Source organism: Vulpes vulpes, chromosome 12 (assembly GCF_048418805.1).
Source record: "Vulpes vulpes isolate BD-2025 chromosome 12, VulVul3, whole genome shotgun sequence".
NCBI classification, from domain to species: Eukaryota; Metazoa; Chordata; class Mammalia; order Carnivora; family Canidae; genus Vulpes; species Vulpes vulpes.
Genome location: NC_132791.1, coordinates 77,055,469 through 77,127,557, shown reverse-complemented (window position 1 = coordinate 77,127,557; position 72,089 = coordinate 77,055,469). Strand labels below are relative to the sequence as shown.

General features: G+C 41.6%; 4 protein-coding genes across 4 annotated transcripts in view; 3 read left to right on the top strand and 1 right to left on the bottom strand.

Moving 5' to 3' along the window:
• The first annotated feature begins 19,268 nt into the window (after nucleotides 1-19,268).
• Nucleotides 19,269-34,729, top strand: TRIM38 (tripartite motif containing 38). Its single transcript, XM_025999262.2, is given in 8 exon segments — nucleotides 19,269-19,595; nucleotides 19,598-19,788; nucleotides 21,920-22,015; nucleotides 23,921-24,048; nucleotides 24,050-24,149; nucleotides 25,162-25,184; nucleotides 25,276-25,388; nucleotides 33,420-34,729. Coding segments are annotated over 8 exon segments (1,392 nt in total). The 5' UTR covers nucleotides 19,269-19,378; the 3' UTR covers nucleotides 33,944-34,729.
• Nucleotides 34,730-36,626: 1,897 nt separating this feature from the next.
• On the top strand, nucleotides 36,627-62,532 carry LOC112920412 (uncharacterized). The gene is made up of 4 exons (XM_072731933.1): nucleotides 36,627-36,792; nucleotides 38,430-39,030; nucleotides 54,376-54,525; nucleotides 56,481-62,532. Exons 1-3 carry the CDS (start codon nucleotides 36,627-36,629, stop codon nucleotides 54,425-54,427), a joined length of 819 nt encoding a protein of 272 aa, XP_072588034.1. The 3' UTR covers nucleotides 54,428-54,525; nucleotides 56,481-62,532.
• A 5,580-nt stretch (nucleotides 62,533-68,112) lies between these two features.
• H1-1 (H1.1 linker histone, cluster member) lies at nucleotides 68,113-68,910 on the bottom strand. Its single transcript, XM_025999253.2, has one exon. The coding sequence runs from the start codon at nucleotides 68,908-68,910 to the stop codon at nucleotides 68,263-68,265; it is 648 nt and encodes a 215-aa protein (XP_025855038.1). The 3' UTR covers nucleotides 68,113-68,262.
• Nucleotides 68,911-69,315: 405 nt separating this feature from the next.
• LOC112920482 (histone H3.1) overlaps nucleotides 69,316-72,089 on the top strand; it is a 4,569-nt gene continuing 1,795 nt past the window's right edge. The window contains exon 1 of the mRNA XM_072728961.1: nucleotides 69,316-72,089. This exon is cut by the window's right edge and continues 1,795 nt beyond it. Within this exon, the coding sequence (XP_072585062.1) occupies nucleotides 71,320-71,730 (411 nt within the window). The 5' untranslated portion in view covers nucleotides 69,316-71,319 and the 3' untranslated portion in view covers nucleotides 71,731-72,089.

Here is a 72,089-nt window from a genome sequence, read left to right as displayed (position 1 = left end):
GTCTTTTAGTTTTGTTGACTGTTTCTTTTGCTGTGCAGAAACTTTTTATCTTGATGAAGTCCCAGTAATTCATTTTTGCTTTTGTTTCCCTTGCCTTCATAGATGTATCTTGCAAGAAGTTGCTGTGGCCAAGTTCAAAAAGGGTGTTGCCTGTGTTCTCCTCTAGGATTCTGATGGATTCCTGTCTCACGTTTAGATCTCTCATCCATTTTGAGCTTATCTTTGTGTATGGTGTAAGAGAATGATCTAGTTTCATTCTTCTGTACGTGGCTGTCCAGTTTTTCCAGCACCATTTACTGAAGAGACTGTCCTTTTTCCCGCAGATAGTCTTTCCTGCTTTGTCGAATATTAGTTGACCATAGAGTTGAGGGCCCATTTCTGGGTTCTCTATTCCATTCCATTGATCTATGTGTCTGTTTTTGTACCAGTACCACACTATCTTGATGACCACAGCTTTGTAGTACAACCTGAAATCCGGTATTGTGATGCCCCCGGCTCTGGTTTTCTTTTTCAATATTCCCCTGGCTATTTGGGGTCTTTTCTGATTCCACACAAATCTTCAGATGATTTGTTCCAACTCTCTGAAGAAAGTCTGTGGTATTTGGATAGGGCTTGCACTGAACGTGTAAATTGCCCTGGGTTAGCTTAGACATTTTCACAATATTAATGTTTCCAATCCATGAGCATGGAATATTTTTCCATCTCTTTGTGGCTTCCTCAATTTCTTTCAGAAGTGTTCTGTAGTTTTGAGGGTATATATATACTTTACCTCTTTGGTTAGGTTTATTCCTAGGTATCTTATGCTTTTGGGTGCAATTGTAAGTGGGACTGATTCCTTAATTTCTCTTTCTTCAGTCTCCTTGTTAGTGTATAGAAATGCCACTGACTTTGGGCATTGATTTTGTATCCTGCCACATTGCTGAACGGCTGTGTGAGTTCTAGCAATCTTGGGGTGGAGAGTTTTGGATTTTCTAAGTACAGTATCATGTCATCTGCAAAGAGGGAGAGTTTGACTTCTTCTTTGCCAATTTGAATGCCTTTAATGTCTTTTTTGTTGTCTGATTGCTGAGGCTAGGACTTCTAGTACTATGTTGAAGAGCAGTGGTGAGAGTGGACATCCCTGTCGTGTTCCTGATCTTAGGGCAAAGGCTCCCAGTGCTTCCCCATTGAGAATGATATTTGCTGTGGGCTTTTTGTAGATGGCTTTTAAGATGCTGAGGAATGTTCCCTGTATCCCTACACTCTGAAGAGTTTTGATCAGGAGTGGATGCTGTATTTGGTCAAATACTTTCCCTGCAACTATTGAGAGGATCGTATGGTTCTTGTTTTTTCTCTTGTTGATGTGATCTATCATGTTGATTGTTTTATGAGTATTGAACCACTCTTGCATCCTGGGGATAAATCCCACTTGGTCATGATGAATAATCTTCTTAATATTCTGTTGGATCCTATTGGCTAGTATCTCTATTCAACTTTCTTGGGTATCTTAAGCTTTTAGGACCTGTTGCTTGATATTTTCCATTATATTTGGAAATATTTTATCCTTTATTTCTTCAAATGTTTTTCTCCATATTGCCTCTACCCTCTCCTTCTGGAGATTAGAAATATGTTCTTGCTATTTTTAGTTAGTGGATAAAGTCGTAATATTCTTCAAGTTTGCATTTTGTCATTAATTTGTTGACACCTTCAATAGACTCTTCTCTATAGCCCATATATTACTGAAAAGTCTTTCTACATATGGTGAGATTCCTGTTAAGCTCAGGAATATTATACTATGGGAGATTATTAATTATGCTTCTGTGTGTGGATTTAAGCATTTCAGTCAATATATGTTAATCATTACTATCCGTTTTTATTTAATTGAGATTATCATTCTTATTTTTTCTTAAGATTTTATTTATTTATTCATGAGAGACACACACAGAGAGAGAGGGAGAGACACAGGCAGAGGGAGAAGCAGGCTCCATGCAGGGAGCCTGAGGTGGGACTCAATCCCAGTCTCCAGGATCATGACCCACCTGAAGGTGGTGCTAAACCACTGAGCCACCTGGGCTGCCCGAGATTATCATTCTTAGACAAATATTTTTAATTTCTGTCTGATTAGATCTAAATTCTGCAGTCATGAAGTCTCTTGAGTCCTTTATGCTTTTTTCTAGAGCCGCCAGTAGCTTTATAATAGTGCTTCTGAATTGGGTTTCTGACATTGAATTGTAATCCAGATTTTGTAACTCTGGGAGAGAGGACTGTTTCTGATTCTTTCTTTTGAGGTGAGTTTTTCCTTCTAGTCATTTTGCTCAGTGCAGAGTGGCCAAAAACTAGTTTACTGGGAAAAGGAGAAAAAGAGAGAAGAGAAAAAAGAAAAGAAAAAAAAAAAAGAAGAGAGAAAAAAAGGGGGAGCAGAAGCAAACAGAAAGCAAAAAAAACAAGGGGGAGTATCCTCTGATTCTATAAACTGTAAATACCTGGACTTCCCCTGGAACTTTCCAGTGCTCTTTGGTCAATAACTTGCTTTTCCCCTGTCCTTCTAGCTGGTCTTCTGGGGGAGGAGCCTGCTGTGCTGATTCTCAGGTATGTGCCCCTGGGGGAGCTCCCTTGCCCCCTGCCTGGTGCAGGGTTCAGTGGGAGCTGTTTATCCTGTGAGGCCCCTGCTCAATCCCAGGTACAAGATGACAGCAGGAGGAACAACAACAGTGGCCATGGCCAGATCGCCAGCCCTAGAGTCAGCTCCCGCAGTAACTACCGCAGCTCCCAGTCCGCAGGGGCCTGATGCTCCAGGGGCGGGGGGCGCAGATCTGCACAGCTCGGGCCCCCTGGCGGCAGGAGCGTCCTTGCTGCCCTGTGTCCTCCCGGCCTCCGCCTGTCCCGGGGGGAGCGCTGGATCCTGGGCTGTGTCCCCGGTGCCCTGGGCTCCCGGCCTGCACTGCTAGAATTGCGCTCCCGGGGCCGCACAGCGCCCTCCGTCCGGAGCCGCCGCCCGAGCTGCTCCCGGGCCCGCCGGGCGCGCTGCAGCCCTTTAGGGAGCTCGGCCCACAGTGTGTGGAGGGCTCTCCCCCAAAGTGCAGTTGCTTTGTCAGTGCCCCTGGGAGCCTGAGGGCACCCCCCCGCCCCCCGCCGGGATCCTGCGATCTTTCCCTCTGGGAAGATCGGTGAAGCTCCTGCTTCTCCGGGACTGGGCTTTCCTGTCCTGGGGGGCACTCGCCCCACGGCCTTTGCCCGGTTCCTCATGGGGCCCCTCCCCCTTGGATGCTTTTTTCTTTTTTTTAATAATAAATTTATTTTTTATTGGTGTTCACTTTGCCAACATACAGAATAACACCCAGTGCTCATCCCGTCAAGTGCCCCCCTCAGTGCCCGTCACCCATTCACCCCCACCCCCCGCCCTCCTCCCCTTCCACCCCCCTAGTTCGTTTCCCAGAGTTAGGAGTCTCTATGTTCTGTCTCCCTTTCTTATATTCCCCAAATGAATGGGAACACATAATGTTTGTCCTCCGATTGACTTACTTCACTCAGCATAATACCCTCCAGTTCCATCCACATTGAAGCAAATGATGGGTATTTGTCATTTCTAATGGCTGAGTAATATTCCATTGGATACATAAACCACATCTTCTTTATCCATTCATCTTTCGATGGACACCGAGGCTCCTTCCACAGTTTGGCTATTGTGGATATTGCTGCTAGAAACATCGGGGTGCAGTTGTCCCGGCGTTTCATTGCATCTGAATCTTTGGGGTAAATCCCCAACAGCGCAATTGCTGGGTCGTAGGGCAGGTCTATTTTTAACTCTTTGAGGAACCTCCACACAGTTTTCCAGAGTGGCTGCACCAGTTCACATTCCCACCAACAGTGTAAGAGGGTTCCCTTTTCTCCGCATCCTCTCCAAGATTTGTTGTTTCCTGCCTTGTTAATTGTTCCCCATTCTGACTGGTGTGAGGTGGTATCTCACTGTAGTTTTTATTTATTTTTTCCGTCTTCCTACCTTGATAGAAGCGCGAACTCTTCTCACTATAGCATTCCAGGCTGTTCTCTCTTTAAATCTCAGGCCGAATTCGTAGGTTTTCAGGATGATTTGAAAGTTATCTAGGTAAGTTGGTGGGGACAGGTGACTTGGGGACCCTACTCTTCCACCATCTTGCCCCTCCTCCCTTAGACAAATATTTTATAACACAGAATTCATCGAATAAGTTCTCACTATATCTGATTATCTTGAATATTTGGCAAACCAACCCAAGATGCTGCAAAATAATAGGTCTTTTCACTTTCATTCCATTCGTTACAGAATGTAAGTTTATCCCCAAAATGGAAGCTCATTAAAAAATTCTTCTCTCAGGTTAAGAAACTACAAAGCACAATTGTAAAATTGCAAAATTAAATCAGGTACACTGTCTGAGCTCTCCTTGTTTGATTTGTCCATTTCCTTCCTCACTTTTGTAGTGACAAATTCAATGGCTTCCTATTCACACACTTTGTTTTCAATAATTCCAATTTCTTAAAGGTTTCAAAACTTTAAGTTTCTGTGGTCTTTCCTTCATTGAACACTTGATTAAGGATTCACATCTGATTTTGAATAAATTGCAATAAGAACAAATAGAGGATTCATTCACAAACTAGTCCAATACCATTGTAGGACCTAGATTGATTTTCAAAGTAGTTTTTCAAAGAGTCAAGCATTTGAAAAATCTGGCTGATGTTGGACAGCACATACTGTCATCCTTGAATATTTTTAAATTCAACTTCAGCTTAATCACCAAATATTTGTTGTTCACTTATGTTTGGTATTTTATTAGCTCATCTGTTCCTTCTGCAGGTATTCCTCAGATATAATCTTTGATCATCCATTAATATTTAGAAATGAGGGCAGCCCCAGTGGCTCAGCAGTTTAGCACCACCTTGGGTCCAGGGCCTGATCCTGGAGACCCGGGATCGAGTCCCATGTCAGGCTCCCTGCACGGAGCCTGCTTCTCCCTCTGCCTGTGTCTGTGCCTTCTCTCTCTCTCTCTCTCTCTCTCTCTCCCTCTCTCTCATAAATAAATAAAATATTTTTTAAAAAATTTAGAAATGAAGCCTATTTTGCTTAGTATAGGTCATTAAGTTTTCTATGTGATTGTTAACTCTATCTCCAGCAGCCAAAACTCATTTTCCACTGTTGTCCTGGTATACCACCTAATTTAAATTTGGATGTCTTATTTTAAATGAAGTATTATTATTAACAGTTGAATTAAAATAAGCCTGGATTGGTTTGATATACCTCTGCTTTTTACTTTCAGATTCTGCCACGGACTGGTCTAGTGATGTGGATGACACAGGTGCACTGTATAGAATACTCACTTTAACGTGTGTTTAACTCTGAAAGTCACCCACTGATAAACCACCTCCCTTCCAGATCCTCTACAGACACTATGAAACTAACACTTCATTTTTACTGACAGTTGGCATATTGCTCACTGAATAAAATGAAGTGTGCTCAGACATGAATGGTTAGGGACAGCTATCTCTTCATTGGATGCTTTATTGGTAAAGCCTTACTAGCCACTTTAATAATAAAGCCCAACATTTTAGTGGCTTATTCCAATGCAAGTATATTTCTCATTCATGTAAGAATCACAGTAGATGTTCCTGGTCAGTGTTAGGCATCTTGACAATAGTTCAAGGACCCAGATTCCTGGCAACTTATAGTGTTAAATGGGTTCCTCTGTTGCATATGTCTTGATGGCAGACAGAACAGAGAACTTCTTAAGGTCTTGGCCAATAAGGTAACACACATCACTTCTTGCTATATTCTGTACTTGATTACAGGCCAAATGACTATGCATGTAGGGCAAAGGGACTAGAAAATGTAGTCCTTGAGTGGACAGCCATGTTTCAATTGCCATACCATGTTAGCACCATTTTTGCACCATTTTTGGTTGACAGCAAGCACTCAGTGTCATTGATTCTTTTTTTTTCAAATTTTATGGGTTTTTTTTAAGATTTATTTATTTATGATAGACAGAGAGAGAAAGAGGCAGCGACACAGGAGGAGGGAGAAGCAGGCTCCATGCCAGGAGCCTGACGCGGAACTTGATCCCGGGACTCCAGGATCGCGCCCTGGGCCAAAGGCAGGCGCTAAACCGCTGAGCCACCCAGGGATCCCCAGTGTCATTGATTCTTAACCTCTTATACTACACAAAAATAAACTCTAGATGATTATTTAATTTTTTTATGAAGTAGATAATTATCATCACAGAAAGGGAAAATTCTATTATGACACAAAATCCAAAACTCATAAAAGCAAAGCATTATAGCATTATTTAATTCACCTACAAACATGTGCCATGGTAACCAGCAAAGGTGGCAGGGGTGAGTGGGTGGAGGGAAGAGCTCATGACTCAAAACATAAGTAAAGGTAATCATTTCCTTAATATATGAATGGTGCTCTTAAATCAAGGGGAAAAAATCCCAACAGTCCAAAAGGTAAACCAGAAAAACACATAAGATGATGGTTCACCCAAAGAAGAAATATGATGATTCTAAGCAATAATTTGAATATAAAACCAAAATAAGATACCACTGGCACAAATCAAATGATTTACTGACATTCTGGGATAGGCTATGGCAAAACAAAACCTCATACTCTCCTTTTGAGGGTGTAAATCGATAAACTTCTAAGAATATTTATCAATAGCTCTAGAGATTTAAAAGGAGCTATCCTTTAGCTCAGTAAATCTACTTCTAAAAAATTATCTCACTGATACAGTTCTTGCACTCTGAATAAAAAAAAATCCATTACTTAGCATTGTTTATAACAGAAAAGACTCAAAACAACCCACAGATCTATCAATAGGGTTATGATTAACTTATGTTTCACTCATACACTGGAAAATTATAGAGCAGTTCAAAATACTAAGATATCTATATGCACAGACATGTTAAGATCCTTTGATGTATTAGATGAAAAATGTAATTTGCATGCAAAAATAGTATATAACAGTTATGAAAACCATACACTTGCAGATATTTTCAAATGTGTAAATGCATAGAAAGGGTTTGTAAGGATGAACACCCTCTTTTTCCAAGGAGAATGTATGCACCAATTACTTTTGTAATTAGAGAATAAAAATAACTAAATAAGGTGAACCAGGTTCACAACAGCCTTATGTGAGAACTGTGCTACTCAATGGTCCCCTGAAATGCAAAAACTGCCAGTTAGAACTTGTGCATGTCTGTGAACAAGCCAATTTCCGCCAGCAAACTGTGAGTCCTGGGGGATCCCTGGGTGGCTCAGCGTTTTAGCACCTGCCTTTGGCCCAAGGCGTGATCCTGTCGATCCGGGATTGAGTCCCACATCACGCTCCCTGCATGGAGCCTACTTCTCCCTCTGCCTGTGTCTCTGCCTCTCTCTCTCTCTCTCTCTCTCTCTCTCATGAATAAATAAAATCTTTAAAAAAAAAAAAAACCTGTGAGTCCTGGAGAATACATATGTATTTTATGCACCCTTAAGAAGCGTTTATTGTATTAACTGAACTCCTGAAAGGACAGGCACACCACAAATTTTGCTCAAACCACCAGATCTCCACGGAAGCTGCTAGGATCCAGTCATGAGCAAGCTGAGCTCAATCTGACATCCTTAGAATTTCTCCAGGAAACCGTCAGGTGGGGTGGAGATGGGCACTCCTACAAGTATCTGCTTTCTAACCTATGCTTGAGTTTGAGAACATCCTTACCTTCTGGGAAATGAGCCTTATTCTCTCTAAGGTTGCTCCTGACAAGAATGTGATTACTACCCAGGATGAAGCCTGGAACCAAGAGCCAGGCTGGCATTGGGAGCCATACTGGAGCCAGAAGGGGAGTCGGAGGCGAGGGCAGGACTGCTTGTCAACTTGAGAGGGGTTGTCAGCAGTAATCAGTCAGCACAGCTGGGATCCTCAAGTGAAGGGTTGGATGAGCTCCAGAAGAAAAGGTAGTGTGGAGGCCGGGCCAGATCCAAACCAAACATCCGGACCTAGTTCACAAGTATTCTGGACATCAGATCAGGGGTCCCAAACCAAGTGGAGACCAGCATCAGGGCAGTTTCTGGAAGTGCTCTGGGTGTCAGGGCACAGGCTGAACACAAGAGCCAAGCAGGGAGTCAGCCCTGTTCCTTGAGACTATTAGACCTGGGCATAGATTGGAAGAGGAGAAAGATGACCCCAGGAGGTAAAGGGACTTGAACACTAATGAGTGAGTAACTCTAATAAATTATCTCTAAATTCCATTATTCTGGAGGCCAAACCACATCCCTTAAACAAAAAGGAAGGGGGGAGGAGGAATGAAAGAATTGTGTTGCAAAATTAGTGGAATAAAACATTAAAAAAATGTCTAGCCCTCTCCAATCACATATCCTCCTTATCTCCAGTGAGCTAAGCTGGCTCCTGGGTTAGCGCATGTAGCGCATGGGCTACGCAGCTCCTCGGGTTCCCTGATTGGGCTTCCGGGCTGGGCCGGGGTACTATGGGCTCTCTTCTGCATTACACTGTCTGTGAATTCACTTTCCTGCCTGGACGTAGTAGGAGAACAGGCTCCAAGCTGGTATGATGAGCTGGATGGGTATGTGAATCTGGCAGAACTTCCCACCAAGCTCCCTGGCCCAACAGGCCACCGGCTCGGCTCTGTAGATCGGCAGAGCACTGGCTGGGCTCTCTGTGTAGCTGCTCCCATAGATGGGGCTGTAGGATTGTCTGTGCAGCTCCCCAGGCACTCTGGTTAGGCCTCCTGTCCTGGCAGGACAGAGGGCTATAGGCAGCATTCGCCAGGGCTTTGAGCTTGCTTCCCTGCCAAGGCAGAAGGACTGAACAAGCTCCAAGGTGTGTATGGCTCATTTGCTGTGGACTTAAGCTGAGCTGCTCCCTGGCCACACAGAGCCACCAACTCAGCTCTGCAGATGGGCAGAGCCACTGACTCTAGTATCTACTTGGTTGCTCCTGCAAGGAAGAATGCTGTCACCCAAGATCTGGGCACTAGTTGCTATAAACCCTACCCCAACTCCTCCATCTCAATCTGATTCCCAGGGATTGAAACCCCCAGATTTCCCCTATGATCCTTGTGAGGCAAGACCCAAGTGGGTCTCCCAGGAAGCATCCCACAATGCTCGATGAGCTAGATGTTCACCCTGAGCTCTCTCCTTTTTCCCACTGGAGAAACCATAGGCCTGGGGAGGGAGGGGAGGAGCTCTCAGTGCATCGTTGTGCTGGTCTGGGGAGCGTGATACAATCAGTATAACTGCTCCTCTTGCCCTTCTAATGCAATCCTTTTTAGTCTCTGTGTTTGAGGGAGTTTTTTCAGCCCTAATCCCATTCTAGGATTTTCAAATGATGTCTTGCCGATGGATAGTTGCTAGCTGTCCTTGTGAGGAGGACTGATGTTGGGAACCACCTGCATTGCCATCTTGATGACATCAATCCCCTCCATGCCTGGTTTCATCTTTAGACCATGCTTTCCTAACAGTTCCTGATATTTGATCTTTTCCTAGAGCCATTTCTAAAATTTAGCATTGTTTGAAGAGTCTGGGAACTTTCAAACCTAGCAGTTCCTCATGTTCAACTTTTTCTTTAACTTCTCTCTCTCCCTCTCTCCTTTCCATCATGCAATAAACTGCAAAAAGAAGCTAGATTGCACATTCCATATCCTGCCCGAAAAGATTCTTTAGTTTAACCATCCCGCTGATTCAGTGCCTTTTCTAGTTCCTATGACACCACATGAAACAGTGCCTCTCAATTTTTTGCCACCATATACGAGGGATTCTCTTTTTACCAGTCTCCAGTCATATTCTCACCTACCTGACAGCCTCCATGGCAGCCTCCTCAAGGGCCACAAGGTTGTTAATAGCCACTTCAAGGCTTTCTGCCTTTCGCTAAAAATCTCAAGATGTTCTAGCTTTTCTCTACTTACTCAGTCCCAAAGCTACTCCTGCATGTTTTGGATTTTGTTATAGTAGCAGTACCAAAGTCTATGTTAATACTCTATTTTTCCCCAACAGATTATCTCAAAATTCAGCAGCAGAAAACAATTATCAAATTTATCGTCTTTCATTTTTTCTGTGGTTAAGGAATTGGGGCTTTGATGGGATGTGCTATCTTGTAGTATTGTGAGATTTAGATGTCAGCTGGGGATGCATCTATCTGAAGGCTTGAGAGGGAAGAAGATCCACTTAAAAGGTGGTTAACTCACGGGACTGGCAAGCTGAGTTGCCTATTTTTTTTGAAGGCCTCTGTTCCTCTCCATCTGGGCCTCATCACAGGGCTGCTCATCATGTAGCTGCTGGCTTCTCCCAGAACAAGGAATCCAATTATCCTTTATGTCCCAGCCTAGAATGTCACTCAGGAGCACCTCTAATGCTAACTCTACTGGTCATACCAACTAATTTCCAACTCCATATGCAAGGAGACTAATGGGTATAAATATCAGGAGGTGATGACAATTGAGAGCCACCATCAAGTCTGGCTACTATTTACTGTTTGTTGTTTTCTACCGTAGCTATGGGTCAGATTTTTCTTCTTTGCATGCCTAGTGATTTTGTATTGGATGCTGGACCTTGTAGAGTATGCATATTTAATACTAGATTTCTTTGCTTCCCTTAAATGCTATTGGACTTTGATTTGATAGGAAGTTATTTATATATGAGGTCAATACATAAGACTTATTTTTAAGCCTTGTTAGGTCAAGTCTAGCGTAGTCTTTAGTTCAGGGCGAGTTTGGCCACAGTATGAGACAAAACTCTCCCGAGTTTCTACTGAAATCCCCAGTGAGGACTCTGCATTCTGTCTGGTCAAAACTTAAATATACCCCAGCTCTGTATGAGCTTGGGGAACTTTTTAGCATCTATTTCTCTAATTAGTTTTGCCTCAGCCCATGGAGTTTTATCCCATGCATGTGTGGTTAAGTATTTAGTAACAGACTCTGGCCATGCTTTGCCTGACTTCAATGAAGTTCGTCGTCCATATCCATAACTGAGGATATGAAGACAAACTTCAAGGGAACCCTTTGCACATTTCTGAGGTATTTTATCTCTAGAGTTGCCTCCTCCCTGGCACTCAGCCTCCCATATTCCAGCCACCGCATTCCCCCTAAACTCTGCTTGTTCTCCTCAACTTAGAGAAAATGCTGTGTTTTGCCTAGATTCTCCTTCCTGGGCTGAAGTCTGGAAAATGTCTCTGAGGAGGTCAGAGAGATTCTATGGTTCACCTCATTTATTTCCTTTTTTCCAGGGATTGTAGTCCTCCACTGTTTGTTGCCAAGTTTCTGAAAACAGTTGTTCAATACATTTTGTCCCATTATTTACAGTAAGAGGGCAGTCTTTCAGGTATCAGAGCTGGAAACAGAAATCTCCTTTTTTCCTATTTATGTCATTCATTTTGCTATCTGAGTTTACTGTTTGGGTTCACTCTAGTTCATCTCCTTGAAGTAGGCTTTGAAGTAAATTAATTATAGGAGGCTTCAGTATATCTGGAAAGTCCCCTTTCTCTTTCAATAAGTTAATAGCCATGTAATACAAAAAATGATCTCATTTAGTTCAGGGCTAGTTTTGCCACAGTATGAGGCAAAACTCTCCCGAGTTTCTACTGAAAGCCCCAGTGAGGACTCTGCATTCTGGAGGTCAAAACTTAAACACCCCCAGCTCTGTATGAGCTTGGGTAACTTTTTAGCATCTATTTCTCTAATTATGTTTTGCCTCAGCCTGGGTGGCTCAGTGGTTGAGCACCTGCCTTCCACTCAGGGCATGATCCTAGAGTTCCGTAATCGAGTCCCACATCGAGCTCCCTGCAGGGAGCCTGCTTCTTCCTCTGTCTGTGTCTCTGCCTCTCTTTCTGTGTCTCTCATGAATAAATAAATAAAATATTTTAAAATAAAAACAAATAAAAATTAAAAAATGTCAGCTGAGAGTAACTTTAAGAAAAAAATAATCAAATTATAACATGGCTATACTTATAAAGAAGAATATGCAGGCACTTATAATTACCATTTTGATTTGACACTCAGTCAACAACTGATATCTGTTATTGTATTATATGTACGTACATATGTATATATGTGTACATATAGATATGCATATATGTACGTATATATATGTGTATATATGCACACATACTTTGTACATAATACATAATAAAATACTTATTATCTGATGCTGTGCAGAGGAAAACTGATATTCCTAGCAATTGTACATTTAAAATGATCTGTCTGTTTTTCTAGCGTCAATAGAGAATATCAGCATTTCTATTTTTGCATAGATAATTGAATATATTCTTTTCTTTGAAAAGAAAAGGCTCTAAGAATTCTAAAGTTCAAGATTTTCTTAGAGGGTATCTGACCTGAATCATACAGTGGAACTGCTGCAGACTTCATAATCTTTAGTCTGCACGGATGATGCCCTGAGACATAATCCTTCTGCCCAGATTTTCTTCAAGACATAGAGCAGGAATTGCAAATGGAACCAGAATCCAGAAAGAGCCATTATGACCACATTTCCTGTTAGGCATTTCGGTCCTGATAGGAAGAATAGACTTAGAGAATATCCTACTACAAGAGAGAAGGTAGAAGAGAGGTAGTTGTTAACACTTCTTTCTTTTTGGCAACAGCTATCTAAACCTCTTTTCTAGCGTCAAAAGCATGTAATTTGATCATTTCACAAATATTTTTTCAAAAATATTTGCATCGTGGTAGACACTCTTCTAGATACAAACCATAAAGCAATGAACAAGATAAACAGAAGTCCCTGCCCCTGTGGAATTTACACTCTAGTGGCTGAGGAAGAAAACAGACAAGATAAATAATTAAATACACAGTAAATTAGGAGGTTGTAACTGTTAGGGAGCAACCTAATAGCAATTACTATGAAGTCCAGCAAGATAATGTGAGACCTCATCACTAAATAGGAATGTGTGTGTACCTGTATACACAAGTTAGTGTCTGTGTGTGTGTACACGTGTGTTAGTAAGCAGGGCAGGAAACTGCCACATTGGTATATGACCGAACTGGGAAGAAATGAAAGCTTATTCTTATAAGTATGTTAACATACATTAACCTGGAAAATAAATTTAGGTAAAGGAAGTTCAATACTCCCACATATTATCAATCATGATTATTATTTTATTCTCTTTTCTAAAATGGCTTAGGAACAGCATCAACTTTCTTGGTACCAACGTGGAAATTGATTTTGAATAATAAAGTATGTACTTTATTTTAACAGAATGTATTAGATTTAAAGGTTCACTGTAAGGTTTTAGTTTTTAGTAAGTAGAAAACATTTTTTAAAAACCTGACATTCCAGGGGGACTTCATAATAAAAAGCCCACACCTCGTTATTTTGCCATAACAGAAGTCTTCACTCACTGGACACTCCAGCCAAGCCCTCCAGATCTTCAGCACATTCTGGTGTGTGGAAGGATACTCTTAAAAATGCAGGAATCATTCAATTTGTTTTACGAAGGACCACCTCTTTGAAAGTAGAAGAGAAAAAGGAATCCCATAATGTAACACAACAAAATCCCACCAAAGGGACATTTTTTCTCAAGTCCAACATGATATTTGTGCCCTAAACAATCGTGGGGAATCAGCAAAGCAGACACTATAAAGCACTTGGAGGCAGTGTGACTTTAGGGATACACAAAATCCAGTATCTAGCAACAGAGAACTATAGCAAAAGTCATTGGCATATGCTTTCAGGCAAAATAAGTGATTATGTTCTGTATAGGCATGTCAGATGTTCAGAGCCTTCTTAAGGGATTCAGAATGGTACGATATTTTTCATCCTCTGTTATAATATGGTTCAACAAAATAAAACTCGCACACTTAAAAGCTTCAGGCTGACTAAGCCCATATGACAGCCAATTCATTCAAATAATAACAACACAAAGAGAAAAATCAGCAAGATCATGATGTTAAAAGACCTTGAAAAAATTAATAAAATGAAATAAATAGGTTTTCTTCCTCCAAAATAAAAACTATATTCCAGGTGTTAAACTGCTATGGAAATTATAAAAGAAATGTTAATAGGAAAAACACACAACTCATCAATAAAAACCGAAAGCCAACTATATCTTGAGCCAAGAATCAATTGCAAGCCATGATATAGCTATTGAAGTTTTTTAAAAGTCATTTATTGAAGAAACAGATATTTGGCATAGAGATGGCTAAGCCAGAACACCCTTTGTAGGTATGCGTAGTTTTGAATAGATGTTACCAATAGAAGTAGCAGTCATTATTCCCTCTTACTCTCTCTCTCTCTCTCTACCATTTTCTCTCTCTCTCTCTCTCTCTCTCTCTCTCTCTCTCTCTCTCTCACACACACACACACACACACACACAATTGCAAACTAGATTCCCAAATATATTAACCCTTTACGGTTTTACTTTCCATTTTTCTCTTTTTACTGAGTTATTTTCCCCACAATTATTTTCTCAGTAAGTATTCTCCAAACTAGGCAACTAATGAAATCATACAAATATACACCCATGTCAGCAAACACAGACCTTTTTTTCTTGGTTTTTGTCTTCTACCCATACTGGTTACACCTCTAAAGCAGTCTTTTACCATGTTATTCAAATAACAGGCCACCAGATATTGTTCCCTCTAAAAGTGCACCTGTGACTTTCATCAAGTCTAAAGGAAATTCTGTGAACACACTACTGCTGCTAGGTTCAAGAGTCAAAGAGGGGACAGGGTTTTATGAATTTTTCAGATTGCTGACCAAGAAATATAGTTCATTTCCTACATTATCTATACCATTTAAAAGTGAAGGTCATAATATTTCTGGAACAGAAATTTGGTAAATTTAAAAACAAACAATAGCTTGCTTTTATTTCAATACTTTCTCTGGTGTTTAAAAGGAAATACATTATCGAGGTCTTTTGCCAACAATTTGTTAATAATAAAATGAATAAAAGCTAGTGTGTTGCACAGTTCCTTTGCCAATAAGCAATGAATAAGTATAATCTATAATTTCAATAACTTTTGCAATAATATTTACAGATCTTCCACACAACTGATAGTTTATTTCATCCTCACACAGACAAATATGTAGAAGACAAGCCATTGTCACCACTGCATGCTTTTGTTATCTTGCTGAAATGTGGTGAAATGCATTGCAGTTTCAGGTGACTTCAGGAATGTTGAGAAATACTTTGTCCATTCCTTGAGAAAAAGCTTCATAATTTTCTTCATATGAATTCCATTCCCAGTTGATTCACTCCTGTATTAGCATTTTGAGACCAAAACTTTTCAGCAGACTGTTTTTCTGGGGTGAAACTCTATTTAATCACATGCTGCATTTTCTTCACTTTGTCCCCATTGTCATTGGTTAGAAGGAATAGGTGATTTTGAAAGTTTCTAATCAACAATGGCTACTTGCCTCAATTTGACTAAGGGATCCTCACCTGATCAAAGGAAGAATCTTCAAGTCACTGATGGTTGCCAGCACCAAAAGATGCATATATGAAGATCCAAGATCAATTTAGGTTATATTGTACTGTATATTACTTTACCAGCTTTATTTGAGGGTCAGCTGTGCTGGGAAGCAGTTGGGTGTACTTACAAATCAAGTTTGAAAGTACCTAGGTTTCCCTGTACATGTTCAGAAATGCAAAGATGATAACCCTGTCTGTACATTTTGAAAAGAGCAGAGGTAGTTATCCTATATAAGGAGGAACATAAGGGATTTCCTTCCTTTCAGTCACCTCCTGTGCTGGCCAGCTCTAGCCATGGACCCACACAGACCACTGTATACAGAGACAGTGCCCATCACCAAGACAAGAAATTGTTTTATCTGCTGCCACAGTGACCCCGTTTCATTTCCTAAAGATCAGAGACCACCTCCACTTTGGGCCTGTGCAACAAATCCCAAGGACAAAATGGCAAAACCCAAAGTGAAGGTTCTTACTATGTTTACTCACAATTATGAGACACAAATTTTGACATACTCCTGCCTGTGCATGTGCTATTTATTTTGACAAGAGTCTCCTCAAGTCAAGGGTATTTATTTTATTTTTTATTTTTTTAAAGATTTTATTTATTTATTCATGAGACACACACACACACACACAGAGAATGAGAGAGAGAGGCAGAGACACAGGCAGAGGGAGAAGCAGGCTCCATGCAGAGAGCCTGACGTGGGACTCGATCCCAGGACTCCAGGATCATGTCCTGGGCCAAAGGCAGGCGCTAAACTACTGAGCCACCCAGGGATCCCCAAGGTTATTTATTTTAAACTATAAAACATGAGGTCTTATAGATTTTTCAATGTCAGTGAATATAGCTTTCTAAATACAAATTATTATACTGAGGGAACATTGTGAAAAAAATAAATAACCAAGTCTCTAAGTCAGGAACCTGATCTCCAAAACATAACTTGAGCCTTTAGACTCAGAAACTCACAGAAACTTAGAAACCCAAATTGGAGAAACACTGTGTTTAAAATTAAAAGTTGTCCTTTAGAGAGCCATTTAGCACAAAGTTGTTGGCGAGGACAGAAGAATATGCAGGCACTGAAATCAGGGAGGGGAATGGGGTGGAGGGCTGTGTGTGTTCTTTCCTTTCTCTCTCCTTCTTTCCTCCTCTCCTCCTCTCCATCCTGCTGCTGGCTCAGAGAAAGGGCACGGTCACAGTAACTGTCATTCCTGAGAAATAGCTGTTGTTCACTGTTAAGGCACGCTTTCTCTTGGATCTCACTGGTAGGATTTTGCATCCCCCGATGCAGATACTCTTACAGCTGACTTCTTTTAAAATCCCTGTGGGGTTCATGCCACACAAGCCCCTGCTGAGGTTCCCTGCCCTCCACTGTCAGTTCACTCAGGCATAGCTCCTCTGTGCAATAGCCACTGATCCACGAAATCACATATCCAAACATCCCCCAAACTGGCATGTTTTTCTGCTACCCTTTCTCCTTGCTGTGCTAATGGGTAACTCTGGCCAAGGCCCCGCCTTTAGAATTCTTTAGGCAGTAGTCATGGAAATGTCTCTCAACAAGGATGAGGAAGGAGGAAAAGCCACTCATATACTCACTGGCATTCACATACGTATATATTCTCGATGTATTTCAAAGAAAACTTCAATAAGTCTTTATCGTCCTTAGACTGTTGGTGAGGACAGTCACTGAACTTCATAGATTCAGTGAGGATCTGTCACCCACCATTCTCAGCTGAAATTCTGTGAAAACAGGAAAAGCCCTGCTCGTATTTTGTTTTACATGTCTGTAAGTCATTATAAAACAAAAACAAGACCCGGATTCTTCATGCATAAAGCATTCACTGATATGGAGGAAAAACCATTGGACAAGCAAGAAAATCACAATTCACTAGTTTTCCCAGCTGTGCACCTGGGTAAGAGTAGCTTTGCCTCAGTAAACTTTCAGTTAGTCAGCTATAAAATGAAAAACATGCACATACACATCTGGAATATCTGCAACAGGTTATTTAGACTATTTAGAATGACATCTCCCTTATTATTGAATAGAATGCTACATATTATAACATTTTGTAAGGAAGACATTACTAAATCATTACTTCCTTGAGGTGCAGGGCCTATGTCTCATTTACATTTCCATAGCAAGTGCTCAAATGTTTACCAAATGGATAAATTTTTGAATCAACCTAAAATGGAAGAAAGATTAAGATGGCAAGGATGTGAGTCTATGCCCTAATACCCGGAACTTTTGACTATGCTTTGTTACATACAGAAAGAGAATTAAGGTCACAGATGGAATTAAGATGGCTAATCAGTTCATCTTGAAACAGGCAGAGTGTCCAGGATTATCCAAGTGGACCCAATGTAATCTCCAAGTTCTTAAAAGTGGAAGCGACCATGACAGGCTGGGAAATTTTTCAGTGCTGCCATTGCACGGTTTTCCTTTCACTTGTGAATGAAAGTGATAAAAGTGATTAATTTTCACTTTTATTTCTGAAACCCAGCACTACTAGATTCTGTCCCATGAGGGAGATAATTTATACATACATGCAACAGTAGAAGAAAACTGAAGAACATGATGTTTTGCCAAATTCTTTGCTGCACATATATAAACGTGTGCTTATATGTGTGCGTGTCCAGCAAACTGTGCATGCCTACTCAGCCATATCGCCCAATGCAGATACCCTTCCAGCTGACTTCTTTAAAAATTCCTTTTGGGGTTCACGCCACACAGCCTCTGCCTGTGGCCCAGAGCTTTCTCTTTCCTCTCTGCCATGCTTGGCATGTCTCTCATCTGCAGATTAGTTCTCATGTCATAAGCTGCCCGCAGCCTTCTCGGGACCCCATTCAGACACAACAGCATTGAGCAGAAGGAGAGGGACTGTTCATCTATGTGCCTCTGATAACAAGAGAAGAGCCTTTTCTCCAAGAACCTGAAGGTTTCTCATATCCCCCTGGGCAGAAATGCAGTGGCATGCCCACTTCAGACACGATAACTGACAAGCAAACTGGATCACAATGACTGACTGGCTTAAATCAATTAGAATTTCTTGCTGGGGCATGGGTAATGTATCTTTCTCAAGTCACATGAGTCGGGGCTACCCCCTGGAATGCAAATAAAGGCTCTACATCAGGAGAAAAGGTAGGAGCGGCTTTTGAGGTAGGCAAACAAGATTTTTTCTGGTAGCACTTCTTGAAATTTTGACAGGGTTCCCAATGTGTAGGGGAGAATACCAACTGCAATTGTCCACAGCCAATCTTAGATGATCTTGACTATCCTATTCTGCTATCCTATCCCAGGAATAGTGGGAGACTTCACCTGAAACTGTATTAAATTAACTTATGCCATTCAGTCTGCTTTTTATGTGGCCAGAGAGGAAATAATATGGAAGCAAAAATCTATTTCTTCTGACAAAATGAGTTATTATATCCACAACAATATCTTTCCTCTGAAAGAACATACACAGTAGCCCCAGTTCCAGTCACAAAGAAATCGTTCTGGTACTCGTTATTCTTGGTGTTCATTAGAGTAGGAAAGAGTTTCACACACCCTCACAGAGTTCTCTCTTGCTACCACTTTGAGGAGGAAGCCTTTCCTGTTCTCTGTCAGTGCTTGGTCTAAGAAAACTGTCTGCAACCCTGGAGTGTTGTGTAGCACCTATCATGCAGCCACCAGTCTCTATCACTGCATTTGGTATATGGCTATGGAATTGAGAAACTGAATTTTAAGTTTTATTTAATTTTAATTCATTTAAATAGAAGTGCCCTCATGTGCTCATCACTACCATTTCCCACAACACAGCCTCATTTTATGTACCATCTAAATTCCAATCCATTTCTTCTCTCTAGAGAGAAGACTCCAAGACCCATGGAGGCCAGTGGCAGCCAGTAAGCTGTATTTCCATCCCTGTGGATTTTCACCTCTGCCTCTAGATCCAGTATTAGAACTTATCAGGAAAAGCCATGGCTTCTGCCCCAATCACCAAGAGGATGAAGGGGGAAGCCACATGTGCTATCTGCCTTCAACTAATGTCTGAGCCTATGAGCATCAGCTGTGGACATAGCTACTGCACACTGTGCATCATCAGCTTCCTTGAGAACCTAGGCCACGCAGAACCATCGCCAAATATGTTCCCCTGTCCCCACTGCCGGGCTTCATTTCAGTTGTCCAGCCTCCGGCCAGTAAGCAACTGGGAAGTCTCATGGAAGCCATCAAGGAGATGGAACATGAAATGTCATGTGAGGAACACGGAGAGCACCTCCATCTCTTCTGCGAAGACGAGAGCCAGCTCATATGCTGGCGCTGTGAGCGGTCACCGCGGCACAAGGAGCACCACACAGCTCTCATCGAAGATGTGTCCCAAGACTACAAGGTGAGTGAATGGGTTGGAGGGCTTTGGCAAGTACTGCTCCGAGTATCAAAGAGTAAAGTTCAGATTATACCTATAAAAGGAGAAAAGGGACAGTTTCAGGCAAGATGGAAGCTTGGGGAGCTAAAGGATTTGGAAATGATTTTTCATGGAAGATGAAATGGAGGGAGAGGTTTGGAGCAACTCCTGTTTCTCACTCAGAAGCAGTAAAGGAAGGCTGGCCTTTGCTATAGGGAATGAAGAAAGGGCACAGTCCTGCTACCTTATACTCCCTCTGACCTGCCTATATTTGAGGAAAATGTTCCTAGTGTGGGGCTCCTTGTTCCCTCCCCTATGAGGTGGAGGTGGGCTTGTGGTAAGGTTCTGAGTTCCCTGGGTAGTCATGGCAATACTGTCTTTGACAAGTTTCAGAGGGCCCTTTCTTGAGAGGACTCAAGAATAGATGAGTATACTTATTGGGTTTACAGAAGACAGGATTTGATTCTTTTAGTATTGAACACAATCAGCAATTCGGGTCATTTTAAAATTGCTTTCCATGGAAATGTGAGAAACTATTTTGAAAAATAACCCAAAAGCTTGATATACATACAAAATCATTTTTTAATTAATTTTTATTGGTGTTCAATTTACCAACATACAGAAAAACACCCAGTGCTCATCCCGTCAAGTGTCCGCCTCAGTGCCCGTCACCCATTCCCCTCCAACACCCGCCCTCCTCCCCTTCCACCACCCCTAGTTCGTTTCCCAGAGATAGGAGTCTTTATGTTCTGTCTCCCTTCCTGATATTTCCCAACATTTCTTTTCCCTTCCTTTATATTCCCTTTCACTATTATTTATATTCCCCAAATGAATGAGAACATACACTGTTTGTCCTTCTCCGATTGACTTATTTCACTCAGCATAATACCCTCCAGTTCCATCCACGTTGAAGCAAATGGTGGGTATTTGTCGTCTCTAATGGCTGAGGAATATTCCATTGGATACATAAACCACATCTTCTTTATCCATTCATTTTTCGATGGACACCGAGGCTCCTTCCACAGTTTGGCTATTGTGGACATTGCTGCTATAAACATCAGGGTGCAGCTGTCCCGGCATTTCATTGCATCTGAATCTTTGGGGTAAATCCCGAACAGTGCAATTGCTGGGTCGTAGGGCAATTTTAACTCTTTGAGGAACCTCCACAGAGTTTTCCAGAGTAGCTGCACCAGTTCACATTCCCACCAACAGTATAAGAGGGTTCCCTTTTCTCCGCATCCTCTCCAACATTTGTTGTTTCCTGCCTTGTTAATTTTCCCCATTCTCACTGGTGTGAGGTGGTATCTCATTGTGGTTTTGATTTGTATTTCCCTGATGGCAAGTGATGCAGAGCATTTTCTCATGTGCATGTTGGCCATGTCCATGTCTTCCTCTGTGAGATTTCTCTTCATGTCTTTTGCCCATTTCATGATTGGATTGTTTGTTTCTTTGGTGTTGAGTTTAATAAGTTCTTTATAGATTTTGGAAACTAGCCCTTTATCTGATATGTCATTTGCCATACAAAATCATTTTAGATTGGCTTCATGAATTAGCACTCTTCAAAGATATCAGAACCTCCCTCCTCCATTAAGTGTTTCCAGTTACTTTAGCTGACATCTTGGGCTTTCCTTCCCTACTCACCATAACACAAAGTTCTGTGTGTATTAGACACTCTGGCATTGGTTGTTTGGCTCAACATATTATTTTATAAAATCTTCTTTTAGAAGATGATTAGCTTGTTGTGTGTGAAGCGTTTCCCTGGGAAGACTGTAGTGGTGGATGTAGCTCACTCAGGCTTTGGGTTAGCAGACAAGGTTGGAATCACAGCTCAGCCATTGACCAGTTATAGCATCTTGGGCAAATTATTTAACCCCTTCCTAAGCCTCAGTGTCTACTGCACAGAAATGATGTTAAAATCCTACCAATCACTCAGTGCTGCCAAGAGAATCAAATATTTGATTGCACATATAGTCCTTAGTGTGCTTCCTAGACTATTGTAACAACTCAATGTATATTCAGTGTTATTCTGATAGTCTGGAGGGCTGGGGTTCCCTTTATGTGCTTAATGAAGAGTTACCAAATTGAATTGACTTTATTCACTGAATTTTTCCTTCAGGAAAAGCTTCAGAATGCTGTGACAAATTTGAAGCAACTAGAAGAGGAATGTATGAAATGGAAGGTGTTCACAACAAAGCAAATAAGTGAATGGAATGTAAGAATTTGGATTTATTGATCTCAAGCCATTTTCTATCCTGGAGTGTAAAAATAGGACAGGATTGAAGAACACAATGATAATTTATTTTCACTAAACCAGACCACAGGGAACCAGATGAAACCCAAAAAAGGAACTCTCATTTGTTTTTATGTCCCTCATTGTCTACATCTGTAAGAATTTATGTCTAATATCTTCAACTTCTCAGTTGTAATTGACTGGGATTCTTGATACCTTAGGAGAAGCAGAATTGGGATATCTATTTAAGTTAGAGCCATCCTTGACTAGGTCTCATATTTTAAATACCTCAAAGTTCCTTCCTGGTTTGAAGGACTCAACTTTAATACTTTACCACACTTAGCACACAGAGTGCAGGCTGTGGCTCCCAGCCTCACAGGTTCACAAATTAATCTTTGTGAACATTAAGGAAACAGAAAAACTCCAAGTTGAGATTCATATTACTCAGCTGGTGAGGCTGATAAAAGGAGTCTATTTGATTTATAAGAGGGGTCATAACTGTTGCAAGAACTTGTACATTTAAACTGCAGACTAGGAGTCTTTAAGATGATTTCCATGGCTGACCAGCTCCCCATGATCAGAGGGGCATTCCTTAATGGAAATATTTATGTAATCCATCAATTTGTAGCCAAATGCCTTAGGCTTGTGAGCCATTTAGCCTCTCTCATGGGTCTCTTCCATCCTCTGCCCTGTGGTTGCTAAACTCTGAGGATGCTCTCACTTCCCTTTCTGGCTCTTGGACAGTGGGGAGGATCTTGATTTTAACTAATATATACAGAAACCGCATCCATGAGTCTTCTAGAACATCATCTCAGTCATCAAAACACTGTCTGAATTGGGGAAGCACTGGCAGAAATTGCAATTCTGAATCTCCCAAAATGAAAGCCAAGTCCCAAGAGATGTATCACTTGGCCTCTGTAAGTCTTACACATAAAGATAATTACTTAGACCCTGGGCTGGTGGTGACTGTTTCTCAGTTAACTATGATAAAAGCCTGCCACTCAGACCTCCCCCTGCTGAGACCATGGATTTCCCTACTAGCCTGGTTGTCTTAGACTCCAGTCACAGTGAGGTTTATTACAAGCTTTCACTTCAAGGAATTTCCTCAGGCTCAGAAATACCTCCTTACATCCCAAATAAAAACTCAGATTTTTTTTCCTCTGTAACTGATAAAGTGTTTGACCTCAGCCCTAATTCCATGATTAAATTATCTGGCACCACTGACCCTCCTTCCTCTTGTACCTTGGTTGAAGAAAAAGGAAATCAATCAGGCAACTGTAGAGAATCATGACAACTCTCCCACATCTGAGTGCCTACTTCTTAGGCATGACTCTGTTGTTATTTGTGACATTCTTCCAGCTCCAATGACTAAGTAGCTGAGAAAACTTTCTTCTCTGTATGTGTATGTTAACAAGCACATAACATAAAATTTATCATCTTAATCATTTGTAAGGGTACACAGCTCATTGGCATTAAGTATTGTTTTGTTGTACAATCATCACTGCCATTTATTAGTGGGAACTAATAGTGGAAACTAATGTCCAGAACTTTTTCATCACCCATTGAAACTGCCCATTAAACACTAACTCCCCATTTCTTTCTCCTCTCAACCTCCAGTAACCACTATTCCACTTTCTGTATCTGTGAATTTAACTAGCATAGGTACCTCATATTAGTGGAATCATATGATATTTGTCCTTTTGTTTCTGGCTTATTTCACTTAGTATAATGTCTTCAAGATTCATCCATGTCATAGCATACATCAGAATTTCATTCCCTTTTAAGTCTTAGCAGTATTCCATTATCAAAGTACCACATTTTATCAATTCATTCATTGGTGGACATTTGGCTTGTTTCTACCATCTGAGCACACTTTCTTGACTCTAGGAGAAGATAGAGATTCAGAAACAAAAAATTCAGTCTGACTTTAAGAATCTTCAGAGCTTCCTGCTAGAAGAGGAGAAGTCTTATCTCTGGAGAATGGAGAAAGAGAGAGAGCAGACTCTAGGGAGACTGAGATAATGAGGCCACTCTGGAACAGAAGAATCAAGAGCTCAAGAGTCACATCCTGGAACTAGAGGAGAAATGTCATGGGTCAGCCCAGAAGTTGCTATAGGTGGGGTTGTGTACTTGGGGGAAGGAACTCTTGAACTGTTAAGAGAAGAAGAGTGAGGGAATATGGGCTGATTCATGAGGCCTGCCTGCCTCACTTAAAAGTGGCACACTGGTATGGGGAATTTAAAGAAATGTTTATTTTATGTATACCTCAGTATCTATAGGGTAGCCTTCACTTGTCTGTAGCGAATCAGAAAAATCTATGTGAATCAGAAAAATATAGCCCTTCTGGATGGATGTGGTGGGGTCCTTGGCTAAATGGAATCATAGGGTAACTTTTGCTACCATTAGTCTCTGTTCCATGTGCACAGAACCCTGACTGTCAAACTGCCTCCTGAAATATTCTGCCAGGTGATAAAGTGGGGCAGCCAACATGAGTGACAGTCTTTTCCCTAATTTGCTTGTAGAGCCCTCCACAGCTCTTAAGGGGCCTTCTTTCTGCTATATGAAAGATCCAGCCCATTAAGATAACTGTGTCCAGAGCTATTAATTCTAGTTCCCACTGGTAGATCTTGAGGTTATACTGTAAGCATGAGACCATAGCATGACTGTTGCACCACCACATGATACCCGCTCCCATCATCTTAGTGGCACATTCTCAGAGGCTATGTATATATTCACCACTAAGGACACTTAATGATAAGTGGTCTTTAATATGGGCTCACTCTGAAAGAAATTAGGTCACTGGAAGCAAGTCTTAGCAAAGGAAGCATGGGGAAACCTCCTAGGCCTCTTCCCTAAGCCTCCCACAGGCTGTGATTGTAGATACCACAGGTTCCCACAGATCTCAGCAAGAAAGATAACAGACTCAGAGGTTGATAAACATCCTGCCATTCTGAATACCCAGGGAGCTGGGATGGGAATCATTCTATCTGAGTATTCATCAATAGCTAAAGCTGGAGTCACTCTATTTACTTTTTTGGAAGGAACATTTATAGAGACCAGCTGCATGTGCAAAGCCTCGTGAAATACTGATGTTTCCACATTCACTTTTTGCCTTTGTTTCTCTGTAGGATGTGAAAGACACTTTGCACAGGTAAGTCCTATATGAATGCATGAGGGAAGAGGTATGGGTATATAGAGTTGAGTGTATCACTGAAGAAGTCCTTGGCCTATGCTTATTCTAGGAGTTGGGCTGTGACGCTGGAAATACCAGAGGCCCACTCTTTGGAACCTCATACTGTGTGCAGTGTTTCTGAGCTATATTTTGATGTGAAGAAAATGTTACAGAGCTATCAAGGTATGTGAAGAATCCCTAAATGCTAAGGATGGAAGGGACCTTCTGTTGTGATCACATTCACCACCTGTCCCTGGGCAGGCTCACAGCAGAGAGGTTGTTTAGTGATTTTTAGTGTAACTGTCTTATTCTCCCTTGTTAGCATACTCCAGGGCTTAGATAAGGACATAGCGTACTGGTTATCTGTGCAGACCCTTCACATTCCTGATCTCCCATATAATAACTGTGTCACCCAGGCAAATAACTTCCTTAGTTTCCCCAGCTGAAAAAATGAAGATATGAACTATTCCCACTTCATTAGGTTGTCATGAAAAGTAAATATGTCAACAAGTACAAAGTGCTTAGTGCAGTGACTGGGACATAGTGTTTGTGGTTAATATTTTAATCAATTTTCAGAGCAAGGTAAGAAAGATAAGTGAATATTATGGACTTTGGTTCAAAAGGTTTTAGGCTCTTGACCCAGACAACAGAGATGGTAAATATTAGAACCATGATGAAAACCAAATTTTACCAATTCCAAATTGGTAATTCCAATTCCAATTTCAATTGGTAAATTTTGCTCCATTGATTCTCCTAATCAATGCTTACTATATTTCCACAATATATTATTTATAATTACAAGATTTTAAAAGCTCTGAAAACTCAAAGTTTTTAAAAACTTGTTTGGCTACAAAATCAGACCTAACCTAAAGTGATCTGGTGACTCTATTATCTCTTCCAGTAAACAAATTTACTGCAGCTTAAAACAACACATACATAGTATCTCACAAGTTCTGTGGGTCAGAAATCTGGGTACAGCTTAGTTGGTCCTTTGCTTAGGGCCTCACAAAGCTGCATATGAAGGGGTTGGGCAGGCTGGGTTCTCATCTGGAGACTAGATTGGGGAAGGATTCTCTTGTAAGCTCACTCAGGTTGTTGGCATAATTCATTTCTTTAGCACATGGACCTCTCAACATGGCCAATTACTTCTTCAAAGTGAGCTCAGAAGAGTCTCTAGTGCATGTCTCTCAGTAAGATGGAGTCACATATAATGAAATACAATCATAGGAGTCACATCCCATTTGCCATATTCTGTTATTCAGAGGCAATTCACAGGGCCTGCTCACACTCTATGGGAAGGAATTGTATAAGAGCAGGAACATCAGAAGGCAGGGACTCTGAAAGGCTATCATTGTGTCTGTCTTCCATAGTGACCAAAACTGAGCTGTACTGATATGAGACTGTTTGAAGTCTTTATTTATCCCACTTAGTTTGAATATATATTTTACTGCAGAAATATTGATGCATTTGATCACAAGGTACTGCTTAAGACCTGGTAGAGGTAGGCACATAATTTAGAATATACATATATACTTCATAACATCAAAAGTATTCTGAATTCCTATGCACTTAACATGGGAGCACCCAAATACAGAAGCAGTTAATAACAAACCTAAAGAAAATAATCAATAGTAACATAATAATAGTTGGGGACTTGGAACACCTGAGTGGCTCACTGGTTGAGCATCTGACTTTAGCTCAGGTCATGATCCTGGCGTCCTGGGATCAAGTCCCACATCAGGCTCCTGGCAGGAAGTCGGCTTGTCCCTTTGCCTATGTCTCTGCCTCTCTCAGGAATAAATAAATAAAATCTTAAAAAAAATAACAGTAGGGAACTTTAACACCCCACTTACGTCAAATGGATAGATCATCCAAATAAAATCATCAGGGTAATAGTGGCTTTGAATGACACATAGGACCAGATGGATCTAACAGATAAATTCAGAACATTCCATCCTAAAACAGCAGAATATATTTTCTTTTCAAGTACACATAGAACATTCTCCAGAATAGATCACATATTAAGATACAAAACAAATCTTAAGAAGTTAAAAAAAATCAAAATCCTACCATACATTTTTTTGACCACAAAAAGGAAGGAAAGTTTCCAAATTCATTCTATGAGGCTAGCATTACCCTGATACCAAAACCAGAGTAAAGAAAAAGGAACTATAGGCCAATATTTCTGATGAACATAGACTGAAAATCCTCAAAAAAATCTAGCAAACCAAATCTAATAATACATTAAAAAAAAATCATTCTCATGATCAAGTGGGATTTATTCCTGGAATGCAAGCATGGTTCAATATTGGCAAATCAATAATGTGATATACCACATCAAGTGAAAGGACCAAAACCAAATGATCTTTTCAATAGATGTAGAAAAAGCATTTGACAAATTACAACATCAATTCATGATAAAAACCCTCCACAAAGTAGGTTAGATGGAGCATACCTCAACATAATAGAGGCCCTATATGGAAACCCACTACTAACATACTCCCCAGTGGTGAAAAACAGAACTTTACCCTTAAAATCAGGAACATGACAAGAATGTCCACTCTCACCACTGTTATTCAACATAGTACTGGAAGTCCTAGCTACAGTAATCAAACAAGAGAAGTAAAAGGCATACAAATTGATAAGGAAGAAGTAAGATTTTCACTATTTGTAGATGACATGATATCTTATATAGAAAACCCTAAAGACACCACCAAAAAACCACTAGAACTAAATTTAGTAAAGGTGTAAGATACAAAAACAATATGCAGAAATCTGTTGCATTTCTATACACTAATAATGCAATAGCAGAAAGAGAAAATAAGGAAACAATCCTATTTAGAATTGTATCAAAAATTGGGATCCCTGGGTGGCGCAACGGTTTGGCGCCTGCCTTTGGCCCAGGGCGCGATCCTGGAGACCCGGGATGGAATCCCACATCGGGCTCCCGGTGCATGGAGCCTGCTTCTTCCTCCGCCTGTGTCTCTGCCTCTCTCTCTCTCTCTCTCTGTGACTATCATAAATAAATAAAAATTAAAAAAAAATAAGTAGAATTGTATAAAAAATTATTAAGATACCTAGGAATAAACTTAACCAAGGAGGTGACAAACCTGTACTCTGAAAACTATAAAACATCGGTGAAAGAATTTGAAGAGAACACTAATAAATGGTAAGATATTCCAGGTTCATGAATTGGGAGACCAAATATTGTCAAAATGTCTATACTACCCAAAGCAGTCTACAGATTTAATACAATCCTTATCAAAATATCAGCTGCATTTATTACACAGTAGAACAACATTGATAAAAAATTCTGAATCCAAAAACCACTTGGCCCCAGGGAATTGAGATAAGGATTATGGACCTGTATTTGTTTTTCCCTCAAGTTAAAAACAACAAACAACAAGAACAACTATAAAGCAAAGCAACTCTGGTATTTGATCCTATAAAGATTCAGGAAAAGAAAAAATAGAACTCTGTACAAATCACACTCAGATGTCACTGAGCTGATTTGTCTACTCTTGGCTTTTACAGAAGGATTACAACATTGTGCAAGTCAATCTCTTTCTTAAATTGTCTCATCTTTTAACTAGATAATCCCCTTTCTTTTTTAGAGCCCTTATTATTAAAACTTTTATTTCAAAAGTAACACAAATATATTGTAATCGAACAACATAGAAAAGTATGAAGAAAAATTCAAGGTTTCTCCTACCCCTCTCCAATCTTACTTTTCTGGGTAACAAGATCTATGTTTTTCTCTATGTTTGTTTTTTTGTTTTGTTTACAAACATTTGCTATATAGAATGTCACTCATTGCTTTTTTAAAGCAAATATTAATAAGTATATCATAATTATTTGTAACCATATCCCTACCATTGGAGCTTCAGGCTGCTTCCAGCACTCGAGTATTACAACATTGCTGTAATAACTGCCTGGGCCATGCAATCCTACATCCTTGTGTTTTCATACTTGTGGGCATATACCTAGCATTGAGGTTCCTGGGATTTTTGTTAATCTTAATGCATATTACTTGTTCCAGTGTAGCAACATACAGTTTCAGCAGCACCAAGAAATATACCAAGCACTCTTTCCATGGCAGATGAGAAAAGCTTCTCATGTGTTAACCTGTTTTATACAACAGTCCTTTCTGTAGGAAGCATTTTTCACTTTATAGATGAGGAAATGAAGACACAGATAAGCAATGATTGGTAACTTAAGTAGTATCTCTCTGAACTCACTCTCTTAATCACTTTGCACTGTGGCAAAAAAAAAAAAAAAAAAAAAAGAATATGTTGTTTTTTAATCCACTGTTGTGGAGAGGACTTTGAAGTTTATGTATAGTTGGTTTTGTTTGTTGCTGGTGTACACCTACTATTGTGGACATTCTTACTGATGTGTCCTTGTGTTCTGTGAATGGTTTCCTCTGAGCATATGCCTTGAATTGAAAATGCTGCTGTGTAGGGATGCATATCTTAATTTGGCTAGTATAGCAGATCTTGAAATTGTATCAGTTTTTATCCTGCCGACAACATCAGAGCTCTCACCGTTCCACGTCTTCCTGAGTTTTTGCTTATAATTTATAATTTTTGGCAATCTGATGGATCTGAAATGATACCTGGTTGTGGACTTAATTTGTGTTCTATGATTTCACCAGTGAGGTCAAGCCTCTTGTAAGTCCATTAGCCCTTTAGACTTCTGTGATTTACCAAGGATTTGCTCTCAATCATTAGGCATTTTTCTGTTGGATTCTTTCTCTTATTGACTCAAGGGAGCTCATTATAGCTAGTATCTCTGGCATGTGTATGGCATTTTATGTTTTCATTCTATCTTTTGATATATAGGGTTTCAAGATGCATTTTTATTCAAGGTCTGTGACTCCTTGATTCCAAAGAGTGCCATCATCATCAATGGGCATTGAATTTTCTCAATGAGTTAGTTGCATTAATTGATAGGATCGTGTGGCTTTTCTCCTCTAATCTGTTAATTTTGTGATTATGATAATTTATTTTCTAACGTTAAACCATAGTTGCAGTCTCAGAAAAAGCTAAATTCTGATATTTTTGTTTTATAGTATATATAACATAGGTTTGATGCCCAAATATTAATTTGTCGTGAAGATCATTATTGTGCCTCACTTAGATTGCTAGATAAGGGTTAGTTGCATAGAGCAGTTAACAAACAAATAGTCCTTTGGGTAAATAGGAATCCCGACATTAGTAAGTAAAGTTTAGCTGTCACCCAAACTCTGATAGGATTATGATTATGATGGAGTGATGATGGAGATAGTTGCTAAGTGTGTCGGGATAGACTGCTTACACATCAGACCTCCTCACATATAAAGTGAGTCATATGTTTTCCTGGTAAGTGTCCCTCTCCAGACATCTTCTTTTCTCATTACTATAACTGATACTGTACCAGCTCTGTTGATGATAATAATATTGTAAGATGGCTTTTCACCTTGACTGCTTGACTCTGTCTAGTTGGTAATAAAAACAGCTCAGTCTTTTCATACAATTATACACACACACAGAATATTATATATCTAATAATATATTAAAACATTTGATATATAATATATAGATTATATTTTTGATGTAATATATATTCTGTGTGACTTATAGTATATATTGATATATATTAGATGACTTGAATTATATAATGAGATTATATAATTTACATATAAATAATGCTATCACATAATTACATGATATATTGTAAAAATATATAATATGTATGATAAACACATTAAATACACAAAGTATATACATATATAAAATGTAAATTAAATGTCTATATAAAATATAATTGTATATGTATATGTAAAATTTGATTTCTTATTAATTACACTATTTTTAGGATTTTTACGTCTGTGTAAGTTACAGGGCTCTGTAATTCTCTATTCTTTGGAAGATTTGATATAAGATTGCCATTATCTAACCCTCGACTGGTAGAATTTCTTTAAAAATTGACAAGGTCCCTCGATGTTATGTGCATGTTTTATTATCTGTGTGTAAAATTTAAATTCCTTATTATATTTCTTTATGTTAAGTCTGTTCACATTTTTCTTTTGAATGGGTTTTCGTAAGAACTGTTTTTCTAGAAAGTTATTCATTAGGTTGATTTTTTCAATTTTATTTATAGCATAAAGTTTATCATAGATTATCTTAATTTTTAAATTTCTATATTCATTCAAATTTTGTCCTCTTTTTTCTCCTTTAATAAATCTTTTTAGAGCTGTGCCTATTATATTAGTCTTTTTGTGAAAGCTACTGTTGGCTTTTCTCTCTCCACTGAATTCTTATTTTCTTTCATTTCATTGGTTTATTGTTTAGACTTTATTTTCCTTTTTTTAAGAAAAAGTCTTGTTGGGTTTCTATGTTCTTTTACTTTTTTAAAAAAGATTATTTATATATTTATTTATTTAGAAAGAATGTGTGAGTGGGGGAGGGGCAGAAGGAGAGGGAGAGAGTATCTCAAGTGCTGAGACCTACATGGGGCTCCATCTCATGACCCTCAGATCATAACCTGAGCCTAAGCTGATTTGGGCGTTCAGTGGACTGAGCCACCCAAGCACCCCATTCTCTGTTCTTTTCCTATTTTAAGCTAGTTAGCATCCTAATTTCCAGCTTTTTTCTTTTTCTAAAATAAGCACTTAAAGGTATAAATTTTCCCAAAAATTCCACCTTAGCTTCATTGTATAATTTTTTATATGTAGCATTTATTATTGTTCAGGTGTGTATATCATCATATTATGATTTAGAAACATTTACATTTCCTTATAATTAAAATATTTTTTACTGTTTTTTTTTTAATTGGTTTCTAACCTAATTGTATTGAGGTCAGAGAATGTGGTTTATGCAGTATGGATTCATTGGAATTTGTTCAGATTTGCTTTCTGACTAGTCTTTACTCAATTAGTACATATTCCATCTGTACTGGAAAATAGTGCCTATTCTCTATGAGTTGCTGAACTTTACATATATTTGTTAGATTGGGCTTGTTGGATTGTTCAGATCTTCCATATCTTCCCTTTTTTGCCTGCTTGATCTATTAATTATGGGAAAAAAGAATGTTAAAATATCTCATGGTGACTGTAGAGTTGTGAGTTTCTCCTTGTAATTCTGTAATTTTCACTTCATATATTTTGAGACTTACTGCATGCTTGTTTGGAATTAGGATATCTTCCCAGTGAATTATATATTTTTCTCTTTTAGGTAATCCTTTTAATCCTTGATAATACTTTGACTTAATACCTTTTGATGCAATTATATAACTGTAACATCTATATAACTGTATTATCCATCCTTTAACTATCAGCCTTTCTATGTCTTTTTGTTATGTCACTTATAAGCAACATGAGGTAGAATTTTAAAAATCCAATTTGATATCTTCTCCTTCAAGTGGTATTGCCAACCTGTAAGCATTTTAATTTCTTAACTTGGGTTTTCCTGAATCATTAAGATAATATAAATTGAAGCTCCAAGCTTTTTTGAGTCAGGCTCATAATAAGGACTGATTGGACAGCATTTAATAAAGGTGTTATCTACAAAGATGATGATTGGGGTTATTAATAAGGAAGAGTGAAGCAGCCAGGGCTAGGAGTAGGTAGGGAGCCTCATCACTTCCCTGGGGCCTCAGTAGCAGGTGGAGGGCACTAATTGTAGGAGAGGGTAGCCAAAGGCAGAGGAAGGCAGACCCTCCAAATGATAGCCAGTGGGGAGGGTCTTGGGATACTAAATACTCTGAACTCTGCTTCTTTTTGCCCTGTGGTTTTCTCTGGTCCTTCCCATTGCCTTTGGAGAGGATAGTAACCATGTCAGCTCTGGTTAGTTCTGGGCCTTGGCTCCTCTGAATGACTAAGATGGTGATGATGAGGATGATATTATTATTACTACCACTTATGGGGCACTTATTGGGCACTTACCATATTCCAGGAATTAGAATTTCTGAGTACTGAGCATACATTAGCTCATTCAATTCCCCCACCATTCTTTGTGGCATATATGATAATTTCTACTTCATATTTAACAAACTGAGTCTTGGAGGATGACTTGCCTAAGCTCTTAGTGGCTGGTCACAGAGGATGCTTAGGTTTGAGCACAGGCTGGTTTTATTTAAATTAAACTGTGCTCTTGCCAACAGCAACAAATTGTGTCTTATTTATTTATTTATTTACTTATTTATTTATTTATTTACTTACTTATTTTTTTTAAGTCAGTGTGACCCTGGATCCAGATACAGCTCATCATGAGCTAATTCTGTCTGAGGATCGGAGACAAGTGACTCACGGATACCTCCAGGACAATCTGAAAAATTCTTCTAAGAGATTTAGTGTCTTACCCTGTATCCTGGGCTGTGAAAGCTTCACCTCAGGAAGATATTACTTTGAAGTGGACGTGGGAGAAGGAAATGGGTGGGACTTAGGAATCTGTTTGGATAGTGTTCAGAGGGACGTTGGTGTGATACAAAAGCCTCAGTCTGGATTCTGGGCCATTAGACTATGCAAAAAGAAAGGCTACGTAGCACTTACCTCTCCCCTAACTTCCCTTTATCTGAGGGAGCAGCCCCTGGTTGTGGGGATTTTTTTGGACTGTGATATTGGAGTTGTATCCTTTTACAACATGACACCTGGATCCCACATCTTTACCTTCTCAAAGACCTCCTTCTCGGATACTGTGCGGCCCTATTTCTGGGTTTATCAACATTCTCCTTTGTTTCTGCCTCCCCCAGATGAGTAAGAAAAGAAGTAAAATCTCTTTCTTGGCTTAACACCATAGAAAATATAATGAAAATCCTGTGAGGACAGAAATGTGGTCTGTCTTCTTCACTGCTCTTGTACTGGGCTTTTAGAGTGGCTACGTAATACATCTGCTTTGAGTGAATAGATAGAACAACTGCAAAAATGCTGCAGATTGTCAGCCTGAGCTGGGGGAAAGCAAGATAATATCAATGATCATGCACTGTCTTTTCCATCTCCCCTCAATGGGCTCAGAGCTTTGATTTCCAAGAGTCTTTGGGTGACCTGCAGGGTGACCCAGAGGTTAAGAGGTCTGAGTTCTCCCAGTTTGTTTGATGCCATATGAACTCACGGGTAGGGGGTGAGGAAAAGTTGTGATTGTCTCTGCCAACTGCAAGAAAGAGGAGGAAAACCAATGTAGTGACTCTTCTAACCACTGACATTTGCTTATTCATCTGAGCCATAACCCTGGATGATGCAATGAGTGCAGATGCCTGCCATACCTAGTGAGCTCCACCTGGGCAATAACTAGTAAAGTATGAAAGAAGGGTTAAAATTGCCTTACGGTGATATGCTTCAAATGGGAAGGAGATTAAGAGTAAAAACAAATTTTCTTGGGGGACTCAGTACTGGGAAAGAAGTTGATATTTTCCAGATTCTGTGTGCTAAGCCAGCTATCTTGACATAGTTGAAGATCTCAGCACATAGTTACTGCTGGCATGATTTTGGCAGAATCACCTTCCCTATATATATATATATATATATATATATATATATATATATATATATATATATATATATATGTTAGAGCTTGCATGTTTTTCTCAGTGTGGGTGCTTCCCCATGGCATTAAAAATTACTCTAATATGTGGTTTTAAGTTACTGTAGCAGTCTCATACTCTCATTTGGATTGTTTCTTGCAATTACAAGTAATGTTCAAGTGAACATCATTGTATGTAATTAGGTCTTCACCTCTCTTGTTTTCCCTAGCCTGAGTCATAGAATATGAACGTTTGTTTAACTGTTGATATATTCTTGCCCCCTTTTTCCCCTTCCCCCACTCCCTCTATCCCTTCTGTTCCTGTAGCTCTGGCTGTCATTGGCTAACCCCTCTAGGAGCTGGATCCTTGATAGGCTTTGATAATGTGGTAACTATCAAAGTTTCGTGGCAGCTGGAGGTCAGATGGGAGAATCATTCCCAGGAGATGGGGGTTGAGAATGTTACTATTTGGAGGTGAAAACATCACTGGAATGGAGATCACCTCATTAATCCCCACTTGTGTTTCCTCATGTGAGAAAGGGAGGGGTACAGAATTTTAAAAATTAGGAGGCTGAAGAAGCAGGGAACAAGGAGCTGTATGCATCTGGGATTTTCCTCCAGAAGTAACACTTGCTTCTCCTGAAGGAATGACACAACTGTCACGGTTGTAAAAGACTAATTCAGGGCCATTCACTGAATGTGGATTAATTTCTGCATCAAACCACTCCAAAATTTTGTTGCTTAAAACTACTATCAGTTATACTCACAGTGCTGTAGGTCAGGGCTGTATGTGGCTGAACCCTGTTGTGCCTTCTCATGTGTCTGTAACAACTGGAGTCACTGGTGTTTGGTGATCAGGCCTGGCCTCACCCATAAGTCTGGGGGTTGGCAGGTGGTTTCTTGGGGTGCCCCCTCCTGCTAACAGGCAAGCTTACCTCTTTCACATGGTTGTTTCAGGGCTACAAGAGAACCAAAAGGGGAAGACATTGCAAAGCACCTGGCTCTTTTCAAGCATCTGCTTAGGTGACATTTGCTAAATCACTTGGCCAAGTCTAGATCCAAGGGATAGAGAAATACATTCCACTTCTTGATGGGAGAAGCTGCAAAATCACAAAAGCAAAAGCATACAGACAGAACAGGATGAAATGAAGTCAGGGCAATTTTTGCACTCTTTCATTAGAAACTTATTGTTTAGGGGGATCCCTGGGTGGCTCAGCGGTTTAGCGCCTGCCTTTGGCCCAGGGCGCCATCCTGGAGTCCAGGGATCGAGTCCCACGTCGGGCTCCTGGCATGGAGCCTGCTTCTCCCTCTCCCTGTGTCTCTGCCTCTCTTTCTCTCTCTCTCTATCATAAATGAATAAATAAATCTTTTTTTTTTTTAAAGAAACTTATTGTTTAAAGTCTCTACATCTAACTCAGGGAGGGATAGAGATTCAGAGACACCCTGAATGGCCTTGGCCCATAGCAGATTGTTCCAGTTTCTCCCCTAGAAACTCTTGGCAACATCAGTAACTCCACTCTTTGCCCACACAGACAGCCTCAGCCCCTGGAACTCTGTGAGAACTTATCTTCACACCCACCTCTCAGCCCTGCCCCTCATGCATCTATATGGATAAATGTTTCTGTGATTTGTTCCCCATAACTGACCACCTGGACCTGTATAGACAAGAAATGTTTGTGAGACTTGTGGTGTGTGAATACCCTTGGAAGCCTGGTTATTTAAAATCCATCATCTTCCAGGTCAGAACTGGCTGTTCTGTTCTGAACACCAGGAGCTACAAATCTCACATCCCTTCCTGCTCCAGGCAGGGCTGACCCCCTGATGGAATCCAAGAAGGGAGGAAGACACACAGCCCAGTCTCCTTGAAAATGCAGAAACAGGTAACATGGAAATTCAGCTTGCTCCAAACTGTGTGTAGGGGAACATGTGTTTAGATTCAGACCCCGTCATTTGCCCTGTGAATAGGGCCCTTCTGGGGATGGTTACTTGGAAGTCTCACTGGAGGCAGGAGCTGCATCCAGGCCTCTCCATCTGGCCACCAGCTGGCTATTCCCACCTGCATCCCCAGATGATGAGGTTGGATGTTCTAAGTATTTGATTTAATGTAACTTTGCCTTATTCTCATATATTGCCTCCTGTTGCCTTAATCTGTTTCTATCAGGTTTCTGTAATAATAATAATAATAAAGTTTTCATTCCTTTTTGAAACTGAAACGTGGCTGTCGTGAATCTTATGTTCAGGACACATGCCCACCCATAACACCAGTCTGAAGTGGAGTCTGTGCACTGGTTCTCTGGGACTCCCAGGGAAGGAAAAGTATTCCAAGCAGCTGGAATTGGAAATGCAGCAAACTCCTCTGACCTTCACTGGAATGTTCTTCTTCACCAGGAATAAGGAGGACAGAGATCATTATTCAGAAAGGCGTTTGGTTAGCATGTTAATGAGCATGTGGCCAAGAGCAGGTGCTACACTCCTTGAGCTTATACTGAATTTCTCTGGAAAAGAAAAATGATGCAACCTGTCATCCTGTAGGAATCAGGTGTCTCATCACTCCAATGCAAAGGCAGGGTCTTCAGTCCAGAGCTCATCTCCTTCCCACTGGTCTTGCATCTCAGCCATCTGATCCTCTGGGTTTCTCCAATGCCTAATCTGAGGACGGGACTGGGTTTTGTTTGTTTTATATCTTGGTGCCAATCCTAAGTGCCTGCTTGAGTTTGTTAGACACCTGCATCCATTAAAGTTATTAAGTGAAGTTTAAAATTTTTCACCTTTCTGTGGTACAAACAGATCTATGTCTGATTTTTTTTTTAAGATTTGATTTATTCATGAGAGAGAGAGAGACACAGAGACATACGCAGAGGGAAAATCAGGCTCCCCCGCCCCCCAGGGAGCCTGATGCGGAACTTGATCCCAGGACCCCAGGATCACCACCGGAGCCAAAAGCGGACTTCGACACTGAGCCACTCAGGCGCCCCTATGTCTGACTTCTCATTTTATTTACAAGTGGGTAAGTGACACTACCCTCCCGGGTCTGTTTCCTCAAGTGTAATACTGGGTCCATAATCCCAGACTCAGGTACAAAGCGTCAGGTATGTAACACAATAAATAGGCTTTTTCTGTTAATTTATGTAACATTGCAAAGCACTTTCATAGGCATGACCTGCTAAAGAGGACTTCTTGAGCCACCATCATGCAATCTTTGTGGGATCCTGGGTAATTCAATCTCTTCTCTGGGCCTTCATTACTCCAGAAAAATATTAACCCATTTTAGTGATGACAAAGATACTCACTACTGTGTGGGACTCGGCCCAGATCAGCGCTTCTCAGCCCATCGCGGTTATCTGCGGAGAGTTTTTTGTTTTGTTTTAAGGATTTTATTTTATTCATGAGAGACACAGAGACAGGCAGAGACACAGGCCGAGGGAGAAGCAGGCTCCCTGCAGTGACCCTGGTGCAGGACTAGATCCCAGGACCGGCGGATCACGTCCTGAGCCAAAGGCAGACACTCAACCCCTGAGCCACCCAGGTGTCCCTGGAGAGAACTTTTTAATAACACACCGAAGCCGGCCTGCCCCAGACAAATTAAAAGGAGAGCCCACGCAGAGGGGTGACTTCTTGAGCTTCTGCAGTGACACTGAAGGCACCTCTCCCCCAGGGGTGTCACTTCCTCGGCCTTACCCACGTCCCCCCACCCCATCAGCCTCAAGGATGACCCATCTCTCCTGAGGCGGGTCCCGGGGGCGCTCAAGGTCCCACCTCTACCGGGGCCTCTGCATCGCCCGCGGGCGCCGGGGCGCGAGAGCAGCGCGCGCACCTCCCCGCCGCAGCTCCCCTCCCACGCCGGCGGCCTTCTGCGCAGACTCCACCGGGGGGGGGGGGCGGAGGGGGGGAGCCCTCCCGAGCGGGGAGACGGGATCCCGAGTCCGCGCCCACCAAGCAGCACCCGCCCCTCCGAGCCCAGACCCCGCACCCGAGGGCGTCGGGAGACTCGGGCCGCAGGAACCCCGCCCACGCTGGCCCCGCCCCCGCCAGCTGCCCGAGCCGCGCCGGCGCCGCGCCCGGGCCTGTTTCCCCGCGTCTCTGATTCACTGCAGCCCCCTCCGTGCACAACTGGCGCCCTTGCACCTGGCGTGGTCGCTCCTCGCCGGGCCAAAGCTGGCGTCCCCCGCCCGCTTGCAGCGCGCTCCGGAGCCCGACTGCGGCTGCTCCCCGCGGAGGTTTCCTCGTTTCCTTCTCAGAGCGAGAGCTCTAGCAGAGGAGCTGACCCTGGTGGGATCGTCCGGTAATGGAGATGGAGACCCTGGCCTGATCGGGCCAAAAGGAAAGAGGTGAGTCTGAGTACAGAACCCCGACCCCTCCCAGCTTTGTACTTTTGGGGTGAGGCTCCTGGGGTTTCCTGAGAGGGGCTTTAAATGGAAAAATACAAAAAATAATGTGATGGAAACCTGCATCTCCAGCCCCTAGATGTTTGAAAGTTAACATCTGACCGTGTCTGCTCCAGATTGTGTTGAGAGAAATAAACGGTGACAAGCTGAAGGAAGGACTCACCGCCTAGCCCTCTGAGTGTCAGCAGTGCCTTTGCAGGTGGGGTGGAAACTCCCAGCACCCGTTTTTATTAAAAATATGAAAAGGTACTTTCCGAAATATTAGCTGCAGTACATCATTTAAATGAATGTTTAAGGACAGGCAAAATAGCATCAAGTGCTGTGTTGTTGCACTGACCATTTATATCCAAGCTTTTGTCACTTGCCCCCCCCCCCCCCCACGGGGTACTGATTTTGTTCATCTTGGTAAATACATGCAGTGGAGTCCATTCCATTGAAAGATTAGGTCATAATGAATTCCTGTGTTAGTGAACATTTAGTTGGTGTATTTCCACAGTGAGGATATTGGTGGGGAGTGGCAGGCTCTGACGCTGTGATGTGTTTTGGTTTTGGGTTTTTTTTTTTTTTTTTAAGATTTTAATTTATTTGAGAGAGAGAACCAGAGAGAGAGGGAGAAGCAGGCTCGAGCTGAGCAGGGAGCCCAGGACCCTGGGATCATGATCTGAGCCAAAGGCAGAAAGAGGCTTAACCAACTGAGCCACCCTGGGGGTCCTGCTGTGATGTTTTTAAGACCCCTCTATGCTGCTGTGTTTCTAATTTACCTGAATCCTAATGACTCCAGAGCATTCCTCTGCAGTGTGTGCACACTTTTTCACCCTCCCAGTGAGACTCCCATGTTCCAGCAGTTACTAAGTGCTGCCAGATACTTCTGGTGGCTTCAGGATCTTAGAATCCAGTATTGGCAGGTGAGCGTTTTTATGTCCCAATTTTTATGTCCCATGAACTCCTCAGTGCATGCTTTTATCTAGCTTTCTAATTTGTGCCAGGCAAATAGGGAGTGAGGTGACATCTCATTGTTTTATTTGTCCAGTTTGGGAACTGAGTTATAAATCTCTTTAAATGATTGTTAGCATTGCAGTTTTCTCATCTGAATACTGCCAGATGATATCCTTTGTTCATTTTTCCAGAGTCACTTACATTTTTTTTTGTTGACTTTTCAGATCTTGATATAGTTTAGCTATTAATATTTTGTTGTTTTTTGATATTTAAAGCATCTCCTCACATGCAGGGTAATTTTGTCATAGATCCTTAATTGAACAGAAAACCTGAATTCTAACATAATTGAAATTACTGATTTGATTTTGATTTGTGCCTATGGGATTGACTTCAAGTTCTTGTTTGTTTGTTTATTTATTTATTTAAAACTTTAGAATTTACTTTATACTCATAGGCATTTAATTCATTTGGATTCCATTTTTGTAGGCGATGGAGTGTTAGGATTGTTTAATTTTTGTCACTCAGTGAGCTAGTTTTCAGGGCTCCGTATACAAACTATCCGTTCTTTTCTGGTGATCGTGCTCAGCACCTGTAACCACCCAAGTCAGTGTGTGAGCTCTTCATGACCTTCTTGTGTCTTATTTTTAACTCTCTTGCAAACACTGCTGCACCTTACGTTCTAGTACAGATCTCTGTGTAGATAGATGTACAAGATTTTTTCCAGGGTATATACCAAGAAGGGAAGCTGTTGAGTGTTAGGGAATACACACTTTCAACTGGACTCCAGACCACCAACCAAGTTGGCATCCTTGTTTTCCTACATTCCTGGCACTGAGCGTGTGAAATGGTATCTCACTATTATTTAATTTGCATTTCCTTGCTTTTTGCAAGTTATTAGTCATTTTGTAGTTCCTTCTTCTACCAATTGTCTGTTCAGTATTCTTCTGGGTTGTTTTTCTTTACTGATTGATATTTAAGAGGTCTTTATGAACTTTGGATTCTGATTCTTTTCTGATTCTTAGTGATGTAACAAATAATGTCTACAAATATATTGTTTGTCCCTTAATTGTGATTAGAATGGATCTTGTTACATTGAAAATGTTAGTTTTCGGGGCAGCCCGGTGGCTCATCGGTTTAGCACCACCTTCACCCCAGGCATGATCCTGGAGTCCCGGGATCAAGTCCCACGTGGGGCTCCCTGCATGGAGCCTGCTTCTCCCTCTGCCTGTGTCTCTGCCTCTCTCTCTCTCTACCTCTCTCTGTGTGTGTCTCTCACGAATAAATAAAGAAAATGTTAATTTTCAATTGTTCAATTTGAATACCATATTCCTTAATCATTTTTGGTTTTGTATCTGATAATAAGGAATTCTGCTCTTCCCTGAGGTCATAAATATTCTCCTATTTTCTTCTAAAATCTTAAAATACTTTCTTTTCTAGTCTATTTCTTTACTAGATCTGGAACTTTTTGTGTGGGGTAGAACTATAATTTTCTATTGATTCTGTATGAAAGCCAATTACTCAGCCTGAGTTCTCTGCCTTTCTCCACCAAATTTTAGAACTGTTGCTATTGTATGGTATGTATTGGCGCTGTCTCTAGGCTTTCTCTTTTATCGTACTGATTTCCTCATTTATTTCTGAATCAGAGCTCTCTTCTGTTGGGGAAATAAGAGTCTGCCAACAAAGGACCTGCTGGGTCCTCAGAACCACACCATCAACAGGGAAGGCTGATGTGGCATAGTCAGAGATTGTCCATATCACTGTGACATAACCCAGGATTCAGCTAGAAAAGTACTTGTACCCCAGTTGTTCAGCTACTTCAGTAGCTGAGCCCAATATATGTGTTCAGTGGGGAGAGCAAAAGAGTGAAGGGAGAATCCTGATCTCCAGATCTTCCCATTCACTTGGTCTAGTATGTGGAATCTTACCATTAAGTGTTGATGTTTTTATTTGTTTTTATTTTTTCTTTATTCTTATTTCATTTAATTCAGTTAAGTAGGGACACCTGAGTGGCTCAGTGGTTGAGCATTTGCCTTTGGCTCTCAGGTCATGATCCCAAGGTCCTGGGATCGAGTTCCACATCAGGCTTACCACGAGGAGCCTGCTTCTCCCTCTGCCTGTATCTCTGCCTCTCTCTGGGTCTCTCATAAACAAACAAACAAACAAACAAACAAACAAAATCTTTAAAAATAATTCAGTTAAGTAATATAGCGTATTATTAGTTTCAGGGGTAGAATTCAGTGATTCATCAGTTGCACCTAAGACCCAGTGTTTTTTTTTACATCACCCAGTTACTCTATCCCCTTAACCCTCTCCCTTCTAACAACCCTCAATTTGTTTCCTATGATTAAGAGCCTCTTATGTTTTGTCTCCTTCTGATTTTGTCTTGTTTTATTTTTCCCTTCCTTCCCCTATGATTCTCTGTTTTGTTTCCTACATTCCACATGAGTGAAATCATGATAATTGTCTTTCTCTGACTTATTTCACTTAGCAAAATACCCTCTAGTTACATCAGTATTGTTGAAAATGGCAAGATTTCTCTTTTTGATGGCTGAATAGTATTCCATTATGTATATATATACCACATCGTCTTTATCCATTCATCAGTTGATGGACATCTGGGCTCTTTCCATAGTTTGACTCTTGTGGATATTGCTGCTATGAACACTGGGGTGTAGCTGCCCTTCAGATGACTATGTTTGTATCCTTTGGGTGTATTACCCTAGCTGGGTTGTAGGGTAGCTCTATTTTTAACTTTTTGAGGAACCTCCATACTGTTTTCCAGAGTGGCTGTACCAGCTTGCATTCCCACCAGCAGTGTAAGAGGGCACTACTTTTCCCTTTTCTCCGCAACCTCACCCAACATCTGTTGTTTCCTGATTTGCTGAGCCATTCTGACTGGTGTGAGGTGGTATCTCATTGTGGTTTTGATTTGTATTTCCCTGATGCCGAGTGATACTGAGCATTTTTTCAGGTGTGTGTTTGCCATCTGTATGTCTTCTTGGGAGAAATGTCTGTTCATGTCTTCTGCCCATTCTTGACTAGATTTATTATTTTTTTGGGTGTTGCGTTTGATAAGTTCTTCATAAATTTGGATACTAGCCCTTTATCTGATAAGACATTTGCAAATATCTCCTCCCATTCTGTCAGTTGTCTTTTGATTTTATCGACTGTTTCCATTGCTGTGCAAAAGATTTTTATCTTGATGAAGTCCCAGTAGTTCAGTTTTGCCTTTGTTTCTCTTTGGAGGTTTTTTTTAATTAATTACACCATAATTTCTCCTCTTTAATTTCCATATATAATTATGAGTTGGTTAATAGTACTTTTTAAGTTCTAACTGTGCTTCATAACCTGATAATAATCGTCGCCTGCCCCTTTTCCAGCCGGTAATATTCTTAATAAAAAATAAAGTTTATTGAAGAATAATTTGCACAAAATGCACTTATATTAATTGTATGATATAATGAATTTTATATACCAATGTTTCACCATAATCCAGATACAGAACATTTCCATCAACGTAGTTTCCCTATGCCCCTTTATACAGGTCCCCCATCTCCCAGACCCGCACCTGGGGGCCTAACCACCCACTGATATGCTTTCTGCTATTAGTTTTCCCATTCCCAGGGTTTCATATGAATGGAATTTAAATCACATATTCTTGTATCTGGTCTCTTTTTCTCAGTATGCTTTTGGGATTCATCCATGTCATTGCATGTGTTCCCTTTTATTGCCATCTTTTGTATTATGGATATAATACAATTGTTTATCCAGTCCACCTGTTGATGGACATTTGGGTTCTGTCTAATTTATGGCATTGTGAAAAAAAAACTGATTGAGACGTTTGTATGCAAGTCATGGTGTAGACGTGTTTTCATTTCTGTTGGGTGGCATTCCTGGGATGTATAATTGTTTGTTTAATTTTATAAGAAACAGCCAAACTCTTTTTTCCAGCATGGTGTAAGAGTACTGGTTCTTCCAGACCTTTGCTAACATCAATCAGTGTTGTTCATTTTAAGCATTCTGTTAGGTGTGAAATGGTATCTCATTGTGGTTTTGATTTGTATTTACACAATTACTAATAATGTTTAACATGTTTTGGCCATTTGTACATTTTTTGTGACATGTCTTTTGAAAACTTACACTTTCTTTTTGCTTGTTTGTCTTCTTATTTTTTGAGTGGTAAGGGTTCTTTATATTTTCTGGGTACCAGTCCTTTGTCAGATATATGTATTATAAACACTTGTGATGTATCTTTTCATTGTCTTAACTGCTTTTTGAAGGACAGGGATTTTTACTTTTGATGAGGTAAATTTGTCATTTTATCATTCATGGTTATGGTTTTTGTGTATTTTTAAGAAATCTCTGCCTATTTTGAGGTATTAAGGATTTTCTTCTGTGTTTTCTTTTAGAAGTTTTGTGATTTTGGTTTTTACATTTAAATCTGTGATCCACTTGGTGTTAATTTTTGTGTAAGGCTTGATGTTATTTCCCCCACACCCCACCCCACAAAGGCTATCTAGTTGTTTGAGAACCATTGGTTGAAAAGATTGTTCTTTCCCTCTTGACTAGCTAGCCCTGGCACCTTTGTCAAAATCAGTTGACTGTGGATGTTTGGATCTGTGGTACTCTGTGCTGGGTACTCAGTGCTGTTCCATTGATCTGTCTATCCTTATGCCAGCACATACTGACTTACAGTATTGATTACTACAGCTTTTCAATGAAATGTTAAAATTCGATGGTAGTAAGTCCTTGGACTGTTTTCCTTGTTTTAAAGATTGATTTGGTTCTCTGGCCTTTGGCATTTCCATGCAAATTTAGAATCAGATTGCCAGTTGTGATAACCGCCCCTCTCCCCCAACAAAAGCACCAGCTGTATTTTTTACTAGGATTATATTAAAGCTATTATATCAATCTGGAGAGAATTGACATCTTGACAGTTTAACTTATTTATTTTTAATTTAAATTCAAGTTAGCTGGGATGCCTGGATGGCTCAGTGGTTGAGCCAATCTGCCTTTGGTTCAGGGCATGGTCCCGGGGTCCTGGGATTGAGTCCCACATCGGGCTCCCTGTGAGGAGCCTGCTTCTCCCTCTGTCTGTGTCTCTGCCTCTCTCTCTGTCTCTCATGAATAAATAAATCTTTAAAAAAATAAATTCAAGTGAGCTAACATATAGTATATTTCTAGTTTCAGAGGTAGAATTTAGTGATTCATCAGTTGCATATAACACTCAGTGCTCATTACATCACATGCCCTTCTTAATGCCCATCACCCAGTTACCTATCTCCTCCAGCAACCCTCTTTTTTTTCCCTAGAGTTTAGCATCTCCTATGGTTTGCCTTCTTCTGTTTGTATCTTTTTTTTTTCCTTCCCTTGCCAGCCCCTATGTTCATCTGTTTCGTTTCTTAAATTCCACATGTGAGTGAAATCATATGGTATTTGTCTTTCTCTGACTGATTTTTTGCCTAGCATAAGGTTCCATCTATGTCATTGCAAGTGGCAAGATTCATTCTTTTTGATGGCTGAGTAATATTCCATTGTGTATATATAGACCACATCTTCTTTATATTCAGCTATTGATGGACATCTGAGCTCTTTCCATAGCTCTGTTCATGGCTCTTGTGGACATTGCTGCTATGAACACTGGGGTGCAGATCCCCTTAGGATTACTATGTTTGTATCCTCTGGATAAATACCTAGTTGTGTGATTGCTAGGGTAGCTCTATTTTTAACTTTTTGAGGAACCTCCATACTGTTTTCCAGAGTGGCTGTATCCGCTTGCATTCCTACCAGCAGTGTAAGAGGACACTACTTTTTCCCTTTCTCCACATCCTAACCCAACATCTGTTGTTTCCTGAGTTGTTAAGTTGAGCCTTTCTGACTGGTGTGAGGTGGCATCTCATTGGTTTTGATTTGTATTTCCCTGATGCTGAGTGATACTGAGCATTTTTCCAGGTGTCTGTTTGCCATCTGTATGTCTTCTTGGGATAAATGTCTGTTCTTCTGCCCATTTCTTGACTGGATTTTTTATTTTTGAGGTGTAACGTTTGATAAGTTCTTTATAGATTTTGGATACTAGCCCTTTATCTGATACATCATTTGCAAATATCTTCTCCCATTCCATAGGTTGCCTTTTAGCTTTGTTGATTGTTTCCTTTGCTGTGCAAAAGCCTTTTGCCCTGATGAAGTCCCAGTAGTTCATTTTTGCATTTTTTTTCCCCTTGACTCTGAAGACGTGTCTAACAAGAAGCTGCTGGAGCTGAAGTCAGGGAGGTTGCTGTCTATGTTCTTCTCCAGGGTTTTGATGGATTCCTGTCTCACATTTAGGTCTTTCATCCATTTTGAATTAATTTTTGTGTTTGGTGTAAGGGAGCTATCCAGTTTCATGCTTCTGCACGTGGCTGTCCGATTTTCCCAGCACCATTCGTTGAAAAGACTGTCTTTTTTTTCCCACTGGATATTATTCTTTACTGCTTTGTGGAAGATTAGTTGACCATGACATTGAGGGTCCATTTCTGGGTTCTCTATTCTGTTCCATTGATCTATGTGCCTGTTTTTGTGCCAGTACCATACTGTCTTGATGATCACAGCTTTGTAGTAGAGCTTGAATTTGGAATTGTGAGCCTCCGGGTTTTCTTTTCAATATTACTTTGGCTGTTTGATGTCTTTTCTGGTTCCAAACAAATTTTAGAATTGTTCTAAAACAACACCAACTTTGTGAAAAATGCTGCTGTAGTTTTGCTTGGGATTGCATTGAATATGTAGATTGCTTTGGGTAGTATAGATATTTTAATAGTATCTGTTCTTCCAGTCCATGGGCATGGGATGTTTTTCCATTCCTTTGTGTCTTCCTCAATTTCTTTTTTTTTTAAATAGTTTTCAGAGTACAGATCTTTTACCTCTTTTGTTAGGTTTATTCCTAGGTATCTTATGATTTTTGGTGCAATTGTAAATAGGATCAATTACTTGAATTTCTCTTTCTGGTGCTTCATTGTTTGTGTATAGAAACGCATCAACCTTCTGTGAGTTTTTATATCCTGCAACTTTGCTGAATTCTTGTATCAGTTCTAGCAGCTTTTTTGTGGCATCTTTTGGGCTTTCTATGTAGAGGATCATGTCATCTGTGAAGAGTGAAAGTTTGACTTCTTTACAGATTTGGATTTCTTTGCTTGTTATTTTTTGTTATTTCTTGTCTGATTTGCTGAGTCTAGGACTTCCAGTACTATGTTAAATAACAGTTGTGAGAGTGGACACCCTTGTCATATGTCTGACCTTAGGGGAAAAGCTCTCTTTCCCTGTTGAGAGTGATATTAGCTGTGGGTCTTTTACATGTGGCCTTAATGATGTTCCCTCTACCCCTACTTTGTTGAAAGTTTTTATTAAGAAAGGATGCTATAGTTTGTCAAATGCTTTTTATGCATCTATTGAGAGGATCATATGGTTTTTATCCTTTCTTTTAGTAATGTGGTATATATCATGTTGATTGATTTGTGGATGTTGAACTACCCTACCCCTGTAGCCCAGGAATTAAATCCCACTTGGTTGTTGGATCCTACTGATTAGTATTGTGGTGAGTATTTTGACATCCATGTTCATCAGGGATCTTGGTCTGTAATTCTCCTTTTCAGTAGGCTCTTTGGTTTGGAGATCAAGGTAATGCTGGCCTCATAGAATGAGTTCAGAAGTTTTCTTTCCATTTCTATTTTTTGGCACAATTTCAGAAGAAAAGGTATTAGGACTTCTTTAAATGTTTGGTAGAATTCCTCTGGGAAACTATCCATCCTTGGGCTCTTATTCATCGGGAGATTTTAAATTCCTGATTCAGTTTTTTGCTGGTTATGGGTCTGTTCAGATTTTCTGTTTCTTTCTGTTTCAATTTTGGTAGTTTATGTGTTTCTAGGAATGTATCCATTTCTTTCAGATTGCTTTATTTGTTGGCCTATAATTGCTCATAATCTCTTACAATTGTATTTTTTTTTTTGGTAGTTGTGATCTCTCCTCTTTCTTTTTTTTTTTTTTTTTAGATTTTTTTTTTTTTTATTATTCATCAGAGATACAGAGAGAGAGAGAGAGAGGCAGAGACACAGGCAGAGGGAGAAGCAGGCTCCATGCACCGGGAGCCCGATGTGGGATTCGATCCCGGGTCTCCAGGATCGCGCCCTGGGCCAAAGGCAGGCACCAAACCGCTGCGCCACCCAGGGATCCTGATCTCTCCTCTTTCATTCATGATTTTATTTATATGGGTTCTTTCTCTTTCCTCTTTGATAAGTCTGGATAGGAATTTATCAATTGTTTAAATTCTTTCAAAACACTAACTCCTAGTTTTGTTGATCTGTTCTGTTTGATTTCTGTATCATTTATTTCTGCTCTGATCTTTTATTATTTCTCATCTTCTGCTGGATTTAGACTTTATTTGCTACTCCTTTTCCTGGTCCTTTAGGTGTAAGGTTAGGTTGTGTATTTGAGACTTTTGCTTCTTGAGGAAGATCTGTATTGCTATGTACTTCCTTCTTAGCACTGCCTCTGCTGCATCCCAAAGATTTTGAATTTCCTGTTTTCCTTTTCATTTGCTTCCATGAATTTTAAAAATTCTTCTTTAATTTCCTGGCTGACCCATTAATTCTTTAGTAGGATGCTCTTTAGCCTCCATGCATTTGTGGTCCTTCCACATTTTTTCTTATGCTTGACTTCAAGTTTTATCGCATTGTGGTCTGAAAATATGCATGGCATATTCTCAGTCTTTTTGTACTGGCTCAGGGCTGATTTGTGCCCCGGTGTGTGATCTTTTCTGGAGAATGTTCCATGTGCACCAGAAACGAATCTGTATCTGCTGCTTTAGGATGAAATGTTCTGAATACATCTGTGAGGTTGATCTGGTCCACTGTGTTATTCAAAGCCCTTGTTTTCTTGTTGATCTTCTACTTAGATTATCTGTCCATTGCTGCGAGTGGGGTATTAAAATCTATTTTTTAAAAGATTTTATTTTTTTTAGAGAGAGAGACCACAAGCATGTGCCAGCCAGGGTTGAGGATGGGAGAAGGGGCAGAGGGTGAGAGAAAGACAGTGAGGGTGAGAGTGAAAGTGAGAGTGAGAGTGAGAGAGAGAGAGAGAAAAAAAAATCTTAAGCAGACTCTTCACTGAGCATGGAGCTGGATGCAGAGGTTTATCTCACAACCTTGAGATCATGACCTGAGTCAAAAATCAAGAGTCAGATACTCACCCAACTAAACTACCCAGATGCCCTTGAAGTCCCCTACTATTATTGTATTATTACCAATGAGTTTCTTTAAGTTTGTTATTAGTTGATATATACTTGGCTGCTCCCAAGTTAGGACCATAAATATTTACAGCTGTTAGATCTTCTTTTCCTTTCTTTAAAGATTTTATTTATTTATTTATTTATTTGACAGTCAGAGAGAGACCACAAGCAGGGAGAGTGGCAGAGGGAGACAGAGAGAGAGAAACTTAAGGAGACTTTAAGCCCAGATCGGAGCCTGACATGACTGTGAAATCATACCTGAGCCTAAATCGAGAGTCAGATGCTCAGCCGACCACCTAGGTGCCCTGACATCTTGACAGTCTTAAGCATTCCAATCCATGAATACAGTGTCTCCCATTTGTTTAGGTCTTACTAAATTGAACTTCAGAGGAGCATAAGGGAACTTCTTGAATTGATAGAAATATTTTGTGTCTTTGGTTAGGGTGGGAGCAACATGGGAACATAGACAGTTGCCAAAACTCACCAAATTGTATGTTTAAATTCTGTGTCGTTGGTTATATGTATATAAGGGACTACAGTGAAGTTCGTCCAAAAAGTAGTAACAAAAATTACCTCAGTTACTACATTCCTTTCATTGTCATGATTAATCATCAGAAGCATTTGACTTGCACATCATTTTAACAGTCTGCTTAATGCCACAGGTGTTTGGCATTGGTTTGTTAGTGTCTTAATGCAGCACTAACTCAGTCCAGGGATAGATGCTGCTGGCCCTGCCACCATGGCATGAGAGGGAAATGGGCCAGGCATAGTAATAGCCAGGCGTCTGTGGCAGAGACTATTACATATCTACAGTCTCTTTCCTGTTTTCCCTGGACTCAAGATCAGACTCCTGGTAAGGTCTTCCAGTCAGTTTGTATGGCTGACAGACTGAGTTCTGGCTTGTAGGTGAGCAAAGGTGATGTGTGCCTTTCCAGACTCAACCTGTAACCATCTCACTTTATAGTACTCCGTACCCTTGTTCTCTTCTGACTCGTGATTGGAGACCAACTGCAGGGCATTGTTAGGAACCATAAGCTGAAGATGGATGAGCCATGGATGGAAGGGGCCACGTCTCCCAGAAACCACTGGATGGTGGTCACCCCCACTGGATTCACAGAGAAGTCTTCTCTGATATCTTTTTCAGACCCAGTTGCAATCTGCTTCTTTGGTTCTCTCAGCAGCTCAGTGCTCTGGGGGAAATTTTAGATTCTCCTATCTTGGTGGTGGATAACAAGGTCAAGGCCTTTATGTACATATATGGCAGGCAAAGCGGAGGGGGATAAACAGAGCAGACTGAGAGCAGGCTCCACAGGGGAGGGAAGGCAGGCAGCTGGGGGAGCTGGGCCCTGGAGTCAGGATCAGGATGGGTCCTCGGGTCATGGCAGCACCCACCAGAGCCTGGAGGAACTGGTTAGAGAAATTGAGGAGAGGCTCTACTGACCACAGGCACAGAGGATTGGCTGAGGATGATGCATTAAATCAGAGGTTGACATCTCCATTTTATTGATGAAGAAATTAAGTTCTGTAGAGATTAAGACATTTGTGTTTGTATCCAGTACAGTACTTAGTTCATAGTAGATGCACAGTAAATATTTTTTGCCTGAATGGATAATTTAGTAGTGTAACACCTTTAATGCTGAAGCCTTCTACCAGGGATTGAGACCTTGTCTATTTGGTGGTGTGTAGAGGGGTATGGTGCTGGTACCCGGGACAGACACCCTGTGTGTGGATATGGTGTCTGCAACAATTTGCATGTTAGTGTGCTCCATGACTCCCCAAGGCCCTACCACTCCCTGTTGCCCTATAGCTCACCCAGCTTCCATGTCAATGTCATACATCAGTCTCCTGTGGGACTTCCAGTATATGCAACCCCTTCTTCCACTTTCCTGTTCTAGATGGAGTTCATCCCTGACCTCTTGTTTTGCCTTCTCCCTTCTCTTTCCTGCCATTTCCTTGCCATCCTCTTTCTATCCCCTTCTCTGTCCACATATGTCCTCTGTTTTTCCTCATGCTTTTTAATGTTATAAGCAGAAATTCTTAGGCCACTATGCCTAATATGATGACCTAGGAAACTAAGCAGAGAACAGAGTTATACCAGGTGTACCATCTAAAAGTTGGTGTTACACGTGTTTAAAGATATGTAAATATTTTATGGTACTGTGTAGTTAGTAGGCAAAGAAAGCACTGCTTATAAATTATATTTAACACAACCTCTGTCAACGTGTCATATTTTAAGTTACTCTGCTTTTACTGACTGCAGTTGACTACCTGGGCATCGAATCATTTTATCATATTGTTTTCTTTCCACTGTGTGAGGAGTTAGAAGGTGTTGTGTCTGTTCTGAACAAAAGATTCACCGTAGCTATAATCTCAGTTTCAAAGGAGAAAAACCACTTTATTGATATTATAAAAATATAATAGAAACAGAAGAAAAAGGGAAATCTGTACATAGATGAGAGCAATAGTAAGTAGTAAAGGAGAATAAGGCAAAGTTACATCAAATCACGTACTTAGAATATCCAACCTCATCAGCTGGGGAAGCAGATGGGAGCAGCCAGGCTGGTGGCCAGATGGAGAGGCCTGGATGCAGCTCCTCCCTCTGGTGAGACTTTCAACTGACCATCCCCAGAAGGGCCCTATTCACAGGGCAAATGATGGGGTCTGAATCTAAACATGTGTTCCCTAGCATGTAATTTGGAGAAAGCTGTATTTTCAAGGAGACTGGGCTGTGTGTGTCTGCCTCCCCTCTCTGATTTCATCCTGGGAGGTCAGCCCTGCCTTGGAGCAGGAGGGGACGTGAGATAAGATTTGTAGCTCCTGGTGTTCAGAACAGAAGGGGCAGTTCTGACCTGGAGGCCAGATAATGTGAACTAACCAGGCTCCTGAGGTCAGTTATGCAGCCCGAGTCTCACAAACGATATTCTTCAGCTGCCTGCATCCATGCAGGGGTGCAGGGCAGTGTGGTCAGTCTCACAGGACATACCACACAAGCCTCCATCCATACAGTACGTGTGAGGAGATTTCGGGCCTGTATCCAGGGCCCTAGGACTGTATAATTGCTGTCTGGACAAATCCAATGCAAAGCAGGGGAAGGGGGAGAATGATGTAGTGTCGGGTTGCAGGTTGCCTGGTGCCGACTAGGCAAAGGTGTCCCAGAAATGTCTCCTGCAAAAGAAGTTTAAGAACCCACATCCCCAGGAGACCACTGGAACTGGCTTCTCTGGAAGTCCTGGGACCAGATAATCGCATAAAGCTTTACATCCTCATCCTGTTCCTTTCTGGTCACTCCAAACCATCACCTTCTGGCAGTCCTCTCCACATTTGCTGGGTGCCTCCACCTCTGGGGCCCTGGGTGCTGAGCATCACGCCCTTCACCAGCCACACACCCGCGGTGCCTGTGGGGGCCCTCAGGGCAGGGGGTATGGGAAGGAAATGCCCTCTGCCTGACTGGGCCCCAGCCCTCACCCATTTGGAACCCTCCCAGAGTGTTGCTTCTTGAGGGGGTGTCTCCTGGCATTGTGGCTGGGGTTTGTCATCCATCTTCTTCCTGCCCCTCACACTGGCTGTGACAGACTCCTCCCACCCCTCATTTCTGTTTGGTCACTGTATCAGACATTCCTTTGACTACAGGACCTTTGATGGAGAAAATCCAAGCCATTGGTAGGAACTCCGCCAATGTGGAATTAGATTTATTTGCCATTATATCCTGCTGGAATATGGGACACAAGGTGGTGAGAGTTTTGTCTTAACCACTGGGAGGGTTTTGTTTGTTTTAGGAGCTGGAAGACAGAAATATCAGCTTAATAAGCTTTCTGAGTTCAGCTGAAGTGTGAGTTCTCAGACCAGCTATTGCCTTTGTGAGTTATGTAAGAATCCAAATAATATCTCACAAACCTTGATCTCACTTAAAAGCTAAATTGGTTAACGAGCAAAATTTCATTTATGACATGGGAGGCCCTTATATTTTCTTTGGATGACAGTAGGGCATAAGGGGAAAATGCATTTGCTTGGGAATTTTTAATATTTAGCCTAGCAAATCTAGCCAACAGAGAAATCTGATTAAATATTAGTTCTATTAAAGACATCCATTAGTTCTATTAAAGACATGGGGGAAAAAAGGGGGCTTCTTCAGCTGCCTGCATCCATGCAGGCAAAAGAACATGTCTGTTCTTTTGTTTTACAAACCTGTATAAAATAACACTTGTATATAACAAATATACTTGTGTATAATAAAATTTAAACAAGCTTGAGGGGAGCATTTCATATCTGATAACCATTTTTTTTTAGATTTTATTTATTTGTTTATGAGATTCACAGAGAGAGGGAGGAAGAGGCAGAGACACAGGCAGAGGGACAAGTAGGCTCCATACAGGGAACCCGACATGGGACTCGATCCGGGGACTCCAGGATCACGCCCTGGGCCAAAGGCAGACGCTAAACCGCTGAGCCACCCACAGATCTCCCTGGTAACCATTTTAAAGTTACGTGGTCATCTAAGTCATATGTACCTAATAGCTTCATAAATGAGGAAATTCTGATAGAATCAGTATAGTCATATGATGAAAGTTTAATAAAAGTCCATATCCATACATATTCTGAAACCAATTTGAAAGGAGACAGTATCAGGAATATATTAATTATAAAATTAGTTAGGGTGGCCAAAATATTCTGTTATTTCCTTCTGACAAAACAGGAATGACTGTAAGTTTATTCAGACCAACAAATTTGGGGAATTGTGCAGTAGAATCAGTGATTATCATGAATACACAGTCATCTAATAAAAATATTTGGTTAAGTGAAACAAGCCAAAAACAAAAGTGGTGATGTAGCCTGACAGACGATGGAAAATATAGTCACAGATTTAATCTAAACAAATGTATAAAAATTAGAATTTAATGTAGAAAAGTACATATAGTTCTTCATTTTGTCCTGAATATATATATAAAATATATAAATATGTAATAATAAAATATAATAAGTATAGTAATATAAATATAAAAATATAATTTATATATAAATATAAAAATATAAATATATAACATATATATTTGTTTGTTTGTTTTTAAAGTGCATATCCTTTTTTCCTGTACATTTAGGAACAGGGAACAGGAGGATGTTCTCAAAAGCCTGCTGCCCAGCAGCCTCTAGTTTCTGGTCAGCTTGCCCACAGTCTGAGGCTGCCCTCTGGTGGGCAAGTTTGGGAACACACTGATAATTCATCCCATCATTTCTTCCCTATGTTCCAGGTGAGTACTTCCTTTGGGGTTTCCAGACATTGCCCTCTTGAAGCCCTGCACCTTAACGCTCGTTAATTTGTCACTCGTTTCACCTCCAGTCTAGAAAAATGAGCTTATTGTCTCTAAGAAGGGTCCCTTTGGCTGCAGATCTCATTCTGAGTTTTACCTTTTAAAATGTGCCCCTTCATGCCTCCTGGAGTGGGTTGTAGATGTTCTAGGTGCTGTTGGGAAGGCCTTTGATACATCAGTGAATATGTTGGATGAGAGACGAAGGTGGGCTAGAGGAAGGGGAGTGCCAGGGTGGATGGAAACTGCTGGAAGCTCAGGATGGAGATGGAGCACCATGAAATGAATAAATATATGGGTTCAAACGATCCTGTACTGTGTAAAGATGAGCTCCTGCAGGCCGTGAGTGACCGTGTCTGTCCCTAGGATAGCCTTCTTACATTATGAGTTGAGGAGCAATTCTAAAGGTATTACTGAGCTCCACAGCCTGGAGGAAGGATCTGCTTTCACAACTGCAGGCAGGCTGTATGGACCACCAAGCAACCCCATGAAGAGTTTAGATTACTGGGCCCATTTTTTTAAAAGATTTATTTATTTATTTGAGTGGGGGAGGTAAAGAAGGAGAGGGAGAGGTAGAGAATCTCCAACAGACTACTGCTGAGCAAGGAGCCCCACATAGAGCTTGATCCCACGAACCTGAGATCATGACTTGAGCTGATATCAAGAGTCAGCTGCTTAACCAACTGAGCCACCCAGGTGCCCTAAGTCTGGGCCCTTTTAAAAACAAAAATGTTTATTCACATTCATTCTCTTTTTCTCATTTTCTTTATCTATCCATGAAAAAGCTCAAGAAGGATTCACACCAAATATTTAGTGGTAATCCTTCAGCATGGGAATGGAGAGTCTTTAGACATAAATTTCATCATCTTTTCTTTTTGAAATAGCTTTGTTTTAAAAAGGAAGAGGAAGAGACAGAAAAAAAGACTACTTGTAATGATGAGAAAAAGTGAGGAATTTTAATGTAAATTCCCAACACAAGGCTGAGCACTGAATAGCTACTCAGAATTGGTCATAATAGTGCCTGCAAATAATATATGAAAAACATATAATTTTCACTCATTCATTGAATTTTTCTCTTTTAAAAACATTTTATTTATTTATTTATTTGAGAGAGAAAGAGAGAGAGTGAGAAAGGAAGAGAGAGAGAGAATGAGCAGGGGGAGAAGAAGAGGGAGAGGAAGAAGCAGACTCCCTGTTGAGCAGGGACCCAAATGTGGGGCTCAAGCCTAGGACCCTGGATCATGACTTGAGTGGAAGGAAGATATTTAACCCATTGAGCTACCCCAGTTCCCCTTTCATTCATTTAATCTTTCAATCGTTAGTTCATTGCTTTGTTTTACTTACACCAGATTTGCCTCTAGTTTCTGTTTCTGCAGCCGATGCAGGCTGATTGCCACCATGGTCTCTCTGTGTGCTTTCTTCTAATTGGGGAGTTTATAGCTGGGGCCTAAGGGATCAATACTGGCTCCCTCAGGAATCTGCGGTTCCAGGGGCTGAGTTGGAATTAGAATGAACAATGGTGGGGATCCCTGGGTGGCTCAGCAGTTTGGCGCCTGCCTTTGGTCCAGGGCCTGATCCTGGGTCCCGGGATCGAGTCCTGCGTCGAGCTCCCGGCATGGAGCCTGCTTCTCCCTCCTCCTGTGTCTCTGCCTCTCTCTCTCTCTCATGTCTATCATGAATGAATGAATAAATGAATAAAAATAAATCTTTAAAAAAATGCGGAAAGTCTTTAAAAAAAAAAAGGAATGAACAATGGTTAGTAGTTATCTTATGCTGAAGAACATTTAAGCTTTCTAGAAAGAATACATTTAATTCCAGTTACTGTCATTAAGGATATGTATGCATGTTGCCTTGTTATAAAACAACTCCTCAACATTTTTTTTCTTGTTATAAATCAGGTTGAACAATTTTTTTTTAAAGAAGAAGAGCTTAGATTACTGACAAGCAATAATATGAAAACATCGTGAACATTTCAGGAGGGACACAGATGGCTCCGTTTTGAGGAATGTATTAGCCAGCTTCCCTGGTTCTCAGACCGTCCCAAGGGGAGGAATGAGTCCTGAGATCTCAGTGAGACCAACACTGCTCCCCAGTTCCAGAGCAAGGAGCAATCTCTGTAATGAGGTAGTGAAGTTTCCAGCTTCAGGACTGTTGCCTCTCAGTGTCTTGCATCACCTGGAAAATCAAAGACCCTTTATATCTTATGACGTTACCAAGGTGCAGACTGGAATCCCAGGCAAGGATACTGGCAGTTCTAGGTGGCAGTCATGGATTCTTCAGTCTTTGTTACTTGCATACTCACTTATAAGAAGTAATCAAAGTAGGTAAGTAAAGAAAAAATGGCCATAAAATGAGGAGCAAAATTGTATTGCTGGTTGAAAAGTGAGTTGTGATTTAGTTGAACTAACTGCCTCCCACTTTCTCTTCTGTCTGGAGCTCTTAACTCTGTGGATGGCGGATATTTCCTTTCTCTAGGGAGCTTCGGGCCTCCCTGATGTTCACGTATAAATATGCCCTGTTATCTTCCAGAGTTGCAGCTTGTACTGAAATTTCCAGGCCTGTGGGGAAGAGAGGGCACAAAGATGTTTCTGCACCATCCACTCTTCCCAGCCCCCTGTCAAACTGTTTTTTGAGCCTTTGTTCATATTTTTGAATGGAGTTAAAATCAACACATGTAGAGAAAGGGATTCCAGCCCTTGGCCTTCACGACAACATGAAAACCACTATGGATTTGAAGTTAGGGAGACTAACCAAGTGACAAGCCTTATAGAACCGCAGGTCACAGTGAACCATAAGAAGTTTTCTTATGGTTCACAAAGATGCCACATAATGTTCCAGTGACATTACTACTCATTAAACACTCATTCCCACTTTGGGAAACTCATCCCACTTTGGGATTTTTACCCAGTAAAGTTCAGTGTGGAACTCTGGACATGGAGGGAATGAGCCAACAAACACTCCTGCCCTGATAGGATCTGCCCCGACTTGGGTGAGGGAAAGCCCAGAGAAAGGCATTTATTGAGAACATTCTCTGAAAGTAATCACATGTTGATAAATGTTTAATAGGCAGCTTTCAGGAAAATCAACACACACACACACACACACACACACATACACACACACACACACACACAGAAATGAAACCCTTTTAATTTGTAGTGATGGCTCATTTCTGTGGTGAAACCATTCCCACCATGGGGGATTCCAAACTACCTGTGACCAAATGTGGAGTCAGTTGCAAAGGAATGCACAGTAGCACACAATGTAGTATCACCACCACACAAGAGATGTTAACAACCCTGTGAGTAAGGATACTAGTAAAATAATCAGGAGACATGGGATATCTATTAACTTTGGTTTTTAAATAAGCTATTTAGTTGTAAATGTATATAATTTAATTTTTAATAATCATTGAGTTTAAATAAGCAGCTCACAAAATGCCTGAAAGCTTAGCAGTTGGCCCTGGCAAGTGGTATGAGCTGCCTCCAGTGTACTGCTGTCTGTAGCCACCACTCTCCTGGGAGCCATCTTCTTGTTTCTCATTCTGTGTAAATAATCTTCTCCTGTGAGATAGGAGATGCTATGAAATTCCAGTTTGTAGCCAAGAAACCCAGACCTCTGAGACATTAAGCAGATTGTCAAAGCTCAGTGGCCAGGAAGTGCTATAGTAGGCATCCGAGCCTCAATCTCCCTCCCTTTGAGTCCTGGGCAGTTTTTCTCCCCTGCATCTTGTTGGCTGGACAGCAGGTTATCCTTCGGGGCATCTGGTTCTGTAGGTAGCTGTCCTCTGGTGGTTTGGTCCTGCAACCCCAGCTCTGTGCTGGAGGAGGATGGCCAGAAAAGTCAGGGTGACGAGCCATGCAAAGCCAGTCATCTCTCCAGGACCTAATACTGAGGGCATTTTTTAGGTCTGATCAGTTTTTGGGAGGATGAATGGTGTTTCAGCCTTGGTGAAACCTGAGAGGCTGGACAGTGATGTACAAGGTAGAGGGAGTTGCTTCATTGAGGCCACTGGAATTAGATCTGAAAGAGAATGAGAGGATGAGCCCTTGTGATATCTGCGGAAAACATTCCAGGTAGGTGGAATGATAGATGCAAAAGTCCCATGACAGGTGTGTGCTCTCTGAGGGCCTGGGAACTGCGAGGCCTGTTACTTCTGTGTGGAGTAAGTAAGGGGCTGCCCCAGGAGGAAGTCAGGGTGATAATGGGAATTGCTGGGGGTGAGGGTGCAAAGATATCTGATTGTATAGAACAGTGGATTTTGCAATGCTGGGTGTGACCTGTACATATTCATGAAGTTGATTTTTTTAAATATTTTATTTATTTATTTATGAGAGACACACAGAGAGGCAGAGTCACAGAGGGAGAAGCAGGCTTCCTGCGGAAAGCCCGATGCAGGGACATGATCATAAGATGCCAGGATCATGGCCTGAGCTGAAGGCAGACATTCAACCACTAAGCCATCCAAGTGCCCCCATGAAATCAATTTAATGGGCTGCTGCCAACTGTTTCTTTATGGTAGAACAGAACGTAGAGAAAATAGCACATAAAAAGTGCAGTTAGGGTAAGTATTGTTTAATGAAATACTTGTTTTGCTTCTGTGTGTCTTTGCTGTGATAAATAGTTCCTACCAAGTTGAATTTTAAAAATAAGTGTTTGAAAGCCCCAGCTGTCAGACCCTGTAGGAACACTGGGTTTTATATTGAGTGCGAGAGGAAGCTGTCGGCAGGATTTGAGCTGGGGCACATAAAAGAACACCCTGCCCACTGTGTTGGGAGCAGACTGAAGGCTTTGATGGTGGAAATAGGAAGACCAGTTGGGAGGCTATTGCAGCAGGTCCAGGTGCGAATTAAGGAGGGTATATGACCATCTGAGGACAGGCAAGAGGACTTCAGGAGGATTGAACAGTTGGTGTTGGACATGCCAGGCTTGGGTTGCCTCCTGGACATCCAAGTGGCAATGTAAGTTGGAAGTTTCTAGAAGGATGTAGTAGAAAATTAACCTTCTCCAAAGAGAGGTCTGGCCTTTGCTCTTGGCTTCTAGGAGGTGATCTCCAGGTCCTTGGAGTATCCTGCCTGATAAGAGTGTCTTTACCTGGTGGTCTTCACCACTGGACAGTCCAACAGTATAATTCATAATCGGGAGCTTTGGGCCACCCAGGATCTGCTCTTCCTCCAGAGGGGCTGCAGACTGCAGGTCAGCCATGTGAACAATCAGTTGTGGAGTTCCAGAAGTGTAAGACTATAAATTTCTGTGTGAGCCACCCAGACTGTGGTGTTTTGTTATGTCAGCCCAAGCAGATGAGCACACAATGTAATATAAAAATGGACAAGAGGGATCCCTGGGTGGCGCAGTGGTTCGGCGCTTGCCTTTGGCCCAGGGCGCGATCCTGGAGACCCGGGATCGAATCCCACATCAGGCTCCCAGTGCATGGAGCCTGCTTCTCCCTCTGCCTATGTCTCTGCCTCTCTCTCTCTCTCTCTCTCTCTCTCTCTGTGACTATCATAAATAAATAAAAATTAAAAAAAAAATGGACAAGAGATGCGAAATAAAGTCACAATGAGGTACCACTACGCATCTGCCACAATTTATAGCATTTATAAAAACCAAAAATTATTTTTTTAAAGATATATTTGATAGACATAGATATATATACATATATATATATATATATATATATATAGAGAGAGAGAGAGAGAGAGAGAGAGAGAGAGAGAGAGGGGGCAGAGACACAGGCAGAGGGAGAAGCAGGCTCCATGCCAGGAGCCCGACACGGGACTCGATCCCGGGACTCCAGGATCGCGCCCTGGGCCAAAGGCAGGCACGAAACCACTGAGCCACCCAGGGATCCCCTAAAAACCAACAATTAAAAAAAACCTAGAAAGATGTGGAACAGGAGTTTCCATCTAAATTTTACTCAATATTAAGTTTGTGAGGTTCACCCATACCTGTTTATAACTATGGTTTTAATTTTCATTTTTGATTCCAGTGTATGTAAACTGGTACAACCACTTTCAAAAAGTTTTGGATTTGACCCAGTGATCAACACTGGGTCACTGTTATTTATATATAACACATGTGTGTCCACATATGTACTTAAACACACATGCAAGAATGTTCATGAAAAAGAAACAAATGTCTATCAGTGGTGGAACAGATACCTAAATTGTGCTATATCATAAAATGGAATATCATACAATAAAAATTAATCAGTTATATACAGCAACACAGATGAATCTGTTAAACCTAATTTTCTGAGTAAGATACCAGGTACAAAAGACTACCTTTTGTTTGATTTCCATTTTTTAGAGGATTCAAAAACAGGCAAACTGTGTTAGAGATCAGGATAGTGGGTCTATTTAGGGGAGGGGTAGGGGTTAGTAACCAGAAGCAGGTATAAGCAGACTGGGAGAGTTGGGGGATGTTCTTGTTTTTTGACTTGTATGGTGGTACAGCTGTATTCACTTTGGCTTTTTTTTTATTAAGATTTTATTTTATTTATTCATGAGAGACACAGAGAGACAGAGAGGCAGAGACATAGGCAGAGGGAGAGGCAGGCCCCATGCAGGGAGCCTGACGTGGGACTCGATTCCGGGTCTCCAGGATCATGCCCTAGGCTGAAGGCGGTGCTAAACCACTGAGCCACCAGGGCTGCCCCCATGTTCACTTTGTGATCATTCAGTGAGCTTTTTATTTCTATTTTGTCGTGTTTTGTTATGATTTTCTCTTTATAGGTTATATCTCCTGATTTAAAAAGTTTAAAGAAGGTTGGAATCTTCTAAGGAATATGTTGTCAATGAGAAGAGTTTTAAACATCCGGAATAAACTTTAAAATCTCTGGTTTGCTTTCGAGGTAGGCTTAGGAGTAGCTTAACTGCTACTCACTTTGTGATAATACTGAATGAATATTTGCTGCATATAAAGCTGGTACTATGCAAGGATCATTTGCATAGTACCAGCTTTATAAATAAAAGAGTAAAACCAACCCGTAAGATTTGGGGGGTGGGGGGAGTAGCTACTGCCATTGACCGAATCCTGTGCGCCAGAGGTACCTTTTCTACATGGGACATATGCTAGTGCAAATTTCTGGGTCACTTTCCACATCTCTGGGCTTTATTTTAGAGCATGGCAGTATCACTAAGTTCTATAGGGGCAGGGTCCAGGCTTGCACGCTCAGACCTTGTGCACACTCGAAGAGTTAGCAAATAGTGATCCTTTAAAAACACAGAACCAACATTGACGTCTACCTTCGAAATCAAAATCATTCGGTTCAAACAGACTGTCACTTGATTTAAGAAAATACACAAAACCTATGTTTCTGAAATAATGCTGATTCCTGAGTAAGAAGGGGGACTTGCATTTGATTCGCAGTCTAACTGCTTAGTAGAATAAATCCTGCACCAGCAACACTTGTAAATTTGTGAAAATGAATTTTATCTTTCCTTAAAAAATAATTTTTTTAATCCATCACACTTTCCTTCCCATCCTTTAGTTTTTGATAATGATAAAAATGAGCCAGTTATCAAAGAAGAAATAGTTCTTACTTCAAAAGAAACATAAATACAAAAAATAAGTTGCTGGTTCCTAACAGGAAAAATACATTTTAATAATTGTGCGATGAGAAGCTGCTTACGTACACATTGCAGATCAGATATTTGGAGTTAAGATGTTAGTCCATATAGACGGGTGATTGTAAACTTTATTGCCATTAAAAGATTTCAAATTGCATTCATGCTTCTGTGTACACGTAATGAAAAATGGGCAAAATAATGAAGATTGATATTTCCCTAAGTCGCTCTGTTTAATTCTGCTGTCTACTCTTCTATAATGCTGCGTCTCTAATTGTACACAGTTTAGTGATCTCTAGGAGTACAGAAGTTGTCGCCCATCAATAAAAATCACAAAGTTGGTTTAAAAATAAAATAAAATAAAATAAAAACACAGAACCAATGTAAGTGTGGAAGAGAGTGGATGCTTACAAAACAGACTTTGTCTTCTTCCTGGGCACAGGAATGAGAATACTTTACCTGCCACCTTTTCTGTTTCCTTTGTAGTTAGCATCCCCCATGTGGAAAGGGAAGCATGGTGCCCCTCTAAAGCATTGAGAGGAAAGAGTCAAATTAGTTCAAAGAGAAAACCTACGGATTCCAAGATCATAAAAGTTATTCTAGTTTCTTCTCACTTAATCTGCATGGAACATGGCTCACATAAATTTCAGGTGAAAGCAGCACACTGCCCTAAAGATAAAATTGGCCCTTCTTAGTTGAGAGGGGATGCCATGGCGTGAATTCAGAACTTCCTCCAGAACTCTCCCAGACAAAACAGTGACTTCCAAAGCTTGTCTAGCTCTAAGCATTTCACAGTTCTTTGAGAAGCTAGAAATGTCTTGTGATCACCCTAAAAGTGGAAAATAAGAGCAGGAAGGATGGATGATCTTTAGCATATTTTATAACATGATCATCAATGCTCAATTAAAACGATGTGGTACTAGTGCTTGGCTAGGCAAACTGATGCAGAATAGAAAATCCAGAAATAGACAACATAGGAATTTTGTATACCATAAAGACAGCATTTTTTTTTTTTAAATAGGCTCCATGCCCAGTGCAGAGCTCAAGGTGGAGCCCAAACCCAGGACCCTGAGATAAAGACCTGAGCTGAAATCAAGAGTTGGATGCTCAACCGACTGAGCCACTCAGGTGCCCCAAAGACAGCATTTCTAACCATTGGGAGTAAAGATGGACTTCATTAGTGTTGAGACAATGGGATAGTCATTTGTAAAACAGCATGTACTAGGATAAACTCCAAATAGATTAAAGATTGATATGTTAAACCAAACAAATCCAGAAGAAAATACAGGTGAATTCCTTTGATTCTTGTCATGAGATATGTCTTGTCATACCCATCTTAATATTGCCCAAAATCCAAAAGCCGTGAAAGAAAATACTGACACACACATTCAGTTACATAAAGATAAGCCCAGGTAGCAAAACTTATCATCTTACAACTCTTGTACAAAGGGCTCAACTCTGTGATGTATACACAGAGCTTACTCTGGAACCAGAGTAAACCATTGTTCCTTTACACATTGTATATCACATATCTGTGGAAAGAGATGAAGGAGAGCTCTGTCCTGTTACAGTCACAGATCCAGGGCAGACTGCTAAGTGAACAGTAGTATGTGTTATCCTGTGAAAGGGTAAGAAAGAGTATATACATATATATCATATATATATATAAGAGTATATACATGTATATGTACATATACATACATATATACAAGAGTATATACATATACATATATATATGTATGTATGTTTCTGTTTGCATAAAGAAACATTGGAAGGGGAACAGAGTGGCTAGGGTCAGTGATGTGGAACCTGACTTCTCAGTGTGTTTCTTTTCATGTCATTTTGATTTTTGTATCAAACTATTTATTAGAAAATAAAATGAAATAAAAGATGGTGACCAGTTATAGTCAAAGTCCAGTAACATTTCTGTCTTTAGGCATTTAATGTTGATTTTTACCCTTTGATATAGAAATCCCGCTCCTGGAAACCCATTTGAAAATGACTATGTAATTTTTGTTAAATTTTTCAAATCCAGCAGTAGATGACTGGTGAAATAAACAATGGAGCATATGCAGGATAGAATGCTGTGGATAGTTGTTAGGCCACCATTTTACTGAACAACCATTTAGTAGTTAATACTTCGATTTTAACCCAGTTCTATTTTTGTACATGGAATAATTTTTCCCCTTAGATTTGCATGTACACATTGTCAAAGATCTGACAAAGAACAAATTCACCCCCTGCAAATTCCCCCTTTTCCTTTGGGCACATAGGACATGATAAAATCTGCAGCATCAAGATGCGAGATTTCGCCCTCCTCTCTTTTTCCCATTTATGTGCAATTGTATGTATGACTTACAGAGCAAAGCTCATTATTTGTCCTCAGTACTTTTAAGGACCAGCACTGATCTTTCATCAGTCCTGGAAATCCTAGAACTCCTATGCCTCTCTTGTCTTTCAAAAATTCCCACAGGTAAGGACACTCAAATCAATTAGTTAAATAATAGAATTTGTATGTCACCTTTTAACCACTTGTCTCTGGAAGATCTCTGGGACAATCAATGAGATGGATTTCAAGTCTCTATTGTCCTATATAGATGTTAGATCTAATTCTGTGGTTAGAATGTCAAAACAGTAGATTCTTGGAATTGTGAAAAACCATAAGGGAGCACCTTAACCACTGGTTTTAAGACTTGATTGTGACCCCAATAAGATATACATCCTTCTTCATGACCCAGAAGATATGCCTAACCTAAAATATACATACATACATACATACATACATACATACACCTAACAATGTAAGTGCCCCAAACCTAAATTCCAGGAAGCCATATATATACCTCTACAATGTGGCACGTTCTAATATGTTCTGATTTATCCCTGACAGGCCATGAGAAACACTGCCCTAATGCAACTTTTTCATCAGCAAGTGGAAGCACAAAGAAGTAGAATAGTTGATGATAAATAGTCAGGACTAGGTCTCCTCTGCCCCTGATGCTCCAAGCCTTAGGACTCCATACTTTCTCCCTTTATACTCTTTTTTACCTGAGTCATCCCCTGGGTGACCTCACCCAGGTTCATGGCTTTAAATGCCATCCATATACCAATGATTCCCAAGTGTATAGTTCCACCTTAATTCAACACCATCTACCCCAAAACTATTCTTCTCAAAGCTACCAGTCACCTCCATACTACCTACCCAAGAGGCTACTCTGAGGTCTGTACTCCATTCAGTCAATCTGCAGCGTTTGGACCCAGTCGCTAACACCCTCATCTACTTGGTAATCTCATGGACTCAATTTCTGACTCACTCTCTTCCAGCTCTACCACAGCACACCTGGTTCTCTTAAGATGATTGGCTTAGAAAAACGTCTTTTTCTAGTTCATTCTTTCAGCCACATTGAGTTTTATAGAAGATCATACGATCATATCAATATATTAAAATCTAAAAGCTGAAAAATTTTCTGAAAATAAAAGAAAATGTGAAAGTATTTAAAATTATGGAGATACCAAAAATTAACAGATATCCTAAAGGACAAACCATAGCTTAATTAAAACCAAGAAGTAAAAAGAGATTCCTGCTAAAGTATTTACTTTGGAAAGTCTCAGCAAATACATACAAAAAGGAAACAAAATGCTTTATGTTCACATTGAGGAAGATGAAGCAATAAAGTTAGTTTGCTAATGACTAGGAAAAACTCAAGGGGCTCTATTTTAAAAAGTAACAAGTGGAATTATAGAAATTTGATAAGTTCACTGGATACAACATATCAATACCTTTCCTTCTTCCTAGCAGTAAGACCTAAAGGAGTCTTCCAGTTCCCAATAGAAACAGGCATACAAATTAATAAAGGTATATGACTTATATGGAGAGATCAATAGAAAAGGACACAAATAGATCCTATTATTTAAGACTTTAATAACAGAGGACATACTTCAGTGGGAGTAATGGATGGATTATTTAATAAATTGTGTTAGGACAACTGGCCATCTGGGCGAATATAAACTTGGTTTCTAAAAGTGCATAAAATTAGAGACTAAAAATTTTTTAGGAAGCAACATTTTTTAGAAGAAAACCTAGGCTGCTGAATGAATAATGGAGGCATTGGGTTCAGCTTCTTAACCAAGAATGGAAATCTAGAAACTTTAAAAGAAAAGTTTCTAACATTTATTATTTGGGACTTTATATAGATCTCACTTTATATAATACTTATAAATGGAAAATACAGCATAAACAAAATCTAGTAAAAAAATGCCAAAATCAGAAAACTATCTGAAATACAGGCGACAAGTAGTTCATTCTCATATGTATATGTGTGTGTGTGTGTGTGTGTGTGTGTGTATACAACCCAGCACAATGGGACAAGAAAGAAACTGCCTGATGAAAAAAATGAGCAAAAGTATAAAGCCTGCATTCTCTGAAGGGCATAATCAAATGACCAATAAACCTAAAGAAAGGATGTATTAGTGGCCATGATGATGCTAATCAAAGGGACAATGTGAAATAATTTTATATCCTTTTGCACTGGCAGAAATTGAGACCACACCTTGGTGGTTGGATGAGGGGAAACTATTTCCAGAATATGTCAGCACCAATTGAAATATAAAATACACTAGCAATTTCAGTGTGGAACTCTTGCATCCTGGTCAGCAATAGTAAATGGAAACAATGTCAATGGTTATCAGTAGCAAATGTGTGAATAATTTGTTACTGCATATGAAGGACATGAAAAAGATTGGACTTGAACAGATTTTCAAAAGGTTTCAAGAGAAAAGATTCAGGGTGTATGAAGTCACTGTTTTGTAAATAACCCTAACCAAAAACCAAAATGGACAATGATGCTTGTATAGGATAGGTGGTCATAAAGGACTGAGTTCATAGCATGAACACCAGTTTAAGGGAGAGGAAGTAGAGATGTTAAATGCCTATCTGGCAGATGTTATGGGATAGGAGGCCAGCAAGACAATGGAAAAAAGATCATTTTTAAAATAGAAGAATTTGTAGGACCATGATGTAAAAATAAGGCCTTACAACCAAGTAGGACCATGATGTAAAAGTAAGGCCTTACAACCAATTGAGCGATGTTAAGTAGTACCACTGGCTTGCCACATCATTTTCTCCTCGAAGGTGAAAAGACATTAACATCTGTATCCCAGAATTACATTTCAAAAACCTAAAAGGACAATTCTGTAAAAGTGTTCTTCCCTACTTAATAGCGCCAGTTTCCAGAATGGAAACCCCCGCACCCGATGAAATACGCTGGTTAGGTACAGTGTGGTCTTTCAACTATCCAATCAGGGCAGCTTTGTTCCGTTATATGCAGAGAAGCCCGGTTAAGGGCTTTTGGGCTTCTGCTCTGAACTTCATTGCAGCCAAACTCCGTTGATACCGCCAGAAACTTGCAGGCAGCCTGCGACTCGACCCACGCGAAGGCGCCGCGCCGGCAAAGCCAACCTGCAGCTGCCAGAGCGCAGCCCAAGGAACTCAGGCCTGCCTGATAGGGCTCAAGGACACCAACCAGCGCGCCATCCAGGCCAGGCGCGTCCTCATTAAGGCCAAGGACCTCCAGCTGGCGCGCCGCGTTTGTGGGTGTGGCCAAACAGGCCACACTCGGGGCGCCCGGGAACACCAGGTTCCTGGCCTCGAACCCAACCCCCGCCCAAGAGAATCCTAGTGGCCAGGTGTGCACCGGGCCCATGCTTCCAGCTGAGGCTGGGATGAGGCTTTGGTCAAGCTTAATTGATTAGCACTGATGTCGAACTAGCCTGGGGGGTGGGACCTATGGGGTAGGCAGGGGTGTCCAAATCCTCCCATAAAGGCAAGGTTATGGACTCTGGCAAAACCTGGCAGGAACGCAACCAGGTCGGGGGTTCCAAAGTACCCGAATGCGCACTTGGCCTAGGACCCAAGACACCATGGAATTCCCTTAGATACCTAAGGGACGGTGGCCAGGGAGTGGGGCGGGTGGGCGAGCACAGCTGTCGCAAGGGGGCAGACATTGACGCCAGAGCCAGAACACACTTCATATCAAAGCTCTTTCCCTGAAGTATGTTGGTGGCTCTTAAAAGAGCCGTTGGGTTATTGGAAGTCAAGTTCCAACTGCAACGCTTACTTCTTCTTGGGTGCCGCCTTCTTGGGCTTGGCAGCCGTCTTGGGCTTGGTCACTTTGGCCTTGGCCGCCTTGGGCTTCACGGCCTTAGCTTTGGCGGGGCTCTTGGCGACCTTCTTAGCCTTCACCACCTTGGGCTTCTTGGGGCTCTTAGAAGCCTTCTTAGTCACAGCCGCCTTCTTGGCCTTTTTCGGGGTCTTGACCGCCTTTTTGACAGCCGCCGTGACCTTCTTGGGTTTCTTTGAAGCGCCCGCAACCTTGGCCTTCGTTACCTTCGCGGGGTTGGCCTTGGCCTCCCCGGAGGCCGCCTTCTTGTTGAGCTTGAAGGAGCCCGAGGCGCCGGTGCCCTTGGTCTGTACCAGGGTCCCCTTGCTCACCAGGCTCTTGAGGCCCAGCTTGATGCGGCTGTTGTTCTTCTCCACGTCGTAGCCGGCGGCCGCCAGCGCCTTCTTGAGCGCGGCCAGGGACACGCCGCTGCGCTCCTTGGACGACGACACGGCCTGGACAATCAGCTCCGACACGGAAGGGCCCGTAGACTTCTTCTTGGCGGCGGCCGCGGACTTAGCCGGTCTCTTGGCTTTCTTGCCGGCCGCAGGCTTCTCAGGGGGAGTGGAAGTGGCGGGAGCGGGCGGCGCGGTCTCCGACATGGCGAAAGGAGCGCGAGGAGAGGTGACTGCCAGAACCGGACGGAGCAGAAAGACGCCAGAGGCCCCCGTGCGGCGTATTTATAGGGCGGGGCCGTGCTGTGATTGGTGCTCTCGGGCGCCCGCCCCTCGCCCCCGAGCGCCCCCTGCCGCCCCCGGCGTCGCCGCCCCGGGCGCCGCACCTGAGGGACTGGGCGGCAGCTCCCCGCGATCGCCGATTGCCTTGTTCCGATCGCAGTCCCGGGCGGGCAAGGCTCGGGCTCGGAGCGCGGGAGCGGCGGCGGGGCCACCCGCTTTCCACAGCAGCCTTCTTACCCCGGGGGCGAGGGAGGCGGCCAAATAAAAACTCGGGGAGGCGTCGTCAGGGGCGTCCGCTTCCAACCCGCGGTGAATGTGAAAGGTCGTATGTGGGGCGGCGCGGGAGGGGGACAGGAAAGCGGGCTGTGTGTGTGTGCGCGCGCGCTCGAGCTGGGGCGGCCTTGTCCGCGGGGCTGGGGTCAGCCCTCAACGCCGCCACCCTTCCAGGCTCACAGGCGCGGCCGGGCGGACGCCGGAGCTCGCTGACGCCGTCCTTCACGCGCAGGCGGCACGTGTGGAAAATGCAGCGCACACCGAAACACTGCTGTGAGCGGAGAACGACTCGCCTTCACGGCTTTCTGGTCCTTCCCAGGCCTCCCAGCGCAGCCACAGCGGGGGCTGAGTCCTCGCCGCGTTCCGTGTCGCCGTGCGGTTCTTCAGCGGCGGAGCTGCCAGGAGGGCAGAGGAGGGCTGGCTGGACTGCACGCGCCCCTCCCCCACGCCGTGAGGGGCTGGGAGAGCCGCTGTCCTGGCGGGACGCCCCCCCCCTCCCGCGACTTTCTAGGGCAATCGTCCTCTAGTTTCCTTGGGCTTTCGGAAGCATTTCAGGCACCGGCAACACTCCGGTGACTAAACGGGGCAAACCGGACACATGAGAAAACGCGTCTCGCGGCGCGGAGGAGACCGGCGCCCTGTCCCCGGGCTCTCCGCAGCCGCTTGCGGGCCAGGCGGGGTCGGTGCGGTCGCTCTCAGCGCTGCGAGCCTCAGGTTCTCAAACGAGTCCGCGCGGCCTTAGTGCTACGAGCTTCCCGGAGTCTCACATGCCCGACAATCTTGTCACCCGCTTGCGGCCGACTTCCCGCTAACACCTTCTCCACCACAGTCACTTGCTTCCCATTTTCCTGTTGTTTTCACAACACATGTGAATTACTACCACTTTGGGAGAGAACAAGCGGAGATAGACGTTTGGAGGACAATGATAATAACAAGTATAATGTTATATGTAAATACATACAGCATGACGTGTCCAATCCTGCAAGACGGTAAGGTTGGCGTAGGTGAACATCATTCAGAAGTCAAAACTTTCTTACTCTAATAACCGAGGACTGTAATTAAACGTAGCTTTTTAAAAGGAAATACAGGATTCAGGAATTTCTAAGGTTCCGGCCTCCTGTGTAACCATTGGATGAGATGGCCTTCACATAAAATACGAACGTTCCACCTAAATGAAAGGATGGCTGAATCTCTTAAAGGCTGATCAGTATACACTCAACCAGCGAAAAGGTAGAATCTGGTCTACCTACTCTTGCTACAAAAGGGTTATATTTGATGTTTTTAATTTTGAAAAACATTTTAAGGACTATAAAATTAGGTCTTGGCGGTGAGAAGTTGGCCCTTCTTGTGGCTCAGAATCCAGGTGATTGGCCGCGTACACGCCTGCTCCTCAAGGCTCGAGAGGTTGGTGCTGGAGAATTGAGTCATTGATATTTTACACCTGACAAAATGTACTCTAAGCTTAAAATGAGTTGCAGAAAGCTCCAAGTTTGGAAGACATGATTAACATTTAACAAATTGGTGCCTGATTACTGGAAATATTTCTGTAAACGCCAGTATACTTTAACTATGGTTGAGATGGTCTTCAAAGGAGCTCCTTCATTTAAGCGTTGTAAAGGGGTGCCATTTTTGAGAAAGGGTTCAGAAATTTGTAATCCGATATCGTGTTATTGAGCAGGGAGTATAAAGAGTACATTATTGGGGGGCAATATTTCTCAAATTTCTCCCCAAGAAATGAAGAACTATAGAGTTTTGGAGCACAATATGAACAAAGTCAATGACTACTTTTTTGAAAACGTTCAAGTCACTGCGCTCAGACTGAAAATCAGATGTGGAAGAAAGGAACAAAAAGCTTGAAAAGATGAGGATTACGTGGTAGCCAATGAAACTGCGCTATTGTTGGAAAGTTAAAAGATAGACCAATCAGGGCTTGTAACATAATATCAGCATTTTTTTTATCGTCCAATCACTACGCTTTATGTGCTATAAATACAAGCAAGTAGCCAGAACGAGGTATTCGTCTGTGCTTTGAACAATCTTGTGCTTATTGTTCACTTCGTTATGGCTCGCACGAAGCAGACGGCGCGCAAGTCGACGGGCGGCAAGGCCCCGCGCAAGCAGCTGGCCACCAAGGCGGCCCGCAAGAGCGCGCCGGCCACCGGCGGCGTCAAGAAGCCGCACCGCTACCGGCCCGGCACGGTGGCCCTGCGCGAGATCCGGCGCTACCAGAAGTCCACGGAGCTGCTGATCCGCAAGCTGCCGTTCCAGCGCCTGGTGCGCGAGATCGCGCAGGACTTCAAGACCGACCTGCGCTTCCAGAGCTCGGCCGTCATGGCGCTGCAGGAGGCGTGCGAGGCCTACCTGGTGGGGCTCTTCGAGGACACCAACCTGTGCGCCATCCACGCCAAGCGCGTCACCATCATGCCCAAGGACATCCAGCTGGCGCGCCGCATCCGCGGGGAGAGGGCGTAAGTGTTTGGTCAAGGAGCGCCAACTTGAAACCCAAAGGCTCTTTTCAGAGCCACCACGTTTTCAAGTAAATTGGCTGTAAAAAACTGAGGCAACCGTTCTGTTTATCCGTGTACTTGTAACAGGAAGGGTATGGGTTTACAAAGGTCTACTTCAGTCTAAATACATGGGAATAGAACTGGCCCTTTTTAAAAAGCATTCTAACCCCTCCTGTGGCAGACGGGGAGAATATGCCCCCCCCAACAGGACTCCGATGCCGGACTCGATCCCAGGATCCGGATCACCCCCTGAACCGAAGGCAGACGCCCAACGCCCAACCGTTGAGCCACCCAGGCGTCTCCAAAACTGGTCTTTTAAAGGTG

Bases quoted from the DNA above. Each gene is read 5' to 3' on its own strand.
- H1-1 (XM_025999253.2), bottom strand. From the start codon at position 68,910: ATGTCGGAGACCGCGCCGCCCGCTCCCGCCACTTCCACTCCCCCTGAG.
- LOC112920412 (XM_072731933.1), top strand. From the start codon at position 36,627: ATGTGTTTAGATTCAGACCCCGTCATTTGCCCTGTGAATAGGGCCCTT. The intron at 36,793-38,429 runs GTATTTGATTTA...ATCTCTCCTGAG, and splicing joins GATGAGGTTGGATGTTCTAA to GCGGGTCCCGGGGGCGCTCA. The intron at 39,031-54,375 runs GTGAGTCTGAGT...CTGTACATTTAG, and splicing joins ATCGGGCCAAAAGGAAAGAG to GAACAGGGAACAGGAGGATG.